The sequence below is a fragment of the Mustela erminea genome, chromosome 5 (genome assembly GCF_009829155.1).
Source record: "Mustela erminea isolate mMusErm1 chromosome 5, mMusErm1.Pri, whole genome shotgun sequence".
Taxonomy (NCBI): domain Eukaryota; kingdom Metazoa; phylum Chordata; class Mammalia; order Carnivora; family Mustelidae; genus Mustela; species Mustela erminea.
In genome coordinates, this window is record NC_045618.1 from 72,579,245 (window position 1) to 72,651,333 (window position 72,089).

The 72,089-nt window shown below is 39.3% G+C and overlaps 1 long non-coding RNA gene across 1 annotated transcript; it reads right to left on the minus strand.

Annotated features, from left to right (window-relative positions):
- Positions 1-34,946: 34,946 nt before the first annotated feature.
- LOC116589988 lies at positions 34,947-41,461 on the minus strand. The gene is made up of 3 exons (XR_004285465.1): positions 41,451-41,461; positions 38,321-38,325; positions 34,947-35,002 (listed from the first exon to the last, which is right to left on the minus strand). It is a non-coding gene; the product is annotated as an uncharacterized LOC116589988 (long non-coding RNA).
- Positions 41,462-72,089: the final 30,628 nt, after the last annotated feature.

Here is a 72,089-nt window from a genome sequence, read left to right on the forward strand (position 1 = left end):
TATTAGGAGGTTGGGGGGCATGAGGTGAGAAGTTGACTCAATAAAAGGAGGCATCCAGTATGATTTTGAGGATTGACAATTTTGGAATTCTTCCTCAGATCTGCCCCCTTTTCTCCATGTATACTGTCACTATGCCCCTCAGGCCACTCTAATCTCTTATTTGGGCTGCAGCAACAGCCTCTTAAGTCATCTCTCTGATTCTGCCTTTTCAAGTGGTTCTCTTTATTGCGTCTGAAGCAACCAAACTTAAAACTTGTAAGTGCCTTCTCATTGCATTTAGGAAAAAGTTCAGAATCTTCACCTGACCCTCTAGAATTTGAATTATTTACCTTTTCAGTCTCAACTCTCATGCTCCCCTCTTTTCTTCCCCCAGATTTATTAAAAATAATCCCACCTTGTTTTTGTACAACTTGGCCATCAAGGACATCTCTCAGTTTCCCAAACAAGCCATGCTTTCTTTCATCCCAGGTATATGCTGCTCCTTCTGTCTGGAGTGATCGTTCTCTTCTTGAGCCCTTATCCACTTCTGACTCCAAATAACCTTGTTGACTTTTACTTATCTTTCAGGGTTCTGTTTAAATGATAAATCCTTAAGGACTATTCTTCAGGCTAAGTTAGGTCTTGCCAAATGTCTATAGCAATTTTACTTCTTCTGGGCTCCCCCCATCACAGCTGTAGTGACTAGTGAGGTCCATCAACCCCACTAGACTGAAAGCCTCTGAGGGTAGATACCAACCTGTCTTATTCATGCATCTGATAAATCATGAAATGTTCAATAAATATTAGTAAATTCCATGACCTGTTCACCATGGAGGCAACATCTATGATTTTTGTAGCCATCTGTGAATCAGCCACTGGATTGGGCTTCTTCCTCATTAACTCTTTTCTTGGTATATGTAGCTAGGGCTTGCTTGAGGCACAATTGCATTTATGGCAAAGTTAGTAAAAATTTTATGTATATGGTTCATTTTTTGATGAGTCATGAAAAAATGGCTTCCCTAAAACCATTCTACATTGGAGATTTCTTTGTCACCAGAAAAGCTAGATAAAAAACAAAAGACCCCATCAAACTTGCTGTTTGGCATAGTATAAGGAAAAAAAAAAACAAAAAAAACCCACTCCATTTAATTTACTGAATTTGTTCCTTAAAAAACAATCCCTGAATTCAGGCAATCCAGTTTGTGTAGACCCAGTGAGACAGAGATCAATATCTGGTTTTTGAGAGATGAGACTGTATGTACTGCAGATTCAAAACTAAAAATCCATATAGTCGGCTACAATTCAAGGCAGCCTCTGCAGGGCTGTAGGTCAAAAAAAGGAGGAGCATTATACCTGCACTGGTGTCCTGATTCTCTGTTGGAATGAAAAATGGGGGAGAAAGTGGCTTATTTCTGTATTTTCTTGTAGTGGGAAGTTGAAGAAAAGGGAAATTGTCCATGAACAGGTTTTAACCAGCCTGACAGGAAATTAGCTTATTCATTCAAGGTCTTCCTGAACACCTGTTTTGTGTGTTGCACCGTTACAGCAGGATGGTGAAGACTACTTCTTGCGATCCAGCAGGGAAATGAGACAAGTCCACAGAGCTGGCTCATTAGCAGGGAGTAAGCCAGGGCCTGAAGGTGGGGCCACAGTCCTTAGAGCAGGAAGTAAAGGATATAGAATCCATGTGATGGTGATTGAGAAGAATCTCCAGGTAAAGGTGGTTTTGGGGCTGGTCTCTAAAGGATGTGGCACTAAGTAGAGAGTAAGATGTGTGTGTGTGTGTTGGTGTACCTCCCAGCAGGAGGAATTGTGTGAATAAACTCTTGGAGGGTGGGAGCATATGGTAGGCCATTAGAATGGGAACTCATTTTCCTTTTGGAAAGTGAGGGTGCAAACCCAGGCTGTTTCAGCCATTATCAATCTGCATTCCTGCTGGGCCAACTATAGATTCTGTGTGTATACCCTTGTTTGAAGGATCCAACCCATGCAGCCATGTGAAATAGTGGTGAAGCTCACAGTTCAGGTTTCTTTACTTGTCTTCTCAGTCCTTTGCTACCTACCACTCAAATCCCAGAAGCCTATTTTCTGTCAATGTGGGAAGAACACTTACCTTTTTCATTCTGTAACGGTGATCTGCTTTTCTGCCCTTTGTGAAAGTTCGTTTGTTTCCTAGAAGACGAATAGTAGGGGTTTGCAGGGAAAGAAGGGGACCAATCATTGCAGGGAATTTCAGGACTTATTATATGTAGCCAGGGTATGAATGATATAATTTAATTATTCCAATAACCCTGTGGATAAGTACTATTAACTTTATATAGGAGGGAATTGAGATCCAGAATTGTCATCCAAAGTTAAAACCAGAAAGAGCAGAACTAGAACTTGAAACCACATTTGCATGATGCCAAAAACCATGTGCCTAACACAAAGCTCTACTGTTTTGGGAGTGTCTTACCTCTTCCTTTAAATTTTTCTTCCGATTTCTTAATTTTATACTTAACAGATAGCATATGCTCACTTCAGACAAGTTGGAAAGTATAGAAAAGTATAAAAGAACAGAAAAAAATCTGTTACCAAAAATGTATTCCCCAGAGATCGCTTTTATTACAATATTGGTATACATTCCTCTAATGCCTTGTATAGCTTTTCAACTAGTTATACTAGTTAATATAAATGCATTCCTTAATGTTACAAAATAAGCACATCCCTATACACTTAGCCAACCTGAGTTTTAATAGCTACAAACATTTTATTACTTAGATGTGCCATAAATTTTAACCATTCACCTCTTATTGGAATTTTAGGGTATGTCTAATATTTTTTTCACTATCATAAACCAAAATGAACATATACATGAAGATACAAGATGTGCATGCATTTTGATCTATAGTTCTGTCAGGTTCCTAGAAATGGTATTACAGAGTCAAAAAGATATGAACAATTTTTAAAGATTCTTGATGGGCATAAATAAAACATACTTCAGAACAACTTCTTCAATTTACATTCCATCACTTTGTGGACTTTTTTTTTTTTTTTTTTTTTGGATAATCAGTTTTCCCATAAGCCGCTGCCTTCGGCTCAGGTCATGATCTCAGGGTCCTGGGATCGAGTCCCACATCGGGCTCTCTGCTGAGCAGGGAGCCTGCTTCCTTCTCTCACTCTCTATCTGCCTCTCTGCCTACTTGTGATCTCTGTCTGTCAAATAAATAAAATCTTTAAAAAAAAAAAAAGTTAAGGGGCGCCTGGGTGGCTCAGTGGGTTAAAGCCTCTGCCTTCGGCTCGGGTCGTGATCTCAGAGTCCTGGGATCGAGCCCCGCGTCAGGCTCTCTGCTCAGCGGGGAGCCTGCTTCCTCCTCTCTCTCTCTGCCTGCTTGTGATCTTTCTCTGTCAAATAAATAAAATCTTTAAAAAAAAAAAGTTAAAAGTATCACTATTGTGATATGATTCAGATAGGTACATTTTTGTTAAATTTTCCCCTTATGTTTCGTATTTTTCTTGATTTTGTGAGTGGGACTTTTCCCTTTTTATTTTATCTTAACTGCTGCATATTTATTTTGCCTCCCAGCATAGAATACTTATTAGAAAGGTTGACGGAGAAGAAAAGGAGGTCTATGGAATTATGCATTGAGAATTAAGACCTCCTTGCAGGTTATGATGGGTCTTTCCTTCCTCAAAACCAGAATGGGAGAAGCCATGGTCTGCTTTTGACAGAGGGTAAGAAGCTAGAGGAGACACTTGAAAAAGGACTGATGATTCGTGACCACCATCTTTCAGTAATGGACAAGAGAAAAAAATAGAAGCTGAGTGGTGGGGGGACTTACCATTGAGGTTTTATCATGAGACTGGGAAGAAGGATGAATACAAAAACAAAAAGAGGGCAGGGGATGGTGAAGAGGGTGTACTCATAAATTCCTTTCTCAGCCAAGTAGATCAGCGGCTGAGCGGGTGAAGTAGAGGGGACTGGGAAAAGAGAAGAGTGTACAATACCGCTATGGTGCAGTGATCAGAGACATCAGCAAGATCCCCTCATTTCAGCTTCCTGAAACATATATCAGATTGGAGCCTGCCTAGTGCCATCTACTGCTGAGGGTCTGACCCCATAGCCCCCTACAACACAATTGATTTTAATGAAAACAGAGCATGGAGACTGAACACATGTTGGAAGCCTGCATCCAAATGCTGCCAGATATCTGGAGAGAAATTGAAAAATTCATGTAACCATGAGAAAGCTTTAAATTATCAGATGTTAGGGAAGCCAGGCATAACTTAAATTTGTCATTTTACTTTTCTTTTGTGGTTAATGGAAAAGAAGTTTCTTTAATTTAAACCTGTCTGATCATGTTTCTTTCTGAATTTTGCAAATCTTTTAATAAAGAAATAACTGATCAGTGTAAAAGCTTCCATTATTTGTGGTGAATTCCAGCATCCAGCACCTCAATATTTAATCTGTATAATTCCTGTTAATGTTTTATTCATGCTCACCAGGGAGGTTATGAGGGCAATGTTAATTGCATAATTTTTCCTTTGTCTAAATACGAACACTTCTGTTTGTGTCTGAATTAAGGAAGAACTTGGTTTTTCTTTCTTCTCTCTCTCTTTTTTAGCTTTTCAGGCCAGGCTCATGTCTCAGAATTAAAATCTAGGGTCCATTAGGCGTCATTCATCTGTGAGATGAATTCTATATTCCATCTATTGATTCCATCGTGGGTGAACATTTGCAGGGTTTAGGCAAGCACTAGCTAGTGCTCCAAATAGGACTTACATTATTCCTTCAATATAGAATGAAAATGGAGGGAAATATCTTCATTTGAACAGCTTGGAGGAAAATGTTTCATATATTAAGAGCTGCTATATGTAATACATGTAGTTTTCTGATAAGTGAAATGAAAATAAGTATTCTCCATGATATTGATCCAATGGAATACATTTAATAATTCCAAGTCCATTTGCCTTTGAATGATGCCTTCTGGGATGGAGATATTTTTCAAGTCAAGGACATTTTATGATTATAAATAGCAAGTAGACCTATTTTTGGTAGTGAGTTTGCTAGAAATTGTGACAAAGGTGTTAAGGGAAGATTGTGGCTCCATCACACCCCTGAAAAGAATCTTGACAGTTTCTGTCCCTGGTAATATCTGTACCTCAGGGTGTCTTATTTATATGGATACCTATTAGTAAGCTATCTACTAACCAACTATCTTTTCATTGAAAAATCCCCTCGCCTTTTGCTTAGTTCATGTCCTTAGTTTTTCTATGTATTTTGCTTGAAGCCCATGCTATCTGTGACATTGCACTATTCTAACTTTATTCTTCCTTTTTGAATAGTTTTTTTCTTAGTCTCTTTTGAAGGTTTCTTCTGTTCCTTAATGTGAGTGTTCATTAAGGATCAGAGGAGGCATTCTGCTTTTGCCCTTTTTAATTCTCTGTCTTGGTGAGCTCCTTCATTTTCTTGGCCTCTCTCAACATCTCTATTTAGATACTGATCTCTGAGTTCCCATTCCATGCCTCTTGGGATTTCTACTTGGATTTTCAAACTCAACATATCTAAAAACTCTTGTTTTCTACAGAACAATATTCTTTCCTATGTTTCTCTTTCATTATCCTACTTTTGCTCACTTAAGCCTCAACCTTGAAGGCAATTTTGCCTTCTCTTTTTTCATGATCCTTCCATATCTAATCAGTCACCGTTTTTGTTCCACCTCCATAAATTCTGTACAATCCCCACCCTCTCTTTTTCTGCCCTTACCACCTCTCAGAATCGGCTCTTAAGACTTCACATTTGGATTATTGCAGTAGCTGCAACATAGTATATTGAGATAGTAACTTTTACCTCACTGCTTATAGAATTTTTTATTTTCCCCATAGCAAGACAGCAACCTAATTTTTGTGTTCTCTGCCTCTGGAAATTTTGTGAAAGGGAGTGGGTATGGCAAAAAGAGAAGTTTCCAGACAACATCCACCCAGAATATTGTTTGGAAAACCTAAGCTCACTGAGGAGAGTTATTTTGGATCACTCCAGGGGGGTGGGGAAGCTAGAGTTGAATGACTGAATTTGGGAGGTAGAAGTGGGTAAAGAGGAGTGAAGTTTCATAGAGCATCCCTTTTGAGACAGGAAGAATGTGGGGTGGGGTAAGTTCCACAGAATCAGGATAGTCACTCTGTTGTCTTTCATTTGAGTTGCTGGGACTTCTGATGAGTAAGGTTTGTGTGATAGATGGGCCAAGCCTAAAGAGCTGCTTCTCTAGCACTAGTAGGCATTAAACATTGCTGGTGCCCACTGTTCTCTGTCTATTAGGAACATTCAGGCTCGGCGAGTGAATGCATCAGTTGTATCAGAGCAGTCTGAAGACTAGAGAGTTCCTCCCTCAGTACCTTGTATAGCATAAAGCCCCCAGCATTCTTGCTTGACTTTAGGGTGGGGATAACACAGAGACCCTAAGATCCAGAGGCTAGAATAAGTTTTATTCTCTCTTGTAATAGTCTAGAAGTAAATGAGCTGTTTGGGTCTGATAAACAGCTGTGCACTGCAAGGGCATTTAGAATTCCATGTTCCATCCATCTTGGTACCTCCCCATCTCCTATTACAGGTTGTTAAAATCGTATGCCATGGCCCCTTTGGGCAATCTGGTGAATGTATGAACTGTGTCTCAAAAAAATTATTTTAGGGGTGCCTGTGTGGCTTATTTGGTTAAGCGTCTGATTCTTGTTTTCGGCTCCCGTCATGATCTCACAGTTGTGAGATCAAGTTCCGCGTCAGGCTCTGTGCTCAGTTGAGTCTGCTTCAGATTTTCTCTCCCTCCTGCTCATACTCTGTCTCTCTCTTGCTCTCAGATAAATATAAGAATCTTTAAAAAATGATATTAGATGCATAAAAATACACAGGGAGATAATAAAGATTGTAAATCTTAACAATATACAATTGTTACAATAATAAAAAGACACATTTGTGGTATAATAATGCATATGTTTCTTTACTGATTATTAACATGATCTGTTGGTATGTCCAATATTTTAGTTTCAAAATAATGATGGACATAAATTGTTACTTCATGTTATCCATATAAATGTAGTGTAATATGAAAATATCTTTGGTTTCTGAGGGTGATAAGGTCACAGATACTATGAACATTATTGTGGTTTATTGCCTACGTTTGTAATGAGAGTAAAAGCTGAATTTCAATTATAGGTTTCTGAAAATGAAGTTGTAATTTCCCATCCCAGTTTTTGGATCCCCCTGATTTCTATTCATGGATTCTTTGAAGACTTGTCAGCCCTAGGCTAAGGATCTTGTTTTGGAGTGATGAAGCTTGCTTACCTTCATATCTATGCTCTAGCCTTAATAAAAGAGAAAAAGAAGGGTTCAGGGAGAGCGATCTTGCCTTTATGGAGATGAAGGTGTGCTCATCACTTCTCTTAGTCCATTGACTTGAATCTTGTCTTTGGTTATATCTAGTTTCAAGAGAAACTGTATTAGGGGGGTCTGTAATCAGGTGACTGTGTGCCTGGCTAAAATTGAGGAGTTTTACTACTACACAAGAGAAAGAGAGAATAAATACTTAGTGCCTACTTTAGGAATATAAGACTCCCAAAAGTATGCCTGAAATTCAATTTTCTACCAGCCAGGCTCAGAAGAGATTGTGTGATTTAGAGAGGATTATTGTGAGGATTAACTACAGTGTGTTCAAGTGGCTGGTAAAGAGTAAGTGCTCAATAAATATTCACTGAAGCTGACTTGCATGTGACCAGGGTCTGTTAGAGGAATAATACACAATTGGAGATAACATACTGGAGTTCCTGGGATGAGAAAGAGAGATATTTACATTTGCATTCATTCATTCATTTGTTCATTTAAGAAATTTTTATGGAACTTTGAGCCAGTGTTGTAGTTGCCAGAAAAATGGCAGTGAGCATTATTAAGTCCTTGCTCTAGAAATCTTTCATTCTATGCAGGGAAAATAGAATAATAAATAAACAAAATGTAGATGGAGGGCAGAGGATATGAAAAGAGATGGGGTAAATGTTGTGGTAGTATGATGTGATAGGCAGAATTAAAAGATGGGCTCCAAGATACCTGCTCCTGGTTTCACTCTCTGTATAATCACTCTCACCCACTCCTCCAATTTCAATGTGAATGCCACCTGTGAATAGAATAGAATGTGAATTCTATGATTAGGTTATGTTTTATGGCAAAGGTAGGGAGATTTTGAAAATGTAATTTAGTTCCCAAATCGGGGAATTCTGAGCTACTCAGAAAGGACATTATCCAGGATGGGCCTGACTTAGGTAAAAGCTCTTAAAAGAGGAACTGGGCTCTACCTGAGTGGAGGAGAAATTCTCTTGGTAGTTTTGTGAATTGCGTGTGGAAGGAAATACATGACAATGACCTGAGGGTAGCCCCTCCAAACTGAGAGCAGCCTCTTTCAGCTACTAAGAAAATAGGAAACTCAGTTGCAAGGCTGTAAGGAAAATGAATTCTGCCCAAAACATGAATGAGTATGCAAGCGAATTTATCCCCAAACTTTCTGATGAGAATGTAGCCTACCCAGCACCTTGTTTGCAGCCTTGAGAGTCTAAGCTGTGTCCAGATTCCTGTCTCAAGAAATTGAGAAAATAAATGCCTGTTGTTTTAAGCCACTTGGTTTGTGGTGATTTTTTGCATAGCATAAAAAACTAATACAAATACTATTTTAAGTGGGATGGTGAAGAAAGTCCTCTCTGATGAGTTTGAATGGAGATCTGAAGGAAGTGAGAAGCAAAATGTAAGGATATCTGGGGGCAAGAGCAGAGGACTGGCCATCCTTGCTGGCTTGTGGAGAATAGCCCAGTGATGAGCATGAGTGGAGGAGGAGCAAGCACTAGTTAAGCTGGAAGAAGATGGACACTCGGACTAGGAAGTTGTGGTAATGGGCATTAGATTAGGGACATACTTCAAAGATAGGGCTAACAAAATTTGCTAAAGGATTAGATATGGAGTGTGAGAGATAGAAGGTTGGATGGCAAGCTCCAGAATGCAGTTGCTATTCACTGAGCTGAGAAAACTGGTAGGGAGAAACAGGCTTTAGGGAGCAGTCAAGAATTTGGTTTTAGATATGTAAAGTTTGAGATGCCATCCCAATGAATTTGTCAAGGGCAATTGCATATATAAATCTGGAGCTCAGGAGACGGGTTGGGATGCAGATAAAAATAGGAAGTAGCTGCAAGTAGATGTTATTAAACTATGAGACTGAAAGAGATAACTCAAGATACTAAAATCATGGAATATTGGGCCTGAAAGTCCCCTTAAGAGTTAATTTTTTCAGATGAAGAAACTCTAGCCTAGAGAGGTAAAGTTACATTAGATCTGTACCTAAGGGCACAGAACCAGTTAGTAGTAGCGGAGCTCAACTAAAACCCTGGTTTTTTAATTTCCAGTTTAGATTTTTACCAAGGATCACAGGTTCCTTTTCTTTTGCTTTCCTGGAGTACTTCCTATACTTGGAAAAGAGCCTTACAAAGTCAAGAAGTCTTGACTCTTCTCCTTCATGGGGGTTGCAAGTCCCAAATACAGATTTCTTTTTTTTTTTTTTTTAAAGATTTTATTTATTTATTTGTCAGAGAGAGAGAGAGCGAGAGCGAGCACAGGCAGACAGAGTGGAAGGCAGAGTCAGAGGGAGAAGCAGGCTCCCTGCGGAGCAAGGAGCCAGATGTGGGACTCGATCCCAGGATGCTGGGATCATGACCTGAGCCGAAGGCAGCTGCTTAACCAACTGAGCCACCCAGGCGTTTCCCAAATACAGATTTCTGAGGCATCTTCCCCCACCCTGGGGTGTGACCCCAGAAGATGCTGATTAGATTTGATGGCTGTGGGAGGCTGGGGCTCATGTAACAAACGAAAATGTATGCTGTGATGTCTATAAACCTCACCCCATCAAATTAATAATGAAAAGCCTCCCATCAAAGCCCTTCTTGTGCTCAATAGCCTGTGGCACATTTGGACTCATCAATAGATGTTCTACAATATTACAACTTGTTTAAATCTTGGTAAAGTAGTGTTATGTACTATTGTTATTGACTTCCCTTTTCTAATTACCACCCAAAGGTGACGGATGATATAGCTCTAATGACCACATTCTTGGAGAGTGAGTGGCTTTGGGTCTCAACTCATTGTGTCTTAGCTGTTCTGAAGGAGGAGACCCCCCTGCTGAAAGCAGATGAGCTTTAGTAAGGCTATCACATTGGAGCCCAGGCAATGTTTGAGGCCATTCATAGAGAGATGTTTGTGACTGGTTTGAAACCAGAGACTTTAGTGTATCTGTGCGAATGTAAGACATGGTAATTGCAGGAATCCTAAGGCATGTGGAGCTAGCTATAGCCAGCTTCTTTGAGAGCCCACAGTCCAGGTGGGCAGAAAACATAACTTTTTCTTTTTTTCCATTGTAACTCAACTTAAATTTCTATTTTGTAATTTAAACTTACATTTCTATTTTGAGTCTCCATTTTGCTGGGTTAGCAGAAACATAAATCTTCCCCCTCCCCTTTCTTATAATAGAAATTTAAGTTTTGGGGAACACGGATTATGTGGTACCCAAACATGACAGGATGGCCTGTAGACTTTGACATTGTTAGATGTATTTGTCTCCTGAGATACGCATTTTTTCATCTGCTTCTCTGATATTGGGTCCCACATAGTACCCATGAGACTTTCCTTTTTCTTTTCAAGGTTTCTTCAAGTCTAGTGGCTCTCTGTTACTCCTGTGTGTGGTTATCATTCCATCCTTTCCTACTGTTCTGGAACATTGAGATCTCTTTGGGGATCCCTAAGGTGCCTGGTACCTGGACTCACTGTGCTTCCTCCCCTTTCTGCTCCCTGAGCTCCGCTGGGGCCTTGCTTCTTGTAAGGACCAATAATAAATTTTATCACTTTCTGTCCTCTGGGGAGGTCTTTTATGGTCTCTCTAAGAAGGCCTCACACTGCCCAGATCCTGCTTCTCTCCTACATTTTTTTTTTTTTTAAATGACCAAAGTCCTCTCCAGTTCCTTCAAATTTGGGTTTTGGAGTTTAGAACTAGGAAGACATTTTTTCCCCTCAAATTTACCCTAAGATAATAAGCACAGGAGAGCTAATTACTTGTTTTTGTAGAGGGGATGATGAGATGAGGAAAGAAAAATGGGAAAGCACCAGGAGATATGAAAGTTATTTCATTCATATAGAAGCAACCATACCACAACAGGATACTACTGGAACCTGGACTTGATTTTCCCCTTCTGTATCCCTGGCCAGCATTCTGATAATTGAATATCCCTTCCCATTCTGTGTAGTACAGACTATGGTTAGTCACCTAGAAGTAGACAAAAATATTTGAAAAATATAGTGCCTCTTGAGAACTTTTAAAAATTCTTTCATTGTATATTTGTAAATGAGGAATTTGGTAATGACTGAGCAGATTAGGTGATGGCTTCTTTTCCTGAATTCCAATCATGCTTTGTTCTCTACTTTCTTAACTTCTTTTACACAACAGTTGAGTTCTTGAGCAGCAGAACCTGTTTATGATTTATCTCTGTATATCCAGTTTAATGTATACTACATAATAGGTTCTCAGTAAATTTTTGAAGCCAAAAGTAAACTGTAGAAAACTCAGACAATTCTCCTTTAAAAAAAAAAAAAAAAGAAAAAAAAAAGGCAGTAGCCATGTACATTTTCACTTGAAAGAACTTTCTTTTTAGCCCACCAGAGTATAGCATGGTGGGTTCTGTCAAAACTCTCCATATATTAATTCAGTGGCTTTTTAGGGAGGGCTCTGTTTGGTGTCACCTTGTATTTTCAGTTCTGGGACATCAGCAGTAAAGAAAACAGGCAGAGGAGCACTTGGGTGACTCAGTCGGTTAAAGCCTCTGTCTTTGGCTCTGGTCATGATCCCAGAGTCCTGGAATTGAGCCCCGCATTGGGCTCTCTGCTCGGCAGGGAGCCTGCTTCGGTCTCTGTTTCTCTGCCTGCATCTCTGCTTACTTGTGATCTCTATATGTCAAATAAATAAATAAAATCTTTAAAAAAGAAAATAAAAAGGGGCACTTACTGGGGCCCTAAGAAAAGAAAATGTAAGAATTAATTTCCTTGATATAGAGGACTTTGGTTTTAAAGGTGTCATCCATTCAGTAATTTTATTTACTATTTATCAAATATTTATGGAACACCTATAGTGTTTCAGGACCTGTAGTAGATCCTTGAGATTAAAAAAAAATTAGCAAGATGTGTCTTTAAGGAGTTCATTTTCTTGGAATTGACCTGCATGTTAACTGACCTTATCAACTATGCAGAACCCATTATAGGTATGTATCTTACTTTAACATGTATTCTCTAGACACTTGTGCTGCTTCTAATCTTTAGCTATTTTCAAGCAATGCTTCAGTGACTAATACAAGTGCATGTATATAGGTAGGGTAACTTGATAAATTGCTCTTCATAGAATATCCTCATCAGTAATATATGACAATTTACATCTATTTTTTAAATGTCTTAACCTTGGTTTCTACTGGCCATCATGTTAGGCTCTTTAATTTGTTTATCTGAAGATTTGGTCACATCTTTCCCTTCCATTCTCAGGCCTCATAATGAACAAAAACACTAAATTCTATAGATTGGGTCATCATTTCCCTACATGTATTCTGTGGAGTACTAGTCCTATAAGATAGAGTCCAGTGGTCACATAATACCATGTCTGCTTCTTGCAGAGTTACAAAGCACTATAAAACAACAACAACAAAAACAAACAAACAAACAAAAAACTTGTTTAACTGTGTTTAATTCCAGTGTTTCCCAAACTAATTTGGGAATCACTTTTTAAAATTATTAATATCTCTTAGAATGTGTATACAACACACACACACACTACTCACACGTACACTTTAAGAAAACTTGGAAGTAATATTAACATTGATGCCCTACTAAAAAACTCCTCACACATTTTCAGAAAGGAAACTTACTCTTTTTTGAAGGTAGCTTCGGAAGTTCTGACAGATGAAGTATTCTCATTTCCTCGCTTTGAGTAATTGTATTTCACTTGTAGACATATCCATAATTTCCTGGTTTGTGGCCAACTAATTGGTACTGAAAGATGTCTCCAGTGTGGATAAACTAGAAATGAACTCTTTCATCTTTCAGACTGAGAACTAGTCACTGTTTTTTTTTTTTGTTGTTGTTGTTGTTGTTTTAAATGAGATTCTACTTAAAATCATGGAAACTTAATAGTGGAATAAAATGAAACTGAAAAAGCAAACCTAGTTTCATAGCATAGTAGTTTATAGGATGTTTTATAAAAATGGTTTTGTCCTCTAATAAGTTTGAGAAATGCTGCATGGTATAACCCATTTTTGGAGATTCACAATGTGTTAAAAACTGAGAAATGTTTCAGTAAATTAAGGTTAAGTTAGTATTTTCTAAACTTATTGGAAAAAAGTTTTTGTCAGGTTAATAATATTTGATTGGACTGAAGTTCTACAGAATATGCTGGAGGAAATACTGACTAAACAAACTCATATTTCAGGGATAAGATAAGAACTCAAAGAAGTAAAGCTACTTACTCAATTTTTTTTTAAAGATTTTATTTATTTATTTGTCAGAGACAGAGAGAGAGAGAGCAAGCGAGCGCACAGGCAGACAGAGTGGAAGAGGGAGAAGCGGGCTCCCCGCGGAGCAAGGAGCCCGATGTGGGACTCGATCCCAGGACGCTGGGATCGTGACCTGAGCCGAAGACAGCGGCTTAACCAACTGAGCCACCCAGGTGTCCCTACTTAATCAATTTTATCAAACTCAATTTTTGTTAGCTTAAATTCAGTTCTACCTGTTATCTTTTATCTTCTTCTTTCATTAAAAAAAAAAAATCCCCTAAACCCTGTTCTGTGGAAAAAACATATCAAAGAGGTTAGAAGAAAGCCAAATTTAAATACCCAGGCTGTCTGATATTTACTACTGAATTGCCTAAACAATCACTTGTATAATCAATGATATACTCCCAAATGTCATCATTTTAAATTTATTTGAATCCAATAGGCTTTTCAGCCAAAGTTTAGTTTTTATTTTTATTTATTTATTTTAAAAAGATTTATTTAATTATTTTAGAGAGAGAGAGTGAGAGCATGAGCAAGAGAAGTAGAAGGAGAGGGAAAGAGAGAGAATCTCAAGCAGACTCTGCACTGTGTGCAGAGCCGGACACAGGGCTTGATTTCACGACCCTGAGGTCGTGACCTGGGCTGAAATCAAGAGTTGGACCTTTAACTGACTGAGCCACCGAGGTCCTCCAAACAAAGTTTAGTTTTTAATAGTTCCACTGTATGTATTTGCTTTTTAATATTAAGACACATTATTTCAGAGAATAACCATCCTCTTATTTGCCCTTTTCATAGATGCTGGCTTTGCATGTTACGTGAAACTTGATTTGAGTTTATATTGACTCCACCTCTATTTACAAATTTTCTTGGTCTTAAGTTCCACTGAACTTCTGTTCCAACATTTGTAGGAGAAAATAAAACTGTCCAGTTTCTTCTATAATGTCTTTCTGTCCAAATATTCATTCTTTACTTCATCTACCAACAGAATTTATGAACACAGGTGCTAGGCATTGAGCTAAATGTCACAGCTGACACAAGGGCAAGTATACATGGTTTCTGACCAGCTTAGTTGCATCTAGCTGAGATGGCATCTAGCTCAGCCTCTGGCTGAGGCTCTTCATGATAAAGGCTATTGTGTATGGTTACAGAGAGAGTGCCAAGCCTATTTTGTATGATTGCAGAGAGAGTGCCTGCTCAACTGCAGGGGACACCATCTACACAGATGATGACATTGAGGTTGTGCCACATAGGTGTGATGCTATGGACCACACAGGGGTCCTGTATGAGGGACCTGTCCTAGGACTTTATTCTAGCACTTGCCTGTTGAAGTTTTCAGTGTAGCTCCAGGAAGTCATTTGTGGGTAAAGTTAGAGTGGGAGAAATAGTTTCTGTTCTGTACAGGAGAATTCTGCACATACTGGAGGGGTCACCAGTTTTTGATACACTGGCTTCGGAGTTAGTTTGAATATGACTGAAAAGTTGGATTTCACTTGTGACTTGGCTCCACCTGTGAACTCTTTGGACAGTGAACTAGGGAGTGCAGAAATTTGTTCTGGACTGGAATCAACTTGGTAAGTGAAATAAGAAAAAAAATCACAGCATGAAGTCAATAACAGATGATGCTAGAAAATTCCCAAATATCAGAAAGTTCGGACATATGCTTCTAGACAATAACCCATAGGTTAAAGAAGAAAGCATGATGGAAATTTGAAAATACTTTGAATTAAATACGGAAGTTTTGCATATCAAAAGTTGTCAGATATAGCCAAAGCTTTGCTTACTGGGAAATTTATGTGAGTATGTTAGAAAAGATGGGAGGCTGAAATCAATGAGCTAAGCATCCATTCTAAGAAGTTTGAAAATAACAGCAGATTAGAGCAAAGAAAGCAGAAAGAATGACAGTATTAGAGATAAGAATAGAAAGTAATGAAGAGGAAAACAAAAAACTAACACACAGTAGAGAGGATCAAGGTGGACAACTGTTGGTTTCAGAAAAGGCTAATAGAAGTGAAAGTTCCTAGTGCAGGAATGGTGGGGGGGTGAGAGAGAAAGGGAAAGGGAGAAGAAGAGGGGGGAGGGGGAAAGGGAGAAGGAGAAAAAAAATCTATGTTAAGAATAAAAAAGTGATTATTTGAGATCCTACAGATATTAAAATGATAAGCTCTTTCATTTTAAAATTTAGGTGAAATGGACCCATTCTTAAATGCAATTTATTAAAAAAGATATTAGAAGAGAGGGAAAATCTGGATAGTTTTCTAACTAGTAAGGACATCAAATGCATAATTGAAACTTTCACCACGAAGAAAACCCCAGAGCAGTAGTTACTAAATTATATGAAACCTTTAGGAACAAAACAACTCCAGTCTTACACAAAAGAGAGAATATTCCTGACATATTTTTAAAGGTGAGCATAAGGCCTATCTCACTCATGGATAGAAATTTAAGAAAGCCTAATCAAAATATTAGCAAACAAAACCCAGAAATATATAAAAAGCAATGAAAGATTGGTTTAGCATATGAAATCAATATATCACTTAGAATAATTGATAAAAAAGTGACCATTTCAATAGATTCAGAAATTACATCTGATAAAATTTAATATTGGTTCATAATAAAAACTTAGGAAATTGGAAATAGAGGAAGACTTTCTTAATATTATAATGGATAGCTATAAAAAAATCTATACTTCATGGTTAGAAGCTCCCCTTTGAGAAGGAATAATATAAAGATCCCCAGTATCACAACTTCTCTTCAGTATTGTGCTGAAAATGCTATCCAGTGCAAAAAACTGCAAGGAAAAAAACAAGAAAAAAGGTAAATAGATTGGGAAGGGAGAAATAAAGGTGTTATTCAAGGGTACAAAAATGTAAGATAAATATTGAAAAATCAATTGTATGTCTGTATATACCTGCAATAAGCAGCTAGAAAATGAACAAAAATATATTATTTATGATGCATCAAAAATGTGAATTATCTAGGACAATTTTGGGGAATGATGTATAAGACATCTATGCAGAAAACTGTAAAACATAACTGATAAAAATTAAAAAGAGACATAAATAAAAGGAAGGAAAAACCATGTGTATAGGTTTGAAGACTCAATAAAGGTTTAATGTTCCCCAAACTGATCTTAGTGTGATCCCTAATAAAAATACCTTTCCCAATAAAAAGTCAATTTCTTTTTGGTGGGACTAAACAAGTTGATTCTAGAATTTATGAAAATCGAAAGGGTCAAGAATAGTTAAGGCACTCTTGAAGAAGAACAAATCAGAAGTTAATGTTTAATAAGCACATAGAATGGTGGGGTATAATAGAAAGTTCAGAAACAGACCACCCATAGATGAACATTTAATTTATAACAAAGGTGGTACTCCAAAAGAGTTGGGAAGCTTAGTTTTATCATTAAATTATGGTGGAACAGATGAGTGAACACGGAAAGAAGGAAACTTGACACCTACATCCCGCCATACACAAAAGTTAGTTCCTGGTAGAATGTAAATATGGATATATATGTAAATGTGGATATGTATAAAATGGTAATACTGAAGAAGATAACATAGGAGACTATCTTTGTGGTGGAAGGTAGGAAAAGCACTAAGTATAAAAGAAAAAGATAAAATGGCTAGGTTAAAATTCAGAACTTCTTTTCAGTATAAGAGAGTGAAAAGGCAAGAAGATATTTGCAACAAACGTGAAAGACATATTCAAAACATTAAAAAAACCCAGAAATTAAAAAAAAAACCGAATAAACATATAAATAAGAGACTTGAATAGGCACTCTATAAAATATAAAATTAAAATGGATGAAATATAAATGAAATTTCCCTAATTTTCTTAGTAGTCAAGAAAATGCTAATGAAAACCATAAGAAGATTCTACTAGTCATCTTACTGAATGGCTAAAATTAGCAGGACTGACAAATGCCTAGTGTTGTTGGAGACACGGAGCAAGGAGAGTCATGTAGAAGTGTGTATTGGTATGGCCACTGGAAAACAGTTTGGTATTATCTATGAAAGTTAAAGAACATGTATTCTCTTACCCAGAAATTACAGTCCTATGTGAGCACATGTGCAGTAGGAGACATAGATGAAAATGTTCATAGTAGCATTACTCCAGTGGCCCAAACTGAAAAACAGCCAAATGTCTCATCTAGAATGGATACATAGATTATAGTATATTCATACAATGCAATTTTATACATCCATAAAAATAAGTGAATTACATATAAATGCAACAACATGGATGCCTTTTACAAGTATAATGCTGAATGAGTGAAGCTGAATTTGAAAGCATACATGCATTTTTGACTCCATTTATGCAGAGTTCAAAAAGCAGGCAAGCGTGAGCTGTGGTGTTTGATGAAGTATTTTTTGGTGGTGAGACTTGGTAAGCAGGGATTGCCATAGAAACCAAATAGAGGTTGCGTTTGAGGAGCTCCAAGTATTGGGGATTAGGTGGAGTGGGCTTTTGGGACTCTGGCAACATTCTGTTTCTTGATTGGGACAATGTTTTATGGAAAATCACTGTCATAATTCATTGTGATATGCATTTCTAATTTTGTGTACTTTCCTGAAAATGATTAAAAAAGAAAAGAAAAAAATAAGCATGTACTTTTACCCAACATTTCCACTTTTGGTTACTTATCTCATCGATACAATTGTGATGTGAGTGAAATAAAGTATGTACTAGGGTATTCTTCACAACATTGTACTATTAAAAGATTAGAATCAACTGAAATGTTCCTTAAGAAACAAGTTAAAAAATTTATGAAAGATCCATAGAGTAAAATACAAAATAGGTATTAAAAAAAGAACGATACAGGAGTGCCCTGGGTGGCTCAGTGGGTTAAGCATTTGCCTTGGGCTCAGGTCATAATCCCAGAGTCCTGGGATCAAGCCTTGCATTGGGCTTCCTGCTCAGCAGGGAGTCTGCCTCTGCTTCTTGCTCTGCTGCTCCCTGTGCTTGTGCTCTCTTGCTTTCTCTGTCAGAAAAATAAAAAACAAATTTTTAAAAATGATACAGCATAATATATACTTATCTGAAAATTTCTTCAAAGCCAAGTGAATGGAAAAACAGGGTTCAGAATAGTATATAGAGTTTGCAACATTTGTGTGTAGGAAAAATGCATAGGGTGCTTCTAAAAGTAGTAATAGTGATTTCCTTTTGAGAGAGTACTAGTGATTTCCTTTTGAGAGAAGACAGTGAGGGAAGAAGAATTTCTTTTCAATGAATATGCCTTTATATACTTTTTGAATTTCCTAGTGTATGTGTATGCCTTAGTCTCAAACTTTTAAAAAAAGATTTATTTATTATTTATTTATTTGCAAGAAAGAGAGAGAGAGAGAGAGAGAGAGAATGCAAGCTGTGGGGAGGGGTGGAGGGAGAGGGAGAGAAGCAGACTCCACACTGTGTGGGGAGCCAAAGGTGGATGTACAGAGGTGTTGACTCTTTAAAAAACAATAGATTGGGGTGCCAGGGTGGCGTCTCTGTCTTTGGCTCAGGTCCTGATCCTGGGGTCCTTGGATTGGACCCTACATTGGGCTCTCTGCTCTTCGGGGGGTCTGCTTCTCCCCTTGCTTATGCTCTGTCTCAAATATATAAATAAAATCTTAAAAAAAAAAAAGCATTAGATTGCTCTGGACCTCTCCACAAATTCCTTCCTGTGGTTTCATTTTCATGGCTGTCTGGATTGGTTTCTTGCATTTCGCTGCAGGTTTTGGTCTGTCCTCCCTTGCCAGTGTTCCAGATGGATTGCTTAATGACCTTTCTCTGACCTTCTGACTGCCCCCACCGACTTACTTCCTCAGTTCTTCCCATATTTGTGTGAAGTCTGATTCCTAAAATAAATCCCGTATTCCCATAATACTTTTGGTGGCTGTGAACTCTGACTGATAGAGGGAGATTTCTTCGATAAGACACAAACTTTGACTAGAATAATTCCTTCCTCTGCCCCCATTTCTTTTTTTTTTTTTTTTAAAGATTTTATTTATTTATTTGTCAGAGAGAGTGAGCACAGGCAGACAGAGAGGCAGGTAGAGGCAGAGGGAGAAGCAGGCTCCCTGCTGAGCAAGGAGCCCGATGTGGGACTCGATCCCAGGACGCTGGGATCATGACCTGAGCCGAAGGCAGCCGCTCAACCAACTGAGCCACCCAGGCGTCCCCTTCTGCCCCCATTTCTAGCATGGCAAAGTCTTGTGTGTTTTCAAGGTTCAATTTAAGTATGTCTGCCATTGTGAAAATGTCTAGAATTTCCCTCCTTGCTGATTTTACACAGACAGTGGTCTTGAAACACTTTGGACACTTTTTCTTTATTTACCACTTATATTATGGTTTGGTGTTTGTTAATTTATCCCTCTCCACTAGATTGTGAACTGCTTAAGGTCAAGAGGAACATGTCTTGCTGTCCTTCCTATTCCCTATTTCTTCACCTTCTGCCTTATACAGTGCTGTGCACAGCTCTGGTAACCAATTTGAGCTTATTGCCTTGCATTTGCAACATAGGTTTGCTTCCAAATCCGTAAGGATTAGGCTACTGAAAGCCCCACCTAGGAGGATTTATGGTTGAGAAGCAGATGATTTTTAACTTTTTGAGGAACCTCCATACTGTTTTCCAGAGTGGCTCTACCAGTTTGCATTCCCACCAACAGTGTAAGAGGGTTCTTAACTAAATTGACTTTAAATAAAAAGGGAGAGAGAGAGAGAGAATCAGATCATTGTATAGGCAAAAGTGTTGGGGAACTGAGAAAATGTATGGGCACGCAAAAAATCATTTTAACTATTTTAAGAAATGAAAATAAAGCACTAAAATCTAAGAAAGTGTAATTAGAACTACAAATTTAAGCTACATTTGTTATTTTACCTTTTCTAGTAACCATGCTTAAAAAATTTTAAAGTAATGATAATTTTAATATTTTATTAAACCCCAGACATTCAATTTACTATCATTTTGGCATATAACCAATAAAAAATTATTTATGAGAAAAAAATAATGTAGTATAATTAACACACTAAATAAAGAGAACACCAATGACATATTACTCTTAGTTACTTAAAAAATTATATCATAGGGGCGCCTGGGTGGCTCAGTGGTTAAAGCCTCTGCCTTCGGCTCAGGTCATGATCCCAGGGTCCTGGGATCGAGCCTCACATCGGGCTCTCTGCTCAGCGGGGAGCCTGCCTCCTCCTCCTCTCTCTTTCTGCCTGCCTCTCTGCCTACTTGTGGTCTGTCTGTCAAATAAATAAAAATCTTAAAAAAAATTATATCATAAAAAGTTATATCACAGTTAATTTCTATTTGACAATTTTTGGTTACTGCAAAATATTTTAGGATTTCCTCTACCTTTGTTTTAACACTTGAAAAGACTGAATTCATCTCTTTCCTCTATTTTCCAGATAACATGCATGTTGAAAAGACTTTTCTTTGTGTTTTCCCACCATTCAAATATTTAATACGTTTTCCAGTGTAATGGCTTAGAATTGTTGCTTCTTGTTTCAGGTCCTATTCATGTGTACAATTGCATAGTGACTTGGATGTTAAAGATAGAAATAAAGAGAGAGAGAGAGGGTAAAAACTAGCAAGCAAACCCTAAGGCTTTGGGGAAATTTCATTTAACTTACTCATTCTCACTGTGTAGATATTTCTCTTCTCTTCTCCCTAATACACAGAGACTTAGAACCTCTCTGGTAAGCCAAGTTCATGCTTAAGTGTGCTCACCTATCATATTTCTATTACCTGCCTTCGAAGGGCACAGGAGTGTAGTTTTGAGGCCAGGTTTTACCTTCTTTCAGTGTCCTGAGAGAGAGGAAAAAACATTGCAAAAACTCTTGCCAGTGTTCTGCTGTCTTTTTTTGCTTTTTCCTATTCCCTACACCACTTTCCTTTTCTCTAATTATCCCCAGTCTGAGGGACTCATAAATCTCATACGTGGTAACTGAAAGTGAAATTCTCCTAGTTGCTGCAAAGCAGCACAGAAGCAAATCCACAGATACTGGGATTCTGCATAAAAGGGTGCTCGTTGCTGAGGATGGATACTCTGTATTCAGTTCTCATATTCATGTATTCACAGATTTGCCTTCATTTGATTGGCTAAAAAAAGAAAACTGGTTTCTCATAAAATCTTCTTGAACTACTGTTACAAGACTATCTCAATTGTTTTATTTTAGGGATGTTTGCCAGTTTTTAATAATTGAATCTGATTGGCTGAGGGAGAAAATCGCTGAGAGGCCAATCAAATTTCTTCTTATTTGAGAACTTGGCCATTTAAAGATAGCTCAGGCGGATTTCATGATAACTGGATCCTGAAATGGTCAGCCATTAATTTTTGTGTTTCAGCAACTGAACAGGATGGCCCATTGATTGCCCATTCATTGTGACAGCCCAAAGCCCCGTGATTGACCAGCATCTGGTTAACTCAGTTGACCTGGATATCTAAGGCCTCAGTGATTGCTCCCTGAACCTTAAGGAGAGCTTGAACTGCCAAGGACCAGTCACATGCCTGTTTTGTTTGCAGAATCCTCATTGTCAGAGAACAAAATTCACGGTCCATCTTTGTTCTTTCATAGTGCCAAACAAAACAAAAATAAAAACCCCACAATAGTTTGGGAAATTGGTTCTACTAAAGAGGTTTTTAAAAAATCATGCCTACCATTATAAGCACAGTAAAGTTTAAAAGATCTAGTGCTGTTTACATTAGGTTTATTCTGGGCTTATTTGTTTTGCAGGTAATTTAAAGCCCTAAACTAGTAGTCCTCAAAATTTGGTACCCAGCATGGCAGCATCAGAATCACATTGAAACTGCTTAGAAACTCAAAGTCCTGGGTCCCTCTCCAGAAATACTGACTCAAGGTCTCTTGGGTGGGGCCCAGCAACCTGTGCTTCAGCAAGCTCTCCAGGTGACCCTAATGTGTGCTTAAGCTGATAATCACTGCCCTTAAATGTTAGTATGTGGGATTTTATTCAAATGGTGGCAGCAGGGATTTCAGTACTTTCTGTTTCCTCTCTAACCTTTCCTTTAGGGTCCTCCAGAGTCAGAAGAATCACTTCTCTTGTTTATCAGTCCCTCAAGGCCCTTTGAAACCTCTACTCCTGGGCCATGGGTGGGTTATTTGGTATCAGGATGTGCTGGGAACACTATGTGACATCTCATTAGAACTTAGCAAGGAAACCAGAGCTTCTCATCTGGTTTGGTTCAGTAACATTACTAACCTTCTGGCCAGCCTAGGTAGCCACACACTTACTGCAAAGAAAGCAAACTATCGCCTTTGTGTGCTCCTGTCAGCATTATAGGGGTGAGGTAAGGGTCAACCCTCTCAAATAGCACCCTGGCAATTTTAAGTTTTCATTCTGGAAGAAAAATTTCTATTTGTTTTCTTTATGAGCCTGGTAGGCTGGAAGTCTATAACATATCTAGAATTTTAAAGACCCATTGTATTGAAAGAATGCATCTTGGTGTTTTTTTTTTTTTTTAAGATTTTATTTATTTATTTGACAGACAGAGATAACAAGTAGTCAGAGAGACAGGCAGAGGGAGGGAGGGAAGCAGGCTCCCCGCTGAGCTGAGAGCCCCATGTGGGGCTTGATCCCAGGACCTTGAGATCATGACCTGAGCTGAAGGCAGAGGCTTGACCCACTGAGCCACCCAGGTGCTCCAAAAGAATGCATTTTCTATGTTAAACGAGAGATTCAGGGGCCTAGGAAAATGTCAGCTTGCATTGTGACTTAAATATTGTATTTCCTTGTTCAGAGGTTCTGGGATGGGAGCAGGGAGGTTGGAGATATAGACTCATGGGTCCTACTCAACAAAGTTTACTAGAACCAAATACATTGGTATGGTGCTTTTTTCCCCCACTAGAGCTGCCCTCGATAAAATGTGGGTGTCATTTGAAAAGGGCATCATTTCCAATGGTTTCTTAAAGTGTCACATGGAGTATTGATTGATCAGTCTTGCTGACAGAATGACTAGGGCCAGAGTGGAGCTGTCCCTGTGATCCAATTTTCAGAGCTCACAGACACCTTCACTCCCTGGCAAATAGCATCAGCAAGTGGCAGAATAGAGGGGGTCAGAGGTATGGGTATGTGTGCAGGAATAATCTGGGAGAAAGGTGGCAAGAATGAATTATTTTTTATCATGGCCAGCTTGTCTAACCAGTATGTGTTGAAAACTGCAGGTACCACAACTTAGATGATTCTAAGTCTGCTTTATTTTCTCTAACAAGCAACATTAATCCATGAATAAGTCAAAAGCAGGTTCTAATCAATGAAGAATACCAATACCAACATCAGTGAAATCATTTTAAGATAGCATTAGTATTTACATTTGTGTTTGCTTTTATCCATAAGTTTATACAATACAGAAATGGGAAAGAAGTACCCTCCCAACTATACTTTCTTTGCAGCACAAAACATAGTTTTACCAAATACAGTTGGTCCTCAGAATGACAAATACACAGTCTAGGCAAGTGACTTCTAAGTGTGCTACTTGGTTGCTCTAAGATTGCATGTATGAACAGATGCATAGATGAATATGAGCAGATAGATCTACCATGGCCCATGTCACAAAGAGTTTGGAGGTTGGCTGAGTGGTTTAAGGTTTAAGGTGTGGGCTCCAACCCATTTTTCTATTTATAAAATAAGAGCCTGGACCAAATGATTTCTAAAGTTTCATCCCAGCTCTGGCATAGTATGCTTTTTCTCATAGGTTTTAGTCAGGGGCAGCAAGATTGAAGCAGAATAGGAGATTAGGGGCCTCCTGGGTCACACAGTTGTTTAAGCATTTGCCTTCAGCTCAGGTCATGATCCCAGGGTCCTCAGGTCAACCCCACATTGGGCTCCCTGCTCAGAGGCAAGTCTGCTTCTCCCTCTCCCCTTGCCTCTCCCCCTGGCTTGTGTTCTCTCTCTTGCTCATGCTCTTTTTCTCTCGAATAAATTAACAAAATCTTAAAAAAAAAAAAAAGAAAAAAGAATAGGGGCTTGGTTTGAGCAGAACAAAGGTGGCTGAGGGCTCACTACTTTCTGTGAAAAAAGTTTCCCAGGGTGTGAACCCTGGACTACTGGATGAGAAAAATGAGCATGAAATTTGCATCTGGGTGGGTCCACTCCAGGGCTCTGGGTTGTCTGGACATCAGGACAGGGACTGATGGTACTGGAACCCTGACACCAGAAGAGTAGGGCAAGAAGTACTCATAGGAATTATAGGCAGTCTCCCTTCTGAGCTGAAGATTCAAGGGATTTTGCTTTCCTGAGCACTCCTACCTGGGATCCTTGGGACATGTTGTTGTGGGGAACATGCAAGTGTGTTTCTTTCTTCCTTTGCACAAGAGAATAATAGCATGCTATGATTTATTTGCTCTAATTTTTATATACTCTTTCAACTTTGTTGAGCCTGTTACATTCTGTGCTCATTTTCTCCTTGCTCTTGGGATATTTTCCTATCCCAAACATGTTCAGAAGAAGCTCTTTTGGTCATAACTGTCCTTTTCCCAGTCTGGTAGCTTATGCCCAATCATGGGCTGCTGCATTTTGCTTAAAAGACCTCACAGAACTGCTGGAGCACAACATTGAAAGCACCAGATCTTATATAAGATGGTAAGTATATAACATTTGGTTATTATTTCCAAAGGACTGCAAACACCCTTAGAGACCAGGACTGTGCCTGTCTTCTTTGCATCCTCTTTGCTTAGTACATTGTGGAGCTTGATGGATGTTAGTTCAATAAGGAAATCATTTCAAGACCTGCCTCCATAGCTGTCACAAGTGACTTGACTATCTGGACTCTTAGAATAGCTCAGGGAAAAGAATTAGTACTTGTTCTTTGCAAGGAGGATGATAACTTAGACTTCTGGCCATTCTTGTGTACAGTGTGTTCACATAATGGTTGGATCCGATGGCTATAACTCTCCATTGTAGGAGAATCCAGATAAAACATTCTGTCCAACTGTTGATTCAATCTTTGGAGGGATGCCTAGCTTCAACCTTTGTTCTTTCACAGGGAATCTGAGCTTAGTGTTCACTTTTGTTTGTTCTTGCAGCCCAGCTCCCAGATATGTGCAGGTCAGTGGACTGGCTCCACCTGCCTCCTGCCACACCCCAGTGAAGGCCTTTGCCATTGGTCATCACTGCCCTTACCATTAGTCCATGTGTGCAGTGGTATTTGGGACAATCATCCTGCTACAGGGTGAGTGATGCCTATTCTAGTACCATTTTAGATGATGAAACTGGAGGACTACTTTATAAAGTGGCCAGTCTAACCAGAAGAAGGATGAAACAAAATCAAATAATTATTATTCTAGAGGGGAAAGTCAGAACGGGAACTGAAGGATATCAGGTATTTTGCCTGTTTATCCAATGCTTCATCATTATTTTTTAGTTTTATAGATTGAACATGATTTTATCTGAGTGGAAAAAATTTATAGAGTATGAAGAAATTCAGTAATCCTTATTTCCAGTTGGCTAATGGAATTATGGCACCTGGAATCCTGAGCATTTGACCCAAAGTCTTTCTATTGCACCACACAATCTCAGGATATGTGGTCATTCCTGTCTTATGGCTGGTTTGCTGGCTGTCCACTGCTGAAAAACTTTCTACTGATTATGGGGGGGGGGAATTCAGCTACTTTCAAAACCATTTTACTAAAGCAAATAGCCCAGTTCTCTATCTCTATTCCATTGGTGACTTATCAGTTAAGAAGGTAAAAATATGAAACTTGCATTACATGTTTGGAAACCATCCCAAATAATTTCGAAGACAAATTATTGTTCCACCTTTTCTAAGGTTTTATGTTTATGTTTTCTAGAAACATTATATAGGCAAACTGAAAGAGAAAATAATGATTATAATCTTGTAATTCCTATCTGATATTATTACTGGCATTTATTTTTATTTTTTAAAGATTTATTTATATATTTGAGAAAGGGAAAGAGAGGGTACATGTGCTCACATGAGTGGTGAGGAGGACAGAGGGAGAGAACATCTATGCAGATTCCCACTGAATGAGGAGCCAGCTGGGGGCACGATCTCATGACCTGAGCCAAACCAAGGGAAGTTGGGTGTTCAACCCACTGAGCCATGAAAGTGGCCCTATTTCTGGCATTTAGAGAATTTCTTTTCGATATATTCTCTCTGTGTCCATTAATCTCCATCTAATTATCATTACATTGTTGATATTATTTGGTAGTCTCCTCCACCTAATTTTATAGTAGAGGACTTTCCCCTTATTACATATTCTTCATAGTCATCCATGCTTTAAAACGATGCATTACATTGAATATACCTCAGCTTAATCGTTCCATATTTTTGATATTTAGACTATTTTCTATTTTCCTGTGTTATTTTCATGTATCACTGTTGTGGACCTCTTTAAACATAAGTACTTTTTCATTATTTAAAATTATTTTTTTTTAAAAAAGGATTTATTTATTTATTTTAGAAAGAGAGAGAGAGAGAGAGAGAGAGAGAGACTGAGTGAGCAGGGTTGGGGAGGGGCAGAGGGAGAGGGATAAGGAGAGAGAGTCTCAAGCAGACTCCCTGCAGAGTGTGGAACCTGACATGGGGCTGGGGCTCCATCTCACAACCCTAAGATCATGACCTGGGCTGAAATCAAGAGGCAGACACTTAACCAACAGAGCCATCTAGACACCCCTAAAATTATTGCTTATCAAAGGGATGTATTCATTCTAAAAATTATGATATATGCTTCCCAGTTAGTTTTTAAAATGGTTTTAAACACTGCGTAAAGGATGTTTATTTCGCCATATTCACCATATTTAGTCTTATGAATTGTCATGAATTTTTATTTTTATTTTTTTGCTAATTGATACACAAAAATAGTAACCTGTTTTAATTTGCATTTTTAATTTTGTTTGTAATTATCATCCCTTACTTTAATGGTTTGTCATTGGAATCTTGACTTCAACTAAATTTTTTTTAAAAATTAAATACAGTAATTAATAGACACCAAAAATTGCTAATACTTACATGATTAAATAAGCAGATAGAAGCATAGGAAACTAGCTTGTATTGCTAAAGCTAAGTCTCTTGGACAACTGATGTCTCCAAGTGAAGTGTGAATTTCTTTGGAGGGCAGTGGGATTAAAATAGGGCTTACTGAAGGTCCGTTCCATATACTTCCGAAATTTCTAGAATGCAGAGGCTGGATAATAGGCATTTGAAGTGGTCTTACCCTCCATTGTGTCTCTTTGGGAGATTTTGGCTTGTGTAAGAGTGATTTGTTTATTACAAGCAAAACAAATTATTTTTTAGACAATATATTTGTGAATAAAATGTGACACTGGGTATCCAGTGTCCAGATCAATGCAATATGTTATTCATGAGATAATGCAGTCATCTTCCCATCTAACTCCTATCAGGAGATAAAGGGTTCCTTTTACTGAAGACTCCAAAGGGGTGAAGAACTGTGGGGTCTGGAGGTGTGATTTGTAGATCTCGTCTGGGATGGCTTGGAAGTAATTACTGCTAAGCATAGTCATGTGGTCTGCTTATAAGACACTAGTTGTTCCAGTGATTGACAATACATTTGGTAGATGTGTGGAATTTACAAGGATTTTGCACTTTCTGTCTCTCACTTGAAGATAAGGATTTGCTTTGCAGGCCCTCTCTAACCTTGCTTGCTGATTAAAAAGCTTAAGGACCACCACATAGATTTCATGGTTTCTGAATGCTCCTTTATGAAATTCCAGGAAGGATGAGTTTGCGGAAAAAAAATTTTTTTTTTTTTTCTGGGAGAGAAACTGGTACAATCGGAATGACTCAGAATTTAATTTTAAATGATTCAAAGCAATTGAGTATTGCTTATTCAAAGCCCAGGGTGGAGAGGAACTCCTTTGTTTTTGGCAAAAAGTGCTTGTAATGGGATGTGGCAGCAAATAAACAATAGGGAAAAAGTTTATTAGTTCTCCTAGCCCCCTTCTCTTTTCTTTTTCTGTGTTGGATTTAAGAACTATCTCAAATAAAAGGTAAGGGAAAGGAAGGACTCATGGGACAAAGCAAGAATAAGGGAGGGATGGTATTTCAGATAGTTTGGGACAAATGAAAAAAAAAAAAACTGAAAAAGGAAAGAAATGACAGGCAGACTCAACTGATCAACAGGAGCTGGGCACATCCATGACTGGTAAATTGGGCCCCTGCATGCTCTAATTCCTGCTGCACCCCGGACTGCTAACACGCCTCGATAAAAAGGAGAAAAGAAAGGAGGGGGAAAAAAAATCCATGCAGGAGGCTGTGAGTGCACACAGAATCTGTTCCGAGCTCCCTCCACAGGCAGACGTGGATCAATAAATCAATAGGGAATGTTCACTGGCTGTAAAATGGGTAGAGATTCCAGTGTCAGGCTGCTCCAAGATGGATGGACAGTGGGCTTGCTGTCTGCTGAAAAGCCAAAGGTGACTATCACCTTGAGATGAGATCAGTGACCAGCAGCCTAAGGGCCCTTTGAACTCAGAGTCTATGATTGAAGACCCGGGCATGGCTTAAAACAGTCCCAGTGCGACCCATGATGACATGCCCTCTACTTTGTGCATCACCCCCCAACAGTCACACCTCTTGGCGGGGCTGATGGTTTGCCACACGGGGCCTGGCTGCTGTCTACCCCTGGCCTGCTGTGCTCTGACATTGAAGTAAAGGCTACAGGAGACTGAATCAGAAATTACCAGATGCCCTAGTGGTAGGAAGCATCGATCGGAAAGGGTAGGGATTTTCTGCACAACAGTTGGATTTTCCCTTTTATATAAAGGGGGTTTAACATAATACAGGCAGTGCTTTCGCTGCATAGCACTGGATGTTAACCCTTGCTTTCGTGGACTTAACCTGAGGCTACCGCAGGGGTGGCTGTAGCGGGTGTTTCTGAAATTCAGAAAAGTGCTTTCTATTTGAAGGGCAGTTAGGTCAGGCCAGCCTGGCTGTGTGGGGCCTCTCCTGGAGCGGTGGGTGGCTTCTCTTCAGCTGCATCTCTGCCAGCGGGCTTTGCAGCGTGATCGCATTTGCACACTGAGTGGGGACAGCCTTGCACAGGAGTCCCTGCTATTGGAGCTGGCAGGGGATGGTGTACTCCTTGTCCTCTCTGTGACCCCAACTTATTTTCACCCTTGAGGATACAGAGCCCCTAACCTCTTCTAATAGAGACCAAGTGGTCACTTTGGGTTCAAACGCTGCACCGTCCACCTCCTGCTTACTTCTTAGGATTCGCTCTGACACAAATAGCTCATCCAAGAAAAAATGTAAAAGAAACCCCAAATTCTGGGTGATATTTCAGCTTATCATTTAGATAATTTGCCAGTAGTTGGCCACAGGTACAGTGTACGAGTCTTATTTATTTCTTCATTCCTTTATTCAGTAAACGTGTTTTGATTTCCTGCTGCTTGTTACTTCTACTGTGTGCCAGGCAACTGGTAAAAAGATTAAGAGGGTCCTAGCCCTTGAGGAGTAAGGAGTCCCTGGACATGATATACAAAACTTCTATTTCTAGTATGTCTAGATCATATTTATTTTTTAAAAAATAATTTTTTTAATTTTTAAGGTTTTTTAAATCAAAGTTTTTGGATAAACAGAAAAGGCAGATTCTTTTTGCAATAGGTAAAAAAATTAAAAAGGTATATTCAATCCATAGTTAAATGAAAGCTGTATGATATCATGGGAAATGCATTGGAGAGGATTCATTGATCCCTCACTCATTCTACAAATGTGCCTTGACTATTCTTTCTGGCAAGCTACTGATGTTGGATAGTCCTGGTGGAGAGTAGACATTCAGCACAGAGTCCTACAAATAAATGTACAAAGGTACAGAGTACTGTGAGGGTGAGTATGAGTAGAAGGAAGATCTAATTTTGATGTGTGGGAGAGTAGGAGGGAGGTCAGCAAAGGCTTTGAGAGCTAAAGGAAGAGATGAAGTCAGGGTGGAGAAAAGTGGGACGTAGACTGGACCTCGCATCTTGGTCCTGCCACCAACAGAATGTGTGACTGCAGGTCAGATTGTCTTTCTAGGCCCGTGATTCCCCATCTGTCAGATGGGGTGGTGGTGGTTTAGGCTTGTTAATTTACACAAAACATTTTGGCTCTGAATTAGTGTGATTCCTTAAAAAAGTCCATTTATATGAGGGCTGCATCTATGACAAATGGCATTGTCAGGAGTAGTTCAGATATTTCCAAAAGAACACAGAGTTGTTGCTATACAGCCTCAGTGGCACCACTCATGTGGGAAACAGGTGGTGCTTTTTACCATGGCTCCTAACCATGGCCTTAAAAATGATGGTCTGAGTCCTGATCCAAACAACTCATGAGGCCATTGAGAAAGACTGGGGTAGATTAGATTGAATATGAGTCAGACATGAGATTTGATGACCATCCTTCAATTTCTGGTTTAAAAACATGGAAAAAATAAGCAATAGGCTACATTTAGACACACTAACAGGTTTCTCATTTCTCAATACCTATGTGCCAGATACTGAACTTAATAGGTGAGGGAAGGAAAGATTTTAGACTAGGATTCTTTTCTCATGAAGCTAGTTTAACTGAATTGAGAAAAAAAGTTGTATTTAAAATTTTAAATAATTGTAGGTATTTGATCCATGTACACTAAATATAGAGCTGATCCATATACAGATTTAAATAAAGATGTTAGAGCTTTGTTGCTTTATGTCATTCCGTTATGGTTTTCATCTCTCCTTCTTCCTCTATAGATGGAGACACACTGTCTCAGCTTCAGATTTTGGCATGCAGTATCCTTAGTATGTTCATTGGTATGGAATGTCATCTTGTTTTCCTAACTAAAATTCTAGTCTCTGGATCTTAAAAAGAGGTCTTGGGGATGCGAATAGCTACTCCACATTGGTCAGGGAAGCAGGAAGATAAGAGCACACAGGTAGAGAGTACACATATGTTAGAAATTGCTGGAAAAATACCATTTGAACTCATATCTGTCTCTCTTGCTTTCTTCCAATCCCAAATGATACAAGGTGTCACACACTCCAAATAACTCCCAGTCACGACCAATATTAAAGGTGGTGACCTGGGAACCTACAGTCCCCAGGATATGATGATATTAGGAGGTCTATTCTGGGATCTCTTGAGAATGGTGATAAATGGAGTCACCTTGAAGCGTGTCCCGAATGGCTTTGTGGGGGCTGCTGGTTTATCTGGGAAGCCCTTTAACATTGCCTCCTTTTAATCTGGGCTGTCTTTGATGCTGGGTATGTTGCTGGAATTATTCTACCAAACACAGACTTTTTGATCGATTTTTCTTTTTAGTGTAGCTGATTTAGAAACTGCTTTTTAGGTCTATGTGGGTAACCTGAGTGTTGAAGATGCCCCTGGCAAGAAGGCTCCTGAATTATCACATAATTATCTGGAAAGCCCTCACCTCTTGGCCTCGCTGGTGCTTCCTTTTCTTGCCATCACCCCGGAAAAACCTACCACTTCAGAGTCTGGGCTCTGTCTTTGCAGAATCTTGGGCTCAAATCCCAACTTCCCACTTACTAGTTCCTGTGAAAGTTAATTTTAATCTTTCTAAATCTCAATTTTATTATCTAGAACATGGATTGTTATGAGAAGTTAATGAGATGATGCCTTTAAAGATCTTGGAAAATAGGAAATACTCAAGAGATGTTAACTCTTTCCATAGTAATAAAAACAACAATTTGAGTTTAAACTAGCATCTAGTCTAACTGCAGCTGTCATTAGATCTGAGATCTGCTGAATCCGAGATCTGAGAATGATGCATGCCTCACATATGCATCCCTCCCAAGACCAGTCTGGACACTTGTGTAAAACATAAGGATTCTCTCTCATCCTGAGCCTCTGTTAGTCTGCTCACCCTGATCTCTGGCTTGACCCTTCCTCAGCATTTTGCTAGTGAGTCCCTCCAGAGCCTTCCTGTACTTCATCACATTATATTATAGCTCTGCCTAAACATATTCCTGGTTGCTACATTCTTCATCCCTCCATGGTCCCACTGTCGTATAGTCTTACTGATTTCTCTTGAGGCTTCTGGAAGGCAGAGGAGAATAAGATCCAACAAGTGATGCTGTTCCCCATTTCAAGTGAGACCACCACATTCTTAGTATGTCCAGCCAGTTTTCCTAGGGGGTCTCTTTATCCTTTCCTCAAAAACCCATTCTTCCCCATGGTCCTGCTCAAGGGCTTCTGTATAAGACACTGTCACCCCAAATCACCAAAGGTATGATTGGAATTTAAAAGTAGATCCACCTTCTTATTGGTCAGCCCCTCCCAACTCAACTAAACCTTGAACAGGTTTTGCCTGCCCATCTCAACAACAGCCCTTCCTGTGTCCCAAACCTACTTGTCAAGCATTTTCCTGCCCTGGTCCCTTTGTGCTAAGGGACCTGGGTTCCATGGCATTAGCAGAACAAGTTGCTGAGTCCTGTGAGCCTGACCCACTGCCACATCTAGTGGTCAGACCCTTTGTTCATCTTCTGTTTCTCTGAGACACTTCCCACACTGGTCTTCCAGATGCCTTCCTTTTTGCTCCATCCCCAGTTCCTCCTTGCCAGACTGGAGACTTCCTGACTCCTTTAGAGCAAAACACAAGGATCATCTGATGGCATGTGAGCTCACAGTTGCCGCTTCTATCTTGGAACATCACATCCTCTCATTTTTATTTCAGACTCAGAGATAGGTGTCATCTCTTTTTTCTGCTGTACCCGGGATCCCTTCCCCACTCACTCCTGGGAGACCCAGCTCAGTCATCCCCCTCTCTTTCATCTTCAGTCTTCCTGTCCCCATGGTCTGATTCTTTTCTATCTTCACATCTTCATATGTCCAAAAAGTTTCAATTTCCAAAATACTGGAAAACCAGAAATACCCTCATCCTTACCAAAAAACCACCCAAAGTCTTTTGAGGACCCTTCTGCCTATATAGACTTTTTTTCAAAATCCTCTTCCCCCCTGAAATGTGCTCCAGTTCTTTATTTTAACCTGATTTTACCTCTGGAGGGTGGGGGAGGGGGAAGCCTCCTGTTGATTCTTTTTTCAGAGCCTTTATCCATCTTTGCTATTTCTCTCTCCCACCGCCCCACCCCACCTTCCCATTCAGGTCTCTGTCACCTCAAACCTGGGATATTACCCGAGCTTTCTAATCATTTTCTCCAATCCAAGGCCACGCTGCAAGTAATTGGCAGGTAAATCTTTGTAAAACAGCACTTTGGCCGTGTTGTATCTCCGCTAACAAAATGATAGCTGGCTATCACCCACAGGACAAAGTCCAGACTCCTGCTCTCCCACAGGGAGAACCACAACATACTCTTTTTCCAATCCCTTTTCTTTTAAAGACTCATGTCTATTCCAACTAATTACCACTGAAACATACCTCTTACATGCCAGTGTTACTGCAATTAGTCTTGTCTCCTTTTTTGAAATGAATTTTCCTTCTCGTTTACTTACGGAAAGTGCCCATGTCCTTCTACATCTGTCTCTGGCAATAATACTTCAAGCTCTTTCCTGATCTTACCTTCTAGCCATAAACTTTGTCTCTTGCCATTCTAAAATTTGTGTCTGTAGAGCTATCCTCCTCCTCTAAGGAAAAAGGGAAGTTTTATTCACTTCATTAGGGTTTTTAGGTAAAATTTTAAAGAAATATATTTGAGCTAAAAATTCATTTATTTTGCTATGTGTGTCTAGACTCAGAGCATTTCCTCTCCATCTATTCCTTTAATTTTTTTTGAGTACAAAAAATACTGTCTATTAGAAGAGGTCCTAGAAATGCAGATTGGTAAACATAAAAAACATCTTGCAATATAGACTGTTGTTAATATTTTGGTATATAACTTTCAGAATGATAAGAATGATGCATATTCTCGTTGGTTTATCAAATATTTCTAACCATCCATGTGTGGATCACTAGGGATAGAATGACAGATCAGACAGACATGAAATCTGCCAGGTTATGCTGACATTCTAGTGTATATAGTATATAAAAATACATATATCATAAAATACTAATGATATACATATTTTTATATACTATATGTATATCACTAGTTTTTGAAGGAGAGAGAAAATCTGAAGCAGACTCCCGGTTGAGTGCGAAGCCCTATGTGGGGCTTGGTCCCAGGACCCTGAGATCATGACTTAAGCCGAAATCAGGAGTTTGATGCTTAACCGACTGAGCCACCCAGGTGCCCCCATCTTAACCATTTTTAAGTGTGCAGTACAGTAATGATAATTGTATGCATTTTGTTGTGCAATAGGTTTCTTAAACTTTCTCATCTTGCAGAACTGAAACTCTGTATCTGTTGAAAAGCATATGCCCTATTCCCTCCCCCAAGCTCTTGGCAACTACCATTCTACTTTCTGTTAGTAAGAGATGGACTATTTTAGATACCTCATTTAAGAGGAATGAACCGGTCTTTGACTTCTTGTGACTGGTTTATTTCACTTAGCATAATGTCCTCAGGATTCATCCATGTCGTAGTCTTCTTTTTACAGGACAGTATTCTGCTTTATGTATATCCTACATTTTCTTTTATCTATTCACCTGTCAATGGAATTTTAGATTACTTCCACCTCTTGGGTATTGTGATTAGTGCTACAATGAACATGGGTGTACAGGTTTGAGGGAGAGAGAAAATCTGAAGCAGACTCTTCAAGATCCTGGTTTCAGTTCTTTTGGATATATACAAGAATTGGGTTTGCTGATCATATGGTAATGCTATTTTTAATTTTTTGAGGAACGTCATACTATTTTCCATGGTGGCTACACCATTTTACATTCGTATCAACATTCCACAAGGGTTCCAGTTACTCTAATTTCTTGGCAACACTTGTTATTTTCTGGGTTTTGTTTTGTTTTGTTTTGTTTTGTTTGATAGTGACCATCCAAATGGGTAGGAGGTGATATCTCACTGTGGTTTTGATCTGCATTTTCCTGGTGATTAGTGATGTTGAGTCTCTTTTCATATGCTTGTTGGCCATTTGTATATTTCATTTTCTTCAGAGCTCTTATATCTATCTTTGTTAAGTCTATGCCTTTCCTTCTGCTTAGGTTCAGGTCTCTGTCACTTCAAACCTGGGATAGTCTTAGAGAAATACTATTCAAGTATAATCTGGTTTTTGTTTTTGAGTTGTAGAAGTTCTTTTTTTTTTTTTTTAAGATTTTATTTAATTATTTGACAGAGAGAAACACAGCAAGAGAGGGAACACAAGCAGGGGGAGTGAGAGAGGGAGAAGCAAGCTTCCCACTAAGCAAGCAGCCCGACTTGCGGCTTGATCCCAGGACACTGGGATCATGACCTGAACCAATGGCAGATGCTTAATGACTGGACTACCCAGGCGCCCTGAGTTGTAGGAGTTCTTAATATATTCTTGATATTAACCCTTTATTAGATACATAGTTTAGAACTATTTTCTTCCATTCTCTAGGTTTTCTTTACATTTTGTTGATTGTTCCCTCTCTGCACAGTTTATAAATTTGTCTATTCTTGCTTTTATTACCTATGCTTTTGGTGTCATAGCCAAGAAACATTGCCAGATCCAGTGTCATGAAGCATTTTCTCTAGGTGTTCTATAGTTTCAGGTCTTATGTTTTGGTCTTTAATCCATTTTGAGTTAATTTTTTTGTATGGTATAAGGTAGGGATCCAGCTTTATTTTTGCATGTTGATATCCAGTTTTTGTCTCACCATTTGTTGAAGAGATTATCCCTTTCCCATTGTACAGCATTGGTACTCTTGCCAAAGATCATTTCACAATGTATGTGAGGTTTTATTTCTGAGATCTCCCGTGTTCCACTTATTTATATGTCGTTAGTTACAGCAGTACTGTACTGTTTTGATTATTGTGGCCTTAGACTAGTTTTTAAATCAGGAAGTGGCAGGCCTCTAGATTTATTTTTCTTTCTCAGGATTGTTTTAGCTATTCAGGGTCCTCTGAGGTAGCATATAGGTCTTTGAGCCTCCCCGCCACCCTGCCATCTGCAAAAAATGCCGTTGGGATTTTGGTAGGGATTGCATTGAATCCATAGGTTGTTTTGTGTAGTATGGATATTTTAACAATATTATGTATTCCAATCCATGAATATGTGATGTCTTTTATTTTATATTCTTAGGATTTGTGTGTGTGTGTGTGTGTGTGTGTGTGTGTGTATGTGGTTTTGGAAAATAAATCTTTTACTTCTTTGATTAAGTTTATTTCTAAGTATTTTATTCCTTTTAGTGCTGCAGTAAATGAGATTCTTAATTTCTGTTTCGGATTGTTCATTAAATGCAAGTGATTTTTGTGTATTGATTTTGAATCTTGCAACTTTGCTGGATTCTTTATTAAAAAATTTTAATAGTTATTTTTGTGGTTTTTTTTAACATATAAGATCATATCATTTGTGAACATAGGCAATTTCACTTATTATTTCCAATCCAAATTGTTTAACTGCTCTAAGACTTCCAGTACTATGTTGAATGGAAATGGAATTATTGGGTATCTTTGCCTTCTTTCTTATCTTAGAGGGAAAATTTTCTGTTTTTCACCATTGAGTATGACATTAGCTGTGGGCTTTTCATATATAGCCTTTATTATGTGGAGATAATTTTCTTCTATTCCTAATGTTTTTTTAAATCATAAATGGTATTGGATTTTGTCAAATGCTTTTTCTGCATCAAATGAGATGATTGTGTAGACTTTTTCCTTCATTCTGTTAATGTGTTTTACATTTATTGATTTATGTATGTTAAATTATTCTTGCATCCCAGGGACAAATTCCTTTTAGTATGCCATTAATTTGGTTTTGCTGAGTTTTTTTGTATATATGTATATAGGGGATTTGGGCTTGTAATTTTAATTTCTGGAGATGTTTTTATTGGGCTTTGGTATCAGGATAATTCTGGTCCTCTAAAATGAATTCAGGAGTATTCTCTCCTCTTCATTTTTCTGGAAGAGTTTGAGAGGATTGGTATTAATTCTTTAAAGGTTTGCTAGAATTCACCAGTGAAGACATCAAGTCCTGGGGTTTTATTTGTTGGAAGATTTTTTAATTATTGAGTCAATCTCCTTATTAATTTTTCTGTTCAGATTTTCTATTTCTTCATAATTCAGTGTGCAAATGTTATGTATTTCTAACAACTTACCCATTTGTTCTGGATTGTCTAGATTGTCTCTTATAATTCTTTTTAGTTTTGTGACATCACTTAAAATATCCCCTCTTTCATTTCTGCCTTTTATTATTTACATCTCTTCCTTTTTTTCTTAGGCAGTCTAGCTAAGAGTTTCTCAATTTTGTTAAGTTTTTTCAGTTGTTGTTGTCTTTGTTTTAGTAGGCTCCAGGCCCAGTGTAGAGCCAGGTGTGAGTCTTGAACTCCCAACCCTGCCGTCAAGATCTGAACTGAGATCAAGTGTCGGATGTTTAACTGACTGAGCCACCCAAGCACCCCAATTTTGTTGAGCTTTTAAAAAAAAACAACTTTTAGGTTTGTTGATTTTTTTCCCTATTATTTTTCTGTTTTCTATTTCAGTTGTTCCTGCTCTAATCTTTATTTCCTTCCATCTGCTAACTTTGAGTTTAGTTTGTTTTTCTTTTGTTAGCTCCTTGAGATATAAATATATCATCTTTTTTAATGACAGCAGCATGTTGTATCATGGGATATACCACAATTTATCAAATTTTCCATGGATTTTGAACGTTTATTTATTTATTTATTTATTTTTATTATGTTCCATTAGTAGACATATAACACATCATAAGTTTTTGATGTAGTGTTCAACAACTCATTAGTTGCGTATAACATACAGTGCCCATCACCACACATGTCCTCCTTAATACCCATCTCCCGGTTACTCCATCCCCTGACCCCCTCCCTTCTATAACCCTTGGTTTGTTTTCTGGAGTCCAGAGACTTTCGTGGTTTATCTTCCTCTGTGATTTCTTAGCATTCAGTTTTCCCTCCCTTTCCCTGTGGTCCTCCAAACCTTATGTTCCACATATGAGTGAAACCATATGATCATTGTCTTTCTCTGCTTGACTTATTTCACTCAGCATAATCCCCTCCAGTTCCATCCATGTAATTGAAAATGGTGGGTATTCATCCTTTCCAATGGCTGAGTAATATTCCATTATATATATGAACCACATCTTCTTTATCCATTCATCTGTTGAAGGGCTTCTTGGCTCCTCCCACAGTTTGGCTATTGTGAACATTGCTACTATGAATATTGGGTGCTTGTCCCCCTTCTATTCACCACATCCGTATCTTTGGGGTAAATACCTAGTAGTGCACTTGCTGGGTCATAGGGTAGCTCTATTTTTTTTTTTAAATTTTTTTTTTTTAAAGATTTTATTTATTTATTTGACAGAGAGAGATCACAAGTAGACAGAGAGGCAGGCAGAGAGAAGGAGGAAGCAGGCTCCCTGCTGAGCAGGGAGCCCGATGCGGGACTCGATCCCAGGACCCCGAGATCATGACCTGAGCCGAAGGCAGCGGCCTAACCCACTGAGCCACCCAGGCGCCCGGTAGCTCTATTTTTAATGTCTTGAGGGACCTCTATATTGTTTTCCAGAGTGGCTGTACCAACTTGCATTCCCATCAACAGTGTAAGAGCGTTCCCCTTTCTCCACATCCTCACCAACACTTGTTCCCTGTCTTGTTAATTTTAGCCATTCTAACTGGTGGAATGTTCATTAATGCTAAAAAAATGGACAAACAGGGCTTCAGAAATGACTTTTCTCAACAACTAAAACAAATTTTATTTTCTTAGCTGAATATGCTGGGAGCTGTGCTCCAGGAGATAGCTTGGTTCTGACTGTCTGGGGTCTTGAAGTTGCCTTTGAGCTACCTAGACATCTGTGATAGAGCAAAACAGAAGCCCAGTCACTCAAAATGCTCCCAGTTTACCCCATAAAAGGCAACACTGAATTACGTAGGAATTATGTAGTAGGAAGAACCTACTGTTTTGAGTAGAAAAAGTGGGAGTAGCTTACGTGAAATTTACAGGGTTTTCTTTTCTTTTTATTTTTTGGAGTGATGAAGGGATAGCTGTTGTTCCCTCACTTCTTCACAAACAAGGATCTGCCCTCAAGCAAGTGAGGTGTACATGTGGCTTCATGCCCATGAAGACTTGTATTAGCTATCTTGTGTTGAGTGCCCACTACATGTCAGGCACGATACTGGATACTGCAAAGGACACACAGGTGAATGAAACATGGGCCTAACTCTCTAAGAACTTGTCACCTATTAAGGGAGTTGGTCTGGATAAATAAAAATAAATGCTGAGTAGATAACCAGCACCCTAACAGAAGGTACAAAAAAGAAATGGAAGTCAGAGTGGGGAGAAAGTACTTTCTACAGCATGGATTATATAACTATATATAATTATATTCTATTATAATATAGAATATATTAAATAATTAATATATATAAAATATATTTTAATTATATAAAATATAATGTAATTATATTACAAAATATAATGTAATTACATATATGTAATTACATATATGTAATTACATTATATTTTATATAATTAAAATCATATTCTACAGAATGGATTATATAACTGTAGCATTATGGAGAAGGTCAGAATTATGCTGGGCTTAAGGGATTTGTATGGATAGGTACAGGGAGGAAGACACACTCCACATAAATGGAAGTTTAACTCAAAGGCACAGGAGTGGGAAATTTGGGGGTGTGGATATGACATATTTGTGAATGTGAATGTGAAGAAGAATCTAAAATGTCATGTCAGTAGATCACACTTTTGAGTGTGTGGCAGAGATAGCTAGCTATCTACCTAAATTGTGTTGCTCACCTTCCTTTTCATAATATAAAACTGATCCTATGAAATGGCTGGGAAATCAAAGACTATAAATCCTGGTTCCCCCACTCCTGCAATTCCTCTGCTTGTCTAGGTGGGGCCATATGCCTACTTCGCACATACAGAATGTGAGTAAAAGTAATGTATGTATCAGTTTCAGGTTGAGATGTTTAAAAATTGAGAATGTGTCTTACCCATTCTTTCTCTCTCTGTCTACTAGCTGAATGTCAGTGCCATGCAGCTTGGAAACTACATGCTGAAGGTGGCAGAGCTACTGGCAACTTGGGTCCCTGAATCACTGCATAGAGCACAGCACCCACACATTCCATCCTGTTTTGCCTGGACCCGTATTGGATGATTACATAATCAAGAAATAGTTTCTGCAGATTTAATCCACTAAAACCTTGGAATTTGTATGTCCCAGATGTTGTACTACCTTGTATAACACAGGACATATAGAGAAGTAATGGGAGTGGGCATATGGGGAGGAGGTAGTCTGGAGCTAGACTGGTGCTTTGCATCATATGTCTTTATTAGCATAAGAACTACAGAGGTGAGGAAAAAGGATTTGTATTCTCTGTGTAATATTGAGAATGTACAATGATAAACAAATATCTTGATGGCTCACTCTGAACTGATTTTATAACCAGAGCTAGAAAATACAGTTGGAGCTGCTTTTGATTAGTTTAGCCTCTTCTTGGGAAGAAAGTGTTAATGTTAGGACTTCTCATTTCACATAGCATTTTCATACACATGACTATCTTCTTTTGCATAGCCCGTGAGGTGATGGTATTTGCATCTTATTGATTTGGGGTTCAGAGAGATTTAGTGAGTTGCCCAAGGCCACATAGCTTCAAGATTCAAACCCAGGTTTTCTGAATACTAGGCTTGTGGCACCCTGTGTGTATCTGTAAACTTTCCCTTTCCAAAAAGAAAAAGCAATCAGAAGAACCCTATCCCAGCCAGGTCTCCTTTGCAAATATGAAAGAAAGGCTAAAGGCATTCCTGGTTCAGGCCACACTGATCATTGGAGGACTTTGGAGTAGGTCAGAGCCTTAGTCCATACTTTTAGGTGTAAAAGAAAATGTCTACTTCTTAATTTTCCTGAACTCAAATGAAATCAGACTCAGAACTTCCATCTTGGTAGACTTCTGGGAAATTCAACATTAATCATTCCTGGATCTCTCCTCTCTCTTGGTAAACCAGGAGGCTATGTGATACAGAAGCAGGGTGAGGATGTTTTACATCACTTCATCTCATTGCCACTGAGATCCTCAGTGGGAAAGCCTTAGTATCAGGTGGCTCTCTTCTTCGCTGCCACATTTGGGATATCCATCTTTGTGGTTTCACCTCATTAAATGTATCTTCAAGACTGCTGAGATCTTGCTACCTTTCTTGTATGCTCTCCCATAGAGTGTGGGCCTCTGTTTTTCCTCTCCAGCATTTTTCTCAAGGGAAATCTCCCTCTCTCTTCTTTGTATACCCTCAAGGTCTCAGTGCACTATCACTTTAATGAGTCGAGGAATTTTGCCATAGAAAGAAAAAGCCATTGTCTTCCTGCATTTAGGCATTTCACAAAAGTCCCTGAGACAAGGATTGCTAAGGAGCAGACATATTCTCTGGAACAGGACCTGAGTATATAGGCTAAGCACAGTTAAATTGGTTTAATACAAAATATAATTCAGTCCAAGTTATCTGTCATTGCATTGGAGATCCAACATTAAGTAAATACTGAACACCTTCCTTTCATCAGGCTCTGATCCAGGCAGTGGAAAGATTGTGGTGGCATGGAACTTGTAGTCTAGTAGGATAACCTCTGATAATGATAACTGCTATAAAGGATAAAAAATAATAAAGAGGAAGTGCGGGGTTATGGAACAGAGCAGTGTCTCTAAAGGGATGATGTTTGAGCTGAGACCTGAATCATGAAACCTTCCTGATAATCACGAGACCAGGCCATGCAAAGGTCTGTGGGTGTAATGTATTCCAGGCAGTGGCCACATAGGTACTAAAGCCCTCAGGCCATAGAAGGAAATCTGGATTTTATTTCTGTTCTGTGAAAATCATTGGGAGATTTATGGGAAATGGACTGAAGGCTACACTTAGAGCTGTATCAGTCTCTGCCTCTCAAGAATTTAGGATTTAACTGGAGAGGCAAAACCTATGTACAGTAATAATACAGTTAGGTTTGCCTTAGAATTTTTGATGAGCTCTCTTCTATCATATTTGAATCTGAAAACAACCTTGTGAACTGAGCAGGACAGATAAGGAAACTATAAATTATTTATATGAGTCAGTCCTTGATTCTTGTCTTCTACTTCTTACATGACTGCCTTGGGTACTGCTGTTGATGCATGAGGAAGCTGATTCTGTCTGGACCCTGCCCCAGATTGAGTCAGTTCCTAATCCCACCTCAGGATGCCTCTTTGCCTTGCATTTACATGTGTTACTGCATGCATTTTCCATCTATTTGGTTTCTTTGAAATGATTTTATTTGTTTATTTGAGAGAGAGAGTGTGCAAGAGAGTACATGCCCGGGGTGGGGGAGGCTGAGGGAAAAGCAGACTCCCCACTTAGCAGGGAGCCCAGTGTGGGTGGGGCTTGATCCCAGGACCCTGGTATCATGACCTGAGCTGAAGAAAGATGCTTAACTGACTGAGTCACCCATGTGCCCCCGTTTTGCATCTATTTAATTTAATCTATTTAATGGTGAACATGTGGTGGTCAGAGACTATACTGGGTAAATAAAATGATCATTCAACCATGTGTGTGTTGAATGAATGAATATCAGCTATATGGTCCTGAGTTGTGAAGGGAAGGCAAGATGACATGGGCTAGTGACGTGTAGTAGAGCCTCATGGACAAAGGGACTGGGATTTGCCCCTGGAGATGGGAGAAGAGCATTCCAGGAAGGAAGCCCAGGTAAGCAGAGGCACTTCTTGGATCCTGTACCCACTGAGCATAGTGTGTGTGAATAGGGCAGATGAGAGGTAGTGGGAGAAGAGTGTGCCAGAAACTGGGGTGTTATGGTTGGAGAGGGAGCTGGGCCCACATGGTGGAGAGCTATGAATGCCAGGCAGTATAGTGACAATTTATTGGGTATATAGGGGAGCCAATCAGGGTTTCTGAGTTGGGGCTATCCTATGATGAAACTGGTGTTTTAGGGAGCTTGTGCTGACCTTTGAGGGTCTCAATAACAAAATAAAGAAGCCAGTATGTATGAGAGAAGCCAGGAGGGATTTTTTTCACAATTTGGGCTTCAGGTAGTAAGTTTTTGGAAGAAGATGGTGGGGGGAATGGGAAGTGAAAGCACAGAGAAGTGACAGAGCATTGGGTGGGTTCCCATGCCGAAGGGAGACCTCGCTGCCACTAAGGAAGTTGGTTTGACTTGCCTGTGGATTCAGATCTGGTTGTGCCACTCACTGGACTGTTTTGAGGGTTAAGGGAAATAGCATATTTAAAGTATCTGAATGAAGTGTGTCGAGCAAATGGCATCTATTGACTATCACCAGAAGTAGAACTCTGAGCACTTCTGGCCTCTGTATCTTGGTATTGGAGTTGTCAAGGAAAACACAATATATTCAAGCACTGGATGGAACAACACTTTACTCAGGAAGGAGACAGCAAGATCAGCTTTAGGGGTAGGTATTGGTATCCCATGGAGAGCAGGTCCCTCCTAGTCAGGTAGCTCTGGGCTAATGGCCTGCATGAACTCCTCTTGTGGCTGCCACAGAAGGACCCTGTCCCATTCCGGTGGGAGGTCGATAGAGTAGTGCAGTGACCAGGTGCAATGTAACACACATGCTTAAGCAGAACAAAGAGCACACACTGAGCTTGAACAGGGAAGCAGTGGTTAGTAGCACGGACTTTGAGGGGCATGTGGGTGGCTCTGTTGGTTGAGGGTCTGACTCCTGATTTTTTGGCTTACAACATGATCTCAGGGATGTCAGATTGAGCCCTGTCTTGGGTTCTGTGCTCAGCAGGGAGACTGCCTGAGATTCTCTCTCTCCCACTTTCTCTGTCCCTCCCCACCCTCTCTCTGTCTCTTTCTGTAAAACAAATAAATCTTAAGAAAAAAAAATAGTATGGGCTTTGAAGTCAGACTTGGGATTGAGTCTAATCTGTTAAGCTTCACAAGAATACAAGTTGTGTCTGCCTTATTTATTATGACTCTCCAACAGGTCCTAACCCCAGGGTCTAGGTGGTGATGCATAATTAACCCTGGCTACATTGCTAACTAACTTCATGTCTTTGGGGCAAATTCTTTAATCTCAGCCTCTTCTTTAAAATGGGGAGAATATTAGCAGCCAACTGATAGGTTTTGGTGAGGACTACATGAGTTAATAAATGTAAAACACTTAGCAAAGTGACTTGTACACAGTAAGTCTTAATGTTAGCAGTTTTATTACTATTAATATTATCTTATTAATATGGAACAAGCTTTGTGGTTTATGGGAAAGAGAAAAGAAGGTAGCTAAATCAATTTTGCTAATGAAAGTTCAGGCTCCATTAAAGTGGAATGTTTTGAACATTGTAATGACCAGTGAATCACTGAGTCCTGCATGTCTGTAATGTTTTGGGATTTACATGTACACCTAGTTTCACTTGCAAATGATGGATCATCTGTGGATGATCTAGCCAGAGTTACAAAGGGTCATTCTGGCTTTTCACACTCTTGGTAACTTCCCAGCTGCAAATAATGGATTTTTGTGACAGATCTTTTGGCAGTGACTTGACATGTTTTCGTTAGCTAATTCAAGTAGTCATCACACTTCCCTGGGCATGTTGAAAGCTTTCAACATCATAATTACCTACTCATTTCAATCACTAGTGCTTCAACAATCAACCACCATCGTAAGGACTTCCAGGGAATGTTAAAAAGAGGGAGCACAGTATCCTAATTCCTCTGGGCATTTTGTGAAAAATGAAAAAGAAGTTTTGCTAGCATTTTGGGGAAATGTGTAAAATATGGCAATTCAGTATTATACAATTATCTTCAAAGAGTCTGACGAAATGAGTCTTCATGAATAACGTATTTTATACTCTTGGTTTTGACAAAGTACCTGCTTATGAAGTACACACAGGATGTACTTATAATGTCTTTATAATGTGCATATAATGCATTGATCTTTCACTGTGCAATTTTCCTTAACATGGGGACCTGTTGGGAATTTATTAATGAACTGTATCTACATAAATATCCTGGAACTGAAGATGCTTAAATGTATTATAACTAAAGACTTAATAAATTAAAAGTGACTTTCACGCCCATTTGAAGATGACAGCAGTTTGTGAACTAAAGACTTCATGTAGTATGATTTTCTGGTTATTCCAACTACTAACGATAGTGAATCTGAGCAGCTCCATTCTATTGAAGTGATAGAACCATCACCTGAATGAGCTAGTGGAATAGATATCAGAATAAGACAGAATTGGGTTTATACCCTGGCTCTGCCAATTAGCTGTTGTGGCCATGTGTAATTATCTCATCTCCTTAACAATTTTTCTTTTCTGTAATGTAGCCATGATACTATCTACATCATAGATTTGTTATAAAGATAAATGAGATCAAGTTTGTAAAAAGTGCTAAGGACAAAAAGTGTATAGCAAATGTTCAGGAAAAAAAAGCAACTATTAGATAATTTTTGTTACCAGAGACAGAGAAGTACATCATTCCTATTACAAAAGTTTGAGTAGATCAAAGAGTACTGGGGAGTCTGTGAAGTGAGGTAGTAACTGTCTGTGAAGGTTGCCTAAATAGCAGCTCAGTGTACAGGACTGACCATGGGCTCTTGTTAGAAGAGTCCCAGGGAACTGGACTATCCAAATCTTTTTGTCACATCAGAATGACTGCAATTACAGAGTCTATGTCAATCTAAACAACAGAGCAACTTACTAACAGTGTTAAAAGTTGGCTAATCAAATAGCTTTTGAATGGATGCTTTGACTGCCAAAATATATGATGCCAAACATTGGTTTGGCAACCTCTTTTTTACTTAATTGACTGATTTTTGTGGGTGGAATTGGCTGCCATTGCATGGATGTAGCCATCAGCCTGGGTATATATTTATTGTTCCTTTAAACTTCTGGTAGAGAGACAAATAAGGAATTGTAACAAAGCGATAGTTATTAAATTCATGCCAAAGGCTTATCAAATAATATGGCATTGATATTGGGGAGAAAAAAAAGAAAAGGAAATGCATTAATAAGTAAGATAGGTTGTTGCTATTCCAACTATCAGTTTATTGGATTTATATAGATTTTTGAATCCCATAAATCTATCTATTCACCAATTGTTATTGCTATAAACAATTGAAAACGTTAATCGATTGGTAAGACAATTTATGTTCAAGATTTTCTTGGATGAAAAAAACCAAACAAACATGCTGGATAATTCCTGTTTATTTTATTCAAGGTCTCATGTTTCTTTATCACCTTTATTCAATATAGAAAAAACGTGAAATAATTTTTAGAAATATGGCAGGCTCGAGTCTATGTACAAAAATAAATTACTGCTTAAGGGGCCAGAAGACAAGATGATATTATGTGTTTAATTTGCTCAGTTATGAAAGAACCTCCAGGGTATTGGGTTATGAAAAACAATGGTTATTTTGAGAGAAAATGGAGCCAAATTGGGTGGATTTTAAACACTTTCCAATGTATTTAGTATTGGATGTGATTTCCAGGTTGGGGTGGGGGTGGGAGGCTCTGTTCTATTGTTCACTGCATCCACTTTGGGGAAATGCTCCTTCCTCTGACTTTGTTCTGAACATGGGCATTTCTCTAGATTGCTTTCTTGGAAATGGCAACAGAAAATGGTAGCAATAATAGGTTTTAAGGTGCTTGGCGGTGAATCATGCCATTTTATAAATTCATCTCCTTACACTTTATTTCCTTGCTTGAGATAATTTAGACAAATGTCAGTGAGGGAAAAAGAAAGTGATTGGTGATTCCACCTCCCCCAATAAAGCAAATTCCTAATTTTCTGTCTTTTATCTTTTGCCATTCTTTTGTGCTCCTCTTTGGCCTTGTCAAAACATATCGTTCAGTTAGAGACTAAAAATATTTTCCCATCGATTGGGGTTATTGATTTTTTTTAATCTGTACTTTGGCTTGAAGAGCGCGGGTGAAGGGTGAAAGTTCACCAGCTTAGTCTGCCGTTTTATCTGGACAGCAGAAGAATGTATTGGCAGCAGATTTGATTTACCTTGTTGGGCAGTTGTAGACACTTCAGCCACTGAAGACAACCCCCTAGCATGTTCTGCTGTTGCTTTCTTTCCCCCGCCCCTACTCAGGAATTCTTGAAAGATCCACTTTCCTATTGATTTTATCTCTCTGTTTGCAAGGAAGAACATATATATTTTCTTTTTAGGAGTCCAGATTATGCCTTTTGGAGAAATTATGATGCTTTCTGGACTCACAGTAGATAAAACAGTATTGCATGCACCAGTTGGATTTTGGCCACTCTGGCCATTTGGCTTGAAGTCTCAGATCATGTCATCCATGATGTCATAGCAGAATCTGATGTGACTGGATCAAATTTGCTTAGACGTCTATGTTTCTCTATCACAGCTGATCAGACACATGTGCTCGAGGTAGTGTCTGCCTCCTAATTTGAGTCCCAAGATGGTACCTTAAGCTTCCTAATGACCATCAGGAATGTGGAAGGTGGCACCATAGCTATTGTTTAAAAAGACAGTGTTGTGACTGTGAGCATGGATTCTTTATAGATTACAGCACACTTGTCAGCTGTGTGACTCTGTACAAGTTGCCTAATGTGTTGGTGTTTTAGTTCTTTGATTTGTAAAATGGGCACAGAAATTATACCTGTTTCATTAAGTGGTTGTAGGCATGTGAATAAATACATATAAATGTCCTAATACGAGGGCACCTGGGTGGCTCAGTGGGTTAAGCCACTGCCTTCGGCTTGGGTCATGATATCAGGGTCCTGGGATCGAGTCCCGCATCGGGCTCTCTGCTCAGCAGGGAACCTGCTTTCTCCTCTCTCTCTCTCTCTGCCTGCCTCTCTGCCTACTTGTGATCTCTCTCTGTCAAATAAATAAAAAAATAAAATCTTAAAAAAAAAAAAAAAAAAACAAGTCCTAATACAGGACCTGGTACACCGGAAGTTCTCAGTAAATGTTAGCTACTGCTGTGATTATAGACAAGGAAGGTGAGACTGGTGGTAGGGGCTGGGATTGTTAAGACCCAAGAGAAGTTCACACAGAAGAAGGAGGAAAGAACTGATTCTCAGGTTCAGGATTTTGGGTTCAATACCACAGATAGCCTCCTTATTCCTGACACACTTAGGACCATGTGGTCTTGAACCCTTGGTTGGTTCCTTATGGGATTGGTGTGGAGCTTCTAGAGTTAAACCTGAGGTTGTTGATAGAAGGGGGTGCTGGACTCACCATGCTTTGTGGAGAATCAGTCTGGATTTTACTGTCCCTGCTTTCATGTAATTGGGCATTTCTCCATCACTGTGGGCTCAGCCCCAACTAGAACATACCATTATCATTCAACATGAATCACATGTATTTAATACCCAGAAGACAGGCTTCTCTTAGAGAGGAAGCACAGTGGTTCCTCCGCCCACAGAGGCGGGTACAGTGGTTCTAGAACTTGAGTGTATATGGGATCTCCTGATTCTATGTATACTATATACCTAGTGCCTGATTCAGAGTGTTGGGTATTTATTTATTTATTTGAGAGAGAGAGAGAGCACAAGCATAGGGGGTGGGGAGGAGCAAAGGAAGAGGAAGAGGAAGAGGGAGGTGGGACTCGATTTCATGACCCTGAGATTATGACCTGAGCTGAAACCAAGAGTTGGATGCTTAACGAATTGAGCCATCCAGATGCCCCAGGCCTTTGATTTTAATAATCATCTCAGGTGACTTGGGTGAAGATGGGTGGTCTCAGTTTATACTTTGAGAAACACTGATGCTGTAGAAAGAACTTGGGCTCTTGATAAGGACAGAGTTGGATTTGCATTTGCTTATCAGTTATGTTTATTTGGGCCAGTCATTTAATCTGTCTGAGCCTCAACTATAAAATGGACCAGTATACTAATAATATATTGAAAGTGTTGAGCACAGTACCTGACACCTAGAATGTGCTCCTTAAATGCTGAAGTTCTCATCCCCTGATTCTATTTGCTGTCTTGGATTCCAGATAATTTTATACTCTGTTGGAATTAATTTGTCTTAACTTCTTTTTCCTCACTCATGCTTGTTGTTGATTTCCTGTCTGAACTGTATCTGCTCTTACCATCCCCTTTTTAAACACTTTCCTGTTTAGATAAGGTTGACCATATTGCTACAAACCTTTTGCTCTTTCTTTTACTTATCTGCCCTTAATGACATGGTGGTGCCACTCTCACATCTGGGTTGGGTCTCTCTGCAGTGTTATGGACTAGAGTTCCTCTTGCCTTTTCTTGGCTGTCAGGACTTTGGGTCTAGAAATGCTAAAGGAATCTTGCCTCTGTCTGTGGTATAGCTGAGGCATCTCTTTCCAAAATCCGTTTAGCTCCCAGTGTTGGCATTTCTTGCCTGCTCATTCACTGCTCAGTACACAACCAGGTGCCCCTGTGATCTGACTGTTACAGGCCAAATCAACCAACCAACCTGAGTTAGCAGATGTATCAGCCTGTCAGGGGCTAATGGCACTTTTTTTTTTTTTTTAAATGCTTAATATTTAAACCTGGCTAGAGAGTCAAGACTGTCTTTTATGTGGAACCAAAAGCACTGAATTAAACTGATGTCAAAAAAGTTGTTCAGGTTGGTCCCTTTACTCAAACACACAGTCATTTGTGTGTGTAGGGAAATGCCCTATCATCTCTTTGGTCAATTTAGTCCAAATGGTAGTTTTCCGTAAATAGGGTCTTTAGCTTTAATAGATCTAAACACCTATTTGCCAAAGAAAAGTAAGAGGAATGCTGGTCTTTTAGGCAGATACCCATCTGGAACTGCCACTAAGATGTCAGCTAGAGAGAAAAATGAAAGATATAAAACAAAGACTCATACGAGTAACATCAACATTGCTGAAACAGGAATAAATTGTCAACTTACAGAAGCCTAATGGAGAACTAGAGAAACACCCTGGAAATGTGGTTACTATAAGGCATGAATAGAGGGATATGCTCTTACTTTATATTAACAAGAGATAATAATCTTAATAAGTCATTGGATTTAGGGACAATCCTAAATCTAGGATGATTTCATTTCAAGATTTTTAATTCTATCTTCACAAGGCCAATTTTGTAATAAGGTCACATTTTGATGTTCTGGGTAGATATGAATTTTGTGGGAGATACCATTCAACCCATTACAGAACACAGACTCAGTAGGCTTGATACAGCTCCATGTGATGGAAATCCAGAATCTGGGCAGTATGATGCTATCTCTTTCTGCCTCTGTTCCATTCTATTGTGAGAGCCTTAGGAATAGGAACTTGTATAAAGACACTTAAATGATAGGTGCTCAGTAAATGTTTTCTAGAAGAGTAAGCTAGGAATGGCAGGTCAGGAATAACAAAAAAACCCTAAGGATGAAACTCCCTCAGAAGTATCCATTTCTACTTCTCCCATGACCATTTTAATGTGCTCTGGACAATCAAAGGTGTGATTCCACTTTTGTGTCCAGTGGGCCATTTGGATCCCAAATATTTAATCTACTACAAAAAGGAGTTCTGTGTTGGAGGCAGATAAAAACAGAATTGCATGCAGTATGATGGCTTTCTGAGAAGAGGGAACATCCAGATGTACCTTAGTGAAAACATGCACTGAAATGGTATTAACATATTTAAAAGGATGAGCTGTATCACTGAACAGGGAAAAAACCTGCAGGATTGGTCAAACTTATAACAAATTTAGTTGACCTGCAGTAGTTAGGAAGGTGGCTCAAAATGAATAAAACTGGTTAAAAACCAGTGAATGTTAATGAATCAATTCATTTACTGTTTTTTAACCCTTTAAAAATAAGATGGATTCACCCATTTGAGTGGTTTAAGGATATAGTCACAAAGTGACAAACAGGTGCATAAAGACAGAGCATTCAGTCCATTTGGGTATGGACCCTCTTACTAGTCCCAGAAAATTGACCTATTTTATTGCATCCTTTTTACAACCAATTCCAGCTGGCTGAATTGAGTATATTTTTCATTCTGACTTGTTGACTTCTGGCCCATTAAGGCAGCCAATCCAATTAGGCAGGTTTTCTGTTGCTTTGCCTCCTGACAAAGAATCCAGTTGGCTCACAGTTCTTGCTAAGTGACAGTCCTTCCACAACTGTGGGTTATCTTTCTTAAAAAGATCTTATCTCTTCTACTCTTTATTTATTTTTTAAATTTTTAATTTTTTAAAAAGATTTTATTTATTTGACAGAGAGAGTTACAGATCACTAGTAGGCAAAGCAGCAGGCAGAGAGAGGAGGGGAAGCAGGCTCCCCACCAAGCAGAGAGTCAGATGCGGGGCTCGATTCCAGGACCCTGAGATCATGACCTGAGCCAAAGGCAGAGGCTTAACCCACTGAGCCACCCAGGCGTCCCCTCCTCTACTTGTTAAAATGCCTATATTTTTTTCTATTTGTGCTTAGGTTTGGGTTTTAGGGCATTTCTCATTCAAGTACTTGGGTTTGGATGTTTGAGGTTAGGACCTACACTGTGTGATGAGTCAACTGGGTTGCTAGGGTTCACATTTTGATGCAGTCCTTGGATTACCAACTATGTAGGCTGGATAATGCTCCCCCAAAAGATAACTACATCTTATTCTCTGGAACCTCTGAGTGTTATCTTATATGATAAAAGAAGAACTTTGAAGGTATGATTAACCTAAGGATCTTGAGATGGAGAGTATCCTGGATTGTCTAGGTGGTCCCTAAGTGTAATCACATGTTTCATTATAAAAGGGGGATTTAACACATAAAAGAGGGAGACACATAAAAGACACATAAAAGAAGGAGGTCATGTAGAGAAAGCAGAGTGAAGAATCAGGGAAAAAAGATGCAAGGCCAGTGGCTTTGAACCAAGGAATGCAGCACTAGAAGCTGGGAAAGGCAAAGAAACAGATTTTTTTCTGAGAGCCTCTAGAGGGAGCATAGCCCTGGCAACACCTTGGTTTGGACCTGGTGAAAATGATTTTGGACTTCTGGCTCCAGAACTATGAGAGAATAAATTTTGTTGTATCAGATTTGAGGTAATTCACAAAAGCAGGCACAGGAAGCTTATATATAACACAAGACCATCCCTACTGGGATTAAATCCCTGCTTCTGAGAATTGTGCTTTGCAGGATGATTGGCATCAGTTATGCTATTCTTCATGTATTTGTCTATGTTTGTTTTTCAAAGATAAGTTTGAATGTCATTTTTGACCTTCAACCCTCAACTAAAATGTTGTCTGAAAATATTTGGTGAGATTTGCTGGATTAAAATGAGAGACTCAAACCTCTCATGTAGCAATCCAGTTTCTTTGGCTTATTAAAACTTTCTAAATTTAAAAAAAAATTTTTTTTTATTAACATATAATGTATTATTTGTTTCAGAGGTACAGGTCTGTGAATCATCAGTCTTAACAACTCGCAGCACTCACCATAGCATATACCCTCCCCAGTGTACATCACCCAGCCACCCCATCCTTCCCTCAAACCACCACTCTCCCCAAACTCCTCAGCAACCCTCACTTTGTTTCCAGAGACTCTTACAGTTTGTCTTCCTCCCCACTCCCATCTTGTTTAATTTTTTCCCTCTCTACCCCCTATCACCCCCCGCCCCACCTCTCAAATTTCTCATATACAAGTGATCATAAGCTAATTGTCTTTCTCTGATTGACTTATTTTGCTTAAGGTAATATCCTCTAGTTCCATCCACGTCATTGCAAATGGCAAGAAATCCTTTTTTTTTTTTTTTTTTTTTTTTGATGGCTGCATAGTAAAACTTTTTATGTCAAGGTTACCCAACCCTGAGGTTGTTTATAGACCCTCATTTTCTTTTCTTTTATTTGGAGGGAGGATCATTTTTATTTAACTGTATGGACACCTAGCACATCACTTAGCTATCCTTGAAATTCTCTTTTTCCTTGGAATTTCATCCTTTGTATTAGTCAGGGCTCTCCAGAAAAGCAGAATTAATAGGATATCTACCTATCTATCTTTTATCTATCTATTATCTATCATCTATTTATCTATCTAGCTACCAATCATCAAACTATCTACATAATTTACTTATATGAGTATGATGAAGTATTTATTTATTATTAAGAAATTGACTCACATGATCATGGAGGCTGACAAATCCCAAGATCTACAGCTAGCAAACTGAAGACCCAGGAGCTGGTGGTATAGTTTCCTCCTGAATACTGGCAGGCTCAAGACCCAAAAGGAGCTTATGTTTCAGTTCTCATCTAAAGGCAGGAGAAGACAGATATCCCAGCTCAAGGCAGTCAGACAAGAGGAGTTCCTTCTTGCTGAGGGTCAGTCTTTTTTCAAGTCTTCAGTTAACTGGATGAGGGTCATTGACATAAGGAAGGGCAATCTGCTTTACTCAGTTTACGGATTCGAATATTAATCTCATTCAGAAACATCCTCACAGACCCACCCAGAATAAAAATTGACCAAATATCTGGGTATCTTGTGATCTACTCTATTGACACATTATATTACCTTTCACATTTTGTCTTACCTACTTTTCTGTTTTTTTCCCCCTGCAACTTTATTTTCATTCTTAAATGTGAATATCCTTCAGAATTGAGGCTGCCCATCTCCATTCCTCCTCTCTAAACTGTTCTTTGACACCGTTCTTTCCCTCAAACATCCTCAGCTCCATCCCTATACCTAACTTCACAATGAACAAGTAAAACCTGACTCTGTTCAAATCAAATATTTCAAAATTGTACCAGATTTCCTACCCTTTATCTGTACATTATTCTTGCAAAATCATAAAGGCACCATTGGATCTACCCATTTTCTTTTCTTTTCATAGCAAAAACTCAACTCTTTTTGATTCTTTTCAAAAGTTTTTCCTCACGTTCTTTCCTTCCTTCTTTCCTCCCCATTCCTCCTGCTGGCAAGATAATACAGCCAATAGTATGTGGCTATTGCTGTTGACCCTGACTAGATTTCGCTTAATAAGCATTTCCTCTGTGCTAGATGCCATACTAAGCACTTTACGTATATTATCTCATTTATTTGTTCCCCCAAATCCTTTGAAGCAAATATTTTTTTTCCCATACTTTGTAGTTGAGATAATGAGATTAAGTGATATGTGTAAGCTTTCCTAGCTGGTAAGTAGCAGAATGAGAATTAAAACTAGGCATAACTGAGTCCATAGCATGTATTCTTAAAACCCTTTTTAGAGTGCCTCTTTGGATTTTCTAAAATTTCTTCCAACTCACATTTCCTTTTTTTTTTTTTTTAAGATTTTATTTATTTATTTATTTGATAGAGAGAGATCACAAGTAGGCAGTGAGGAAGTCAGAGTGAGAGGGAGAAGCAGGCTCCCCGCTGAGTGGAGATCCCGATGTGGGGCTCGATCCCAGGATCCTGAGATCATGACCCGAGCCGAAGGCAGAGGCTTAACCCACTGAGCCACCCGGAAACCCCCCAACTCACATTTCTAAACCATTCCAATTTCTAATCTTTTCTATAACTGGAAACATGACGTTTGTTAGTTTCTTTCCCCACTCAGAAACTTTTGGTGGCTCCCCATATGCAGGGAACTTAATTCCAGTTATGGCTGCCTTACATTTCTCCTTACAGACATTTCTCCTTATCCCATTCTGCTTCACTGTCTACTCCCATTAGACTTTGTCAGTTGCCTGGATGCACTTCCACTGCTTCATTCATACTCTGCCTTCCATCTGCTGTAGCTGTAGCTGTCCTTTCTCTCCCAGCTGATACATCTCAGAGCATTGTTCCATGTCTAGTTCATATGTCTTTAACCTGAAAAAACCTCTGTACTTTTGTTTTTCTATTTTGAACTAAATAAATCCTCATTCCATAGTTTTGGTGAGCATGTGACCTACTGTATTATCATTTAGTTACCAGCCTATCTTCCCGATGGAGAAAATTTTTAATCTCACTTATTGACAAGTGTGAGTGTGACAGGGATGGGGGTGGCATCGCATTCATCCCTGAATAGCACTGCCAGATCCCTTCTGCCCTTGAGGACTCAATCAGTCATTCCTTCCTTTACCGGGGGTGGGTAGAGAGGGTGGGGGAGTGTGGAAGGGGTGGGGAGTGGAGAAAGGGTAGGGGAAGGTGTTGTGGTTGACAGCTCACAGCCCAGTCCCTCTTCCTGAATTGCCTCTAGCAGAAGAGAGAAGCCCATATGCAGTGATTGGTTGATGTGGGGATAACGAAGGTCTGGCCCCTTGCTTCAATATGGGGCAACTCACAAGGGCCATTCCAGCTCTAGAGCTCCCTATGGGATTGACAAAGTCCTTTGTTATCACTGTATTGCTTTTCAGTTTCTTCCTGTGTCCAGTCATGCTTCCTGCCCTCCTCCACAGGTGTTGATCTTGAGGGCACTTCCAAAATACTGTCTACACACAAATCTTCCCTTCCACATTTCTTTCCCAGAGATCGTGACCTATGACAGGAAGGTCTACACCTGGCTGCCAGCCGTACCTCAGTTTGGGTGGCAGAAAAAGGCTGGGGCTTTACCATTTAGAATGTGAGATTTTTCCTTTTCTTTTCTTTTTTTTTTTTTTAAAGATTTTATTTATTTATTTGACAGGCAGAGATCACAAGTAGGCAGAGAGGCAGGCAGAGAGAGAGGGGAAGCAGGCTCCCTGCTGAGCAGAGAGCCTGATGTGGGGCTCGATCCCAGGACCCTGAGATCATGACCTGAGCCGAAGGCAGAGGCTTAACCCACTGAGCCACCCAGGTGCCCCAGGATGTGAGATTTTTCTTATCTTCCTGTTTTCACTACAGTGCTCTTGCTCACCTCTTCATCACAGTTTGGATTTTTTGGGTTCATTTTCTCCATAGAATAAACTTCTTGGTAGCCTAAGAGACACTGGTTGCCTGGTGGCTTGGGAGGAAGCCTGGGAGTCTGAATTCTTCTTATGCTGACATTTTCCACCCCTCCTAGTTTCAGGCTCACTTCTCCTTTCTTCCATGGCACCAGGGGTCTCTACATCCTAAGCCTTCCCAAGATGCTGTGAGGTGAACTGGCTTACTTCTATTCTTCTCTGCCTGTATTTTTGTCAAATTTTTCACTTCTATTAATTCCTCCAACTATTTTCTGACTCCTGAGATTTTGTTTTGTTTTGTTTTCACTCGCTATTGTCTCCTTTTCTTTACATTTGGAGGTTTGTAATTTTTACATTCTTTAACTCCCATTTTAGTGGAGCTTCTGGAGGAACCAGTGTTTAGCAGAGGCATAAAATATGTCCTCTTTAACCAGGAGTATGGAGTTCAGTGTTTGTTGCCAACTTTAGAGCACCTTGATTTTTATTTTAAAGGGAGGGAAATGGTTTCTTAAGACATATGTGGCATTTTATTTCAAACTATGTTTTTATTTACTAAGGGAAAAATTCAGGTCCCATGTAGAGTACTGGGTTAAAATGAGCATATATTCATTCACCAGAATAGTGGCAAGGGCATCATTGACCTCTGTCTTACCCAAGTACATGCAGCATGAGACTGGATGAGACTGAGACTTCCCTTTGGTATGCCTAAGCATCCAGAGAGACATGAAACCTTCCACCAGTCACTCAAATGTTTTGTCTGCATGTCAAGAAACCATCCGGAGGTGCCTATGTATTTGAGTGTTTGGTGCCCTATAGACAACACATCTGCGTGACTGCCTGAATTTCTCTCATCTAATTTTGATGTTTGACCTTGCGGAGATGTAGCCGAAGTCTGACCAACTGCATCACTGGATGTGTCAATTACAGTGGGATCTGAGGTTTGTAAATTAAAGATCGTGCTTTTTTTTCAGGCTGTGTTTGATGCCAGCAGTCACATTTTGGTTTATGTTTAGTCCATGTTTTGGGAACACAAGAATATTTTTGAAAAGATAAGGGCTAATTTCTGGAGAGTGGGCATGTGTACTGGAGGTGGTCTGCTGTGCTGCAGACTGCCAATCAAAATGTGCCAGCAATGTCATTCAAGGTCAGAGACCCAGTGAACCGCCAATCAAAGTCGCAGAGCTGTGCATGTTCACTTGTCAGTGTTAGAAAGAGGTCACTCTCTCTGTGGTGTGGCTAGTGTGTGAACAATGAGAGTATTTCAGTGGTCAGAAGCACATTCTGCTGCCTACCCCCTGGCGATTTCAGGATGCTTGCCAAGGTTTTTCCTATCCTACAGGAATATAAGGCAGGATGGTAGAAAAAGCTGAGGGTATTTTTAAAAACTGAGTTATAGATTCTGATTTCTGAAAGCAAGCATGGTAGCTAATGTAGTATGTAGTTTTGTTTAATATAATTTGCTTCAAATCTCTGTGAGAAAGGATAACAAAGAAAAATCAGAAAAACAATTTTAGACATCTAGAAAGAGATAATACCTTTAAACATTTTGTACTTGGTATTCCATTTGCTCTCTTGTCTTAACTCAGCTAATCATTATCTTGTTGATTTTCATCATGCAAATATAAGTTTTGCATTTATGGAAAAAATGATAATTTTAAGGGTGTGCTAACATTACAGAATAAAGTTTGAAAAATTTTAGTTTTTCAGTTTCTCAAAAATGATAGAAACATTAAGTTTTGTATTAGAGTAGGGTTTTGATGGATTTTCAGAATGGTCCCTCAAGAATATTAGCTATCAAAAGTTATTTCAGTAGCAACAAATGCTATGGTGGGCTGATGTTCAAAGTTTAATCAGGGAGTCTGCCTGATGGCAGAACCTCCAGATGAGTCATGCTCTGGATGTTTTGCTGCCCCGTGATAAAATATCCAGATAAATTTATGTAATTCCACATGCTTAGCCTCATAGACACAAACTATTTGGCTAGAATGTTCAGAAGTCATCTAAATGCTATGTAGATTCAAGTACAAGCAACTGCTTTAGTCATATTCTTATCTAGGTAAAGAATGTCAACAATAGTATTTTTTAAGTTCAGAAATCAAACACTAAATTGAGGCAAAGACTATGTATACTAGGTGTGAACACTAAGTAGAGATTTTCCAAATTTGTAGAATAGTCCGTGAGAAATACATGTAGATTGGGGGCAGTGAGCATGAGGTTTTAGGGTCGGAAAGGGCTTTGGGATTCAGACTTCTCATTTTGTAGGTGGTGGTCCTGGAGGTTCTTGTGGAGGAGGCATGGATAGTTCATGGCAAAGACAACTCGTGGATCCACATTTGAGTCCCGGGCTCCTTCTCCTCTACCAGGCTCGTGGGAGGCCAGTCTGTTTTCTAATTCCCCTGGGAAAGCTTGTCGAGAGGTGAGTTTTCCAAAGCTGCTCAAGAGGCAAAGAAGTGAGGCTTTAGGATCCAGAAGGAGAGTGGACGCAGTGAGAAAATGCTCAGCAGTAGCCTTGACCATTTAGATGAAGGGAGCATTGGGTGGTTTTCATGTGAGAACTAGAGTTGGGGGGTTGCAGAAAGCAAAGGTAAGTAAAGAGGATGCTCAGAATCACCCAGTGAGCAAAACATTCTCTTTAAAATGGGTTTACCTGCTCTCAACTTTGGATTAGAAATATTCTCGACTATCAGCAGCAACAACTTTTTGCTGGTAAGTCAATGTTTTGAGAGTGATAGACTCTAGACATAGAGAACACCTGATTCCAGTGCTCAGCCTTGGCTGGCTTGTTTAATAGTAGATTATGGGAATGAGATGTGCAGGCAAGGGGATACAGATCATATTTTCCTTCCCTTACTCTGATATCCTGATAAACACCCCTAGGCTTGGAGGAGAGATTAAAATCCACGAAGACAAAAGAGGAGTGAATCAAGCGTGACCGGTTTCTTTCACAGATGTGAAGGGGGCTGGCCAAAAGGCACAAGGCAGCCAATTTTCAGCTCTGACAGCTGCTGAGGTCATCAGCTTCCTAACGGCACCCCTTAATTCCTCTGAGGCCAGGGTGTCCTTTGAACTCAGTGGTTGTTACACTTCCAAAGCTAAGCTGAGAAGGGGAGAAACCTGAAAATTTTGCTGGCCACTGAGTACACAATTACCAGGCCATTAAAACCTTAGGCTAAAGATTTAGGGTTCTCCTATCTTCTCTGAGCTATGAACCAGTAGTTGCTCCCAGACAACTTATACATACTCACACAGTGTGTGTGTGTGTGTGTGTGTGTGTGTGTGTGTGTGTATTCATGAGCTAGGAACAGGAATGGTATTTATATGCTAAGAGCTTCAAGGGTGGCAGCAATATTTTTCTGAGAAAGCCTAATGCTCTAGTTCAAAGGGTGCTTACAGTGGGAGTAGGGACTGTAGAACTGAGAAAGATTTTCTGTGAAAGACTTTTGTTATGGCTGGATCTAAGGGCTGGATCTAAGAGAGGATGGGTACTGTCTTCACTGCTACAGGCCCAGGCCACTTGGTAAGAAGTAATGATGGGGGGATTCAGGCCTGGGAAGTCTGCATCATTAGAAGACCCCCAATAAAAGCAACATGATGGATAAGGACAGCACTTGGAAAACTTCTAGATAGTGGGATAGGACATGGTCCATTGTTTAAAAATTGTATATAGAAAACCATGTTACATCAGCAATGAAGTATGATTCACAAGCAACATGTGAATGGTGTTTAGGACTGTCATCAGGTAAAGGCTGAAGCATTTAAACTAACATGAGTTGGAATTTTCAAAATCTTTAATGTGCAGAGAGTAATTTAGCTTAAGGAGTAGGCAATTCCTGTAAGAGATAGAAAATAATATTGTTCAACCCAACCTTTATTTTTTCTTCTTTTCATTGTTAGTTCATTGTTACCTATATTTAGTTGTGATACTAGATGCATTTTATGCTTATCCTATATATCTTGTATATAGGTGTATAGATATACCTTGAACTCACTCACTGCTAATGAGAGGCAAGAGGTCCCACTTGGACTACAACAGCTGGATTCCTTTGAACTTTGCTCTCATGATCCAGGAATGCTGAGCTCCGTTCCATTGTCTGTCCCCTATGTGACTGTTGTGGGATGGAGTATGGAAGATAGCACATCACAAAAACTACCTACATCATACTCTGCTTTACACAGCATGAGGGTACCCTGTGGAAGGCGGCTGCTGTTCACTTACCCATGCATTCATTTGTTCAGTCAGAGATTGTGGCCCTGGTGCCCAGCACAGACAGTCAGTGGCCCGATAGGAAACTTACTAGGCAACTCGCCCTTCCATCAGGGAGTAGCAGGGGTTGGTGGTCATGTCAGGCAAAACCTGAGGCAGGTAGCTATCTTGGAGCTGGTGAGTTCGAGCTAGTTAAGTCAGGGCAGGAACTGCAAAATGGCCAATGTCAGGAAGGTCAAGTGAACAGAAGGACTTGGTGCAGGGAGGGGGTTACTGTCAGAGGCTAAAGCTCAGGTCAGGCTGAGGTGGCAGACCAGACATGGCCTGGGCAGAGAGAGCCCTTCTGGGTTAGGATGGACACAGAACAGCCCAGCCAACAGCCTGGACAGCTCCCAGATGCAGGTCTCTGGACAGTTTTCCTCTGCAGCACTCTATCCTCCTCCTGCTTCTGCTTGTTAAAGAGGCTTTATAGTAGACTTCTTGTCTGTATAAGACAAGGGCTAGTAATTACTCTCATTGCTCTTAAGCTACACCCTAGAACAGAGGCCACCTCTTCTGGCCTGATAGGGAATTCTCCAGTTTGTTCGCTCATTTAACTCATTTATTCATTTATATTCAGCAAAATTATTAAATCCCACTATGTGCCAGACCCCCTCCTGGCTGCAAAAGATATAACAATGAATGAAACATAGCCTTCGAACAGGAGCTGGCAGTTATTGGGGAAGGTAGACACTTAAAAATGAATAAAAATTAACATGACGAAGGCAGTGGTAGAAATGTACATAGTATGTTATGGAAGCACATGGGATCCTGAAAGATAGTCATGGATGGTCTTCTGGAGAGAGTGATGTCTGCATGGTGTGTCTTGAACAAAGAGAGGAGTTATCCAGAGAAAGGAAGGGGAAGCAGCGGAGGGAGGGATAAAGCAAGGACATTGCAGACAGGGGAGCCAGCCTAAGCAGTGGCCAAAAGGCAAAAACAGTATGGAGTGAAAGGATTTTCAGAGCAAGACTTATGAGATACAGAGGGTTAAGTGAGCTCATTTTGGCAGCAGGAAAGCTCTGTTTTTATCATTAGTGGTGTGTTCATCATCTCTCTTGGATCATGCTCAGCCTGAGACCAGGACACCAACATCTCACTGAGAACATGCCCAAGCATTTTACACTCCAGATGAGTTGATGAGACAAACTGAGCGTGCATGGGTGGCCCTCATTTGCCCCAGCATTGAAAATGAATAGAAGCTACTCAAGTACATCTGGGAGCAATTCCTATTAATGGTATCTACTGACTGCTATTACCATTGCCAGGCTCCTGGAAGCCCCACTGCCCTGTTCTTAGCCTGACAAGGAAGGAATAGAATTTCCCCTAGACTATGGAGGGTAGATAGGGTTTTTGACTGGAGGTGAGAAAAGACAAGCTCATTAGGGAAAATATATGGGCTAAGCAAAAATAGTTGTGGGATGGAATATGGAAGATACCACATAAAGATAGTGAGGAGTTTATTTGGCTGGAGTAGAAGGGAGGCTTATCCACTGTTTCAGGGATAGAGAAAACCAGAAGGGTGGGTTGGGACAGATCGCTTTGACCATAAGTGTGAGACAGCGTTGAAACCATTAATAAAATCCAGTTGCTTCTGCTGCCTAGCACAGCATCTAATTTGTGGTACTATTATCGCTACTTGCGTTGTTTCTTTCCTTCTTACCCATCACACTGCCCCAGGATTATTTGTTTATTCATTAATTCATGCATCTATTTACTTACTTAGGCTTCTGTGAAGCACTATTTGATGTATATCAGAGAAGACTCTTGAAAGGGAGATAACTTGAATTGCTGTTCTGTCCACCCATTTTTCTTTTTTTCTGAAAAAATAGCAGTTATCTTCTTTTTATAATCTATTCTTATGCAAAAGGTTATAAGAGGCCTTAATTTGTCTGTGTTTCTTAGCATTAGGAAAGGTCAAGTTTGGAACCATGGGCTAGGTAGAGCTGCAGGCCTTTTTTTGCATGCAGCTTCTCCCTTAGTCTCACCCCAACGCCCAGCAGCTGGTCAGCTATCCAGACAGGCAGTACCATGTAGTGTCTAAATACAAGGACCCTGAAAGTAGATAATTTGGGGTCTGAATTCTCTTTTTGTCCCTTTTGGCTTTGTGACCTTGGATATCACTACCAGAGTATCAGTTTCCTAATCTAACCATATGAGGTCAATGTGAGACTTAAATGAAACAATATATGTTAAATGCTTAACTCATTTACTTAACTCATTTACTCAGCCTATAGTAAGTGCTCAGTAAACAGGGGCTAGCTATATTACCACAAATGGGCCTTTGACTACTACCCTAGAATAGAATCCAGAGAAACATTTGAGATTAAAGCAGAATGGCAATTAGAAATTGTAAACAAGGTCTGCTGTCTCCAATTTAAGCTTTCTCTAATCTATACCATCCCATAACCTCATCAGTGGTGAAATTCAATACTACTGTTAATGATATGGGGAAACATCCTCTGTCATATAGACCTCTATTGTAGAGCAAATGAGTATCTACTTGAGCAAAAAGTTAGGTAATTAGCCCAGTCCTCCAAATGAAAGAGGAAATATGAATAAAAAGGAACTATTATAAAGATCCCAGAATAGACTTTCATTGAAAAGCTCCCAAATTACACTAGTGATTCCACAGTTGTCACAGTAGGAGATAGAAGAACACTTCAAAATCATTGTTTGGGGGTGCTTGGGTGGCTCAGTCGGCTAAGCAGCTGCCTTCAGCTCAGGTCATTATTTCAGGGTCCTGAGATTGAACCCTGCATTGGGCTCCCTGCTGCTCAGGGGAGTCTGCTTCTCCCTCCCTCTGTGCCCCTGCTCATGTGCTCACTCTCTCTCTCTCTCAAATAAATAAATAAAGTCTTTTAAAAAATTCATTGTTAGTCAGAGATAAGGCATATTTTCTGGTGTTTTCTTCTATGGCTTCTCTCTGTGTCTCCCTCTCTCTCTTTTATATCCACCTATCTATCTGTCTACCTATTTTTAAAAAAGATTAAATAAATACATCCATACATTAATTAATTAATTTTAGCAAGAGAAAGAGAGTGTGAGTGTCAGCTCCATTGAATGGGAGCCTGATATTGGGCTTTATTCCAGGACCCTGTGATCATGAACTGAGCTGAAACTGAGAATCAGACGCTCAATCAGCTGAGCTGCTCAGGTGTCCCTCATCTGTCTACCTATTTATCTGCTCAGTCCCAAGTCCTGAACAAGAACAACACATCCTAAAGTTGAGTCTGGCCTACTTTTGAGAAGTGGGGCATCATCCTTGATGGAAATGCCTGCTCCTTTCCCTGATCCTGGAACTCAGGTTACCATCCCTCACTTAGCATTGACTGCCTGGCCTGGTGGGTTTCCCTCAAGACATTCATGTCTTCACAACTAGATTCTAAGCTCTCCAGCAGTAGCTCTCTACCTACTTTTTTGATCTCACCAGCACTGCCTAGCCCAATGTCTTGCATATGCTGGGGCTCCTTACCTAGAAGTTTGGCTTAGATAAGGGCACTTGGTCATCCTTGCCACAGAGACAGGACTAAGGCATCTCAAGGCAGAACCAGATGCCCTTGGAGGAACTCTTCCTCACTGGAACAGAAGTGTTTATCCCACCTGTACAGGGAGAACTGTTCTGTCCAGTGAGGAATGTGCTCTAGCAATCTCCTCTCTATCCATCTTTGCTTATCCTAAGAAGCAAGGAGATACATTATTTCTAACAAGGTACAATGACAGATAAAATTCCTCATGTGCCCCTTTCTTCTTCAAGATATTAATTTCCCCCCATTTTTATTGAGAAGGAATCGATATACTTCACTGTATAAGTTTAAGGTGTACAAGATTATGGCTTAATTTACATAGGTTGTGAAATGGTTATCACAGTAGGTTTAATTAGCATCCCTCATCTCATTTGGATACAATAAAAAGAAAAAAACTATCTCATTGTAATGAAAACTCAAGATTTACTCTTTTAACACTTTTCCAGTGTATTATACAGCGATGTTAGCTATAGTCATCATATTGCCCATTACATCTCTAGTACTTATTTATTGTATCACTGGAAGTTTGTACCTTTTGACCACCTTTCTCCAATTCCCCATCCTCCAGGATGTTCCCGTTTTAACTGGTGAAAAAGCCCCTGTTAAATTCAGGCAAATGAGATGGAGGGATAATTATGGGAATTGAAAGTATCAGCAGTGTTTGCTTTCGGGGGTGGCAGTGTGTGGATGTAGTGTGGGAGAGATAGCTACACAGGGTAGTCAGGGAAGGAGGATCTTTCTGCAGTTTCTGAATTGACACCTGTGAGTAACCAGTTTCTCTGACAAAATACCCAGAGGGATTTCCCTTTTGAGTCATGTTTTGGCTTTTTTTATGGCATTCTCATCCTTGGCAGTTAATGTTTCTTGACCTTTTGCTCGCTAGGTAAAGGATTGAATGGGAAGTATGAGGTGTAGTCTTTTTAGTAACTGTGATTATTTTTTCTGTCCTGGAATATTAAAGAAAGATCCACTCTTTGTTTCCCATTTAATCCCCTTCCTTAGCCAGCCATCTTCAGCTTTTGGCTGCCATGTCCTTTCTGGGATTATGATATTTCCTGGCACAGGTCGAAGAGCACTTGATTAGGTCTAAGATAGCAGCTGGCAAAGCACCCTGAGCATAGTCAGTTTATTTTAGAGTTTGAGTTATTTTGTTACCTTCTCTGAGTTCTGTCTTCTGGAGGGAGTTCACGATCTCTGTTGGCTGAGGTGACATTTCCCTGCCCTTTCCTTCACTCCAGGCCCTTCTTTCTGTCATTCATAACTCTGATGCCAGAGTGACCTACTTGTGTTGGGATTTTTATTCCTGCACACTTCACAGTGACATCTTTTACTTTGATTGATAGAGTCATCTGTCTTTAAAGAATTTCTCTGCTATTCCTGCTTCTCCTGTGGAATGGAATTCTCCAGACCACCTCCTATCCTCTCTCCATGTAGTCTTCTCAAAAAGCCTCTTTCCTGACCCTTTGCATTTTCCTGACTGCTGACCAAATTTCTACCTTACTACTTGATCCTTCTCTTCCCTCCTCTTTCAGTGAGAACCAGTGCTACTGCCATTCTGAATTATTTGAGGTTCTCTGGAACTGCTATACACTTGCATGACTCTAAACAGGTTGTCTGTCTGCCTGGAATTTCTTTTAGGTCCCTTTCTTGTTTCTTTCTTTCTGCAGATGTGACTTCCCTTACCTGATTTACTAGCGAAATGCCCATCTCTGAATTCCTATACAACCTACACCACTTAAATGGCTGTCTCCTCTGAGCTTTTTTTTTTTTCCTTTGACCCTCTCCTTATTTCATATTATTTCCTTAACCCTTAGTGCCTGGTAGAATATATCTTTACTAGCACTTATCCCAGGATATTTTAATAATTTATGTGCCTGTCTGCTTATAGAGCAAAGATTTGCTTTCTTCAACTCTGCACCAAGAAATCTGGTCCCTTAAAGTCCTGGGATAAATAAATGAATGAATTAAGGGGGCACACCAGTGAAATCTGACTGTCTTGGTGGCTTCTTAGTGATGGAGTAAGAATTATAAGGGAGAAGGAAGCCTTGAGTCCTGGATCAAATCCCATTAATTCCATGTGAGTTCTTCTCTAGGGCTAGAAGAAGACGACTCTGGCTCTCCAGAGGCAGAGAGTTTGGTGGAATGGTTTAGTTGAAAACACATTGGACAAAGTAACAAGTTGGTCAAAATTGACCACATGAACAAAAAATCCTGAAAATTTCAGTTTATTGGAGTTTCATGTATTGACAAATTTTTGTGCATCATGTAGATAATATTGCAATATTATATACATTTTTAAATATTGTTTTCCATAGTCATGAATTTCCAAGGGTATACATCAGTTTTGTGAACTTTGGAATTCTTATAACTTTGTATTTCAGGTTTAAAATTTTTCTTGGGTGCAGAAAAATTATCATATGATTCAGTATTCTTTTGCTCTGTTTTTGTTAAAAAATTAAATTTTTTAAAAGATTTTATTTATTTATTTGACAGAGAAAGATCACAAGTAGGCAGAGAGGCAGGCAGAGAGAGAGAGAGAGAAGCAGGCTCCCCACTGAACAAAGAGCCTGATGCAGGGCTTGATCTCAGGACCCTGAGATCTTGACTTGAACTGAAGACAGTGGCTTAACCCACTGAGCCACCCAGGTGCCCCTAAAAAAATTAAATTTGAGCCATAGACAAGAGTTACATAATTAAAACATTTCTGAATAAATAGAGACATATTTGAAAAAGACTTAAAAGTTTTTAATGTTCAAGTGTGAAAAAATGAATAAAGTGCTAAAATTGGATTGTAAAGACAAAGGTCTAACTGGGCCTTCTTCCTCTTATTCCTGAGGTGGATCTTGTGATATTATCCTGTGGAAACCAAGGGCTTGGGGCAACCTAGTTTAAAAACCAGTGACCAAGCATTTTGCATTTGAATTTTGTGGATACAGACACTATCCAAAGAGGGCAAGTGAGCCACAGCTCAAATTTAGATTTTCTTTCTTCTAGAAGAATGAAATCTGCCTGGACTCCAGACATCTTTTCTGAGAGGGAAAATGTATATTTACTGCGCTGAGTAGAAATAGAGTGGAATTATGTCTATCCAGAGAATGTTCCTCAGGCCCATATAAAACTTGAAGAAGTGGTCACTCTGCATGCCATCTTGGAGGCAGGGAAGTGCTCCAGTCATTGATAAAGTACATCCTTGGGAGTTCACACACATGACTTTTGTTTTCAGATGTATTTTTAGCCCAGTTCTGTAAAGCCGTATAAATCATGTCATGTGTCTAGGCCTTAGTCTCTTCATTCAAAAATAAATGGCTGGAAGTTGTCGTTTCTGGGGTCTCCTCTGGGTTTGGTGTTCTGTAATGATAGGGGACGTGAGACACCTTCTTTGGCTGAATGCTCTCTTTATAAAGGGTCCTGTCCCATTTCCCTAGCACAGGACAGAGGAATACATAATGAAATTATCTGGTTCAGATTCTCTTACCTGGAGACGTGAAAATTCACTTTGTTATAAAGAAAATTAGAAAAGCTTATTTGTAAAAGGAAGCATAGGTTTCATCTTTTCATCTTAGGCTTGCTGTGGAATTCTCTGGAACCTGAATGGTGCTTCCATTCATTCAGTGTTTATCATGAGTGGATAATTGTGCCAGGGACTAGAGTTAAAGAGAATAAAACTTGATCTCTGACATTCTTGTGGGAGAGAGATTCTTAAAAACAAATGTAATCTGTAGAGCCAGGATAGAACATTCATAGGACAGTGATAAAAATAACCAAGTGCTTTACATGCTTTCTTTCTTCAAGTCCTCTCAACTATTATATCCATTTAAAAGATGGGATAGTTAAGGAAACTAAGGCTCACAGAGACTTTTCTAAGGGCATTACCACTATTAAGAATGGATTAGATGGGCTAGACTTTAGGTATTGGGATTCTAGTAAGGGAATTATTACAAAGGTCTAGGTAGGTGATAGTGTGGGTTTGAATTCAGCAGATGCTGTGGGCATAATAGGATAAACCTCAATATGCTGCCTTGCTTATACTAGTAGAAGGTTCCTTCTACTATCTTCTTCCACATAAATCATTATGTTGATACAGACTTTTATTTATTGGATGAACAATGGATGCTTAACATTTGCAACACGGATGAACCTGGAAGCTAAGTGAAATAGGCCAGACAAAGAAGGACACAAACTACATGATGCTCCATATAAGAGAAATCTAAAATAGTCACACTGGGAGAAGTAAAGGATAGAGTGGTGGTTGCTGGGGAGTTAGGGAAGGGAGCAATGGGAGACACCAGTCAAAGGTGCAAAGTTTCAGTTATACAAAATTAATGTCCACAGATACTTACAGTATGGTGCCTATAATTAGTAATACTGAATTTTATACTTAAAATTTTGCTTAGAGAGTAGATTATATGTTAATTATTCTTATCACACACACAACTAAGTAAAGAGAGCAAGAGGACACTTTTGGAAGGTATAGGTATGTTTATGTCATAGATTGTGATCATTTCATGAATGGATGCTTATTTCCAAACTCATCCAGTTGCATACACTACCTATGTACAGGTTTTTATAGGTCAATAGTATCTTAATAAAATGGTTTAAAAAATAGTGAGTACTTAACTTAAGAACAGTCCAACTACAGACTTGAATAAAAGCCAATGGGGTAGTCTGGCAAAAAAAGCCATGACCTGTGGTGTGGTTGAACAATCAGATCTTGTGACTTAAGCTATTATTTATACTTGAAAAATAGAGAAAGAATTAAATAGTCAGAAGCCAGAGTGGAAGTGAGTGGACATAGAGTAAAGCAGAGTCACTATGTAGGGAACCTCAAGTTCCTAAGCAAGTTCTGATCACTTCAAGCCCGAGTGTGTGGCCTAATCTCCATGTTCAAGATTCTTATCATCTTTTATTCCTACATGTTATCCCTCAAGTCTTCTTTGCCTAAAATAAACCAAATTATATTCTGTTCCTTGCAACCAAAACAGCTAATCTAATATTGGGGTTGAGAGTAGGAACCAAATTTGGAAAATTTTCCTGAGGAATAAAGCTGATGAGATTTGATGACCAGTTTTTATCATTATTGATTATTTTCAAAAGCTGGAACTAGTGGAAGAGAGAAGGCCACTACAGTTTGCAACAAACCTCATAAAACCAAATCTGACACATGTAGTTTCAAACCAGTCAGAGTCTGAATTTCTAGCAAAATGAAGGAGGCAATATACTAAAGAAATATCAGAGAATATAACAAGAAACAGCATAAAATGCGAAATGCACCACAAGAAATTAAAAGAACTAGTATGGTTTGGAGAAACCACAATTGAACTCTGCAGGAGCTGCCTTTGTTTCTCTGCCTTAACATGTATTTGCTACTGCAGATTAATAGCCTCCATTTGGGAAAGAAATAGCCCTGGATCATTGTTCCATTTTAGGAACCACAGGTGTTGTTGTACACATTCTGTTTATAACCTTAGGGGTGAATGAGAAACAAAACCTAACCAAAAAAAAAAAAAAAACCAGGATCAGCTTTGCCAACATTCCCTTCCTGATCATTCCTACACACTCAGACACACAACAGTATGCTAATAAGCACAAAGTTTCACTGTCTTTGTGGAATGCTGACTTTATGTTAAGCATGAGGACATGAGTGTGTGTCTGCATGAGTATGCGAAAAAGAATTAAAAAATTAATGTGACTAATCTACTCATGTCTTGCATATTAAGTAACTTTCAGAATTCACTTCATGGAAGGGGCCACTAGTTTTGAAGAATGTAGATTAATAAGCCTCCTTGCTTAAAAAATGAGCTTCAATATTTGTGCGAATCATAGAGTCAAAAGAAAAAATCGATAGACTATCGACTACTGGGGATGATCACATTCATTTTGCCCTTTGTGGTTGGTGAAATCCATGCTGCAATTACAGAGACAGGCTGGCAGCAAAGAGCCTCAGTCGGGCTTTCAGCTCCACATTAATCCAAAACTCCCCATTTTAATGCAGATATAGATTGCTTTGAGTCAATAGCTGACTGCTTGAATTGTGAAGTAGCAGTTCTGCTGGGCTCTGGCAGGCCAGAGCTTACAGTATTTGGGAATTTCAAAGCTTTACTGTGTGAACCAGTGTGACTAAGGCTTGAGGGGAGGTGCAGTTGTGCTGATGTTGTTGAAAAGATCTGTCTTTGGGATCTAAAACACGGATTATAGCAAATTCAAGGTGGGCGGGTCATAGAATCATAGGATTGTAGAGCTGGGAAGGACCTCAGAGGTCGCCTGGTCCAACTCTTTCCTTACAGATGAGGAAATTGAGGTCCTTAGAGGTTAACTAACTTGCATGTGGTTACACAGCTAGTCAGCAGAGGATCCTGTGGTAGGAAAAGAGATGCATCCTCCTGGGCTTTCCACTACTCTACATAGGCTATGAAAAAAAATCAAAATTTGTTTTATTTACTACACCACACGCTTTTGTGCATGCAATAGATGCTTCATTGAATAGGTTTCACTTAATCCATTATTAACATTCAACAATCCATTAAATAAGGTGGGTGAGGAAATCCTTATCACCACGAGTATGTATGCAGCTAAACCAACATACAAAATAATCTGTAACATGTTACAACTGAGGAAAAGGTGAGATACCACGTTTGAAGCATTAAATGGGCAAAATCTTATAAAAGGTGCTTTGTACATGGTACAGCACTATACTTATGTTAGAGTAAAGGGCTATTTTAAGGAGACATTCAGGGGCAAATTTCTGTTTCATCAATACCATTACTTATATCAAACTAGACTGTGAATGTGTTAAGAGAGAGACACAGTATCTTTCATCTCTCTATCATTAACAAATAGCATAGTACTTGGTATTTGCCGAATGTTGAATACTGTATAGCTAAATTCGTATAATAAACCCTTGCATTCAGAGTGTGATCTGTGATCCAGTAGCACTGACTTTGTCTGGAAATTTTTTTAGAAATGCAGAATCTAGGGCCCCATGCCCGACCTACAGAAGCAGAACCTGAATTTTAACAAGATCTCCAGGTGGTTAGCAGGTTCATGAAAGTTTGAGATACCTTGAAATAAGCTATGTTGTACCAAGTTTCTTATTGTTCAAACCTTATTACAAGAAGTTTAGGTAGGTATAAAGTCTGCATATGAAATGAAAATTGTGAGTGGTCAAAATGATATCCCTAAATGAATATCCCTAAAATCATCCACTCACAGTGAAGGACTGTGTGTGTGTGTGTGTGTGTGTGTGTGTGTGTGTATGTGTTGTCCTTTAGTTAACTAATGGAAGAGTGGGTTAACATTTCCCATCTAATTCCTGATAGTAGTATATTTTCAAGTAGAATGGCACCATTTAAATAATGATTTTTCTCTCTTCCTAATTGATATAATTTGAGTTAAATGCACTAATGGTAAGACCCACTGTCCCTGGAAAATATCTCTAAAAGTACATTGATCTGCTTCTTAGTATTATGACCTGAATACTTTTGCCCAGTTAACCAAGCTCATTTACAATAACTGGTCACATTGAAATCCAAGGATTTCACCCAGTTATGCTGTATTTCACTGAACATTGTTGTATATACATCTTTCAAGTGGAATTTTGAAACAGGGTGATGGGACATGAATCATCACTCTCTCACAGCACCTTTAATACCAGGGGGCTTTGTGGGTTATTTATGGCCTGAGTAGCTGCCTGGATGCCACACGCATCTCAACAGTGGCAGAGAATGGTCTTGGAGGAGGAAGCTCTGACTCTGAATCCTGCTCCTTTCTTAAGCATCTACAGTAGCTGAGCTGATGCCTGAGTGACTGGACTTGTGCTCCAGCAAACAGCTTTGTCATAGGTTTTTCTGTCTTCTTTCATGATCCCACAACAGAAAATCCAAGTTGAGCTGAGGCTGAAAAAGGGCCTCATAGGGTGAGAGGATTCCCCTGCCCTGTTTCTGTCCTGTATCATCTTCTACTCTGTTTGTGCTGGCTTTGTGACCTGTACCGAAATACTTTGAGAAGGCAGGTGTATGGTTGATCAAATGGGGG